The sequence below is a fragment of the Pinus tabuliformis genome, chromosome 3_2, assembly GCF_031772625.1.
Source record: "Pinus tabuliformis cultivar Carrire ecotype Pingquan chromosome 3_2, CPIR1, whole genome shotgun sequence".
Lineage (NCBI taxonomy): Eukaryota > Viridiplantae > Streptophyta > Pinopsida > Pinales > Pinaceae > Pinus > Pinus tabuliformis.
Window position 1 is genome coordinate 43,368,398 of NC_142302.1, and position 72,089 is coordinate 43,440,486.

A 72,089-nucleotide genomic window follows, 5' to 3' on the forward strand; every position below is an offset into this window, starting at 1 on the left:
TCCACTTGATGATTTCAATGTCATGTCTTGTGGTTGTTTTCTATGCAATGTTACAAGGTATCTTACTACAATGACATATTTCTACCTTGGAATTTTTTTCCACAATATACTATAACCATACTTCACCAAGAAGCCCCTCACTCTCTCTTCCTCTTCTCTCATAGAACTCAAATTCAAAATAAAATACCTCTAGATATGAGTTCCTAACCTTAATGTCAAGTTGGGGCATTTGGAAAGGTACCCACATTATTAATAGAGATGCAGTCCATGGGTTTGTATGTGGAGTTGTAGTGATAAAGCCTAAGGGTTTCACCTAATCGATTATTGCCAATGTAGTTGGGCATTTGACTAATTATGTGCCACTAGGTACCTGGTTTGAATTCATTGGATGAGGTACACTAGTTAACATTAATAGATGTTGCTAGGGATGCCATCATCGAATGTGAAGAAGTATTCCTTAGATTTTTCACACACACACACACACACACATATTTAATAAAAAGGTTGGAATCCATCAATAACATAAATAAATTGAACTAAAAAACAACTACATATGAATATGGATGTTTAACCAAAACATTTTTTTTAAACCCATGAGAATTAGTAACTGGGCATAATGATTTAGACTAGGCCTGATACCAAATAGGATGGCCATCACTATAACCCAATAATATATTTGATAGCCCATAAGCTAGATATACTAATAACCCGTGACTCAACAAGTACTGATGTCTCAAGGCACACCTATAGAGACTTATATCCAAGAGAGTGTCTACCCTTCTAACCTTATCACAATTAGCCAATATCTTATTGAAAATTTAAACTCACCTTCTTACCATTCCCCATTCGAACTATAAACACTAACCTTATCACAATTAGTCAATATCTTCTTGAAAAACTAAACTTGCCTCTGGAAAGTGTGAAACTCACCTCCTTACCATTCCCCATTTGAACTATAAACGCTAAGCTTATCACAATTAGCCAATATCTTCTTGAAAATTTAAACTAGCATCCGGAAAGTGTGAAACTCACCTTCTTACCATTCCCCATTCGAACTATAAACACCCAATAACTCACCTCACTAGCCTCCAAAAAGTGTGAAACTCACCTCCTTACCATTCCCCATTCGAATTATAAACACCCAACAACTCACTTCCTTACCATTCCCCATTCGAACTATAAACACCCAACAACTCACCTCCTTACTGTTTGCCATTGGAAATATGAACACCCAACACTCAAACGAGATTTTTTTTTTTTAACCATGATGACACTCAAAACATAACAATTTTCCTTTTTTTGGGGAACCATGGTGAATCAATAACTTTTATTTTGAACCATGGTGAATCGGTAACTCGTTCAAGTAATTTGGAGAGGCCCAAATTAAACCTAAGAGTGAGGTAGCCTACTCACAAGGAGACAAGGAGCCAAAGATATCCCTAGTAAGATTTGAAACCACTTGGAGGGGATAACACCACATTATACCTAATACTCCATTGTCCAATATAGTTTAGAAACAACACACTACACTTTACTAAACATAATCATAAATTGGGTTACGCAAAGGCTCAAGCAACCTCGAGGGAGGACATGTTCCCTTTTAAGTGGGAGGAAAAAATTACCTTCTATATTGTTGCATTGCTAAGATATGTTTTATTGCTATAATACTCTGCCAGCTTGAGAAGCACTCAAGTACTATTGACACTCTCAGAGCACAGCGGGTTTCTTTTGCGAAAAGAAAACTAAAATACAGTAACGACATAAAAGTACTGAGAGACTTATCTCAGATAGACGTGAACAACAACCGTATATTTTACGCTGGTGCAGGATCAGGGGGCCTTGGAAGCAGCGGGAGCTTATATTCACAGAAAGAAAGGACAGTTTGAACAATATTTTATCGAGAGGAAGACAAGAAGATCAAAACGATGGATGATTACATGAGAGAAATGATGGATCTGAAAACCCTGGTGACTCGAACCCTCGAAAAGAAAGGCGTGCTTGCAAGGATCAGAGTAAGGAACCCTCATACTCTTACTCCGCATTTTCTTTCAAATTTATTTCTTCTTTGCGGGACATTGTCTGTAAATTATGAGCTATAGATGTTTTCAATCGGTTTATTTGGATCGGATTTTCGTTTTATTCGCTTGGCAGCTGGCATTATGAACCTAATTACCATTTTAAAAAATTTCTGGGAGCTTTATTGGTTTTAATCGGCCCCATTTTCTTAAACTCAGACTTTTGGCTCTGATACAGTGTGGCATTGCTGTTATCGAAATTTAGGTCTACGTGGAGTGGAGACTTTCGAGATTGGCATGTTTGATTTATACTGCATTTCAAAGTCTCGGATTCTCTCTATTTGTAGCGTTCTTTCTCTAATGGCCATGGCGTAGGGATCTGCTTCGTTATAGTTATCTTGCTGGCGTGCTTCATATATATTTACGAGTTAGGGTTTATGTCTATATTCAGCCACTATGGCCACCAGTTCAGAACCTGTGTTTTTGGTGAAATTCACCGCTAAATGCTGCCAACTATTGTGATCGTCATGCTTTTCCCAAACTTTAAAAAGTTTTATGGTCGTTAACGCTCGAAAAACCTCACCTCGCGCTATATTTACTGGACAGCATTGCTTAACATGTAATTCTGAATCAACTTCAGGGTTCTGCAATTTGATAATATCCGATATCTCTACGTCTCAATGAAATTGGAAGGAATGCTCTACTGCAATTTCAATCACATCACTTTTATTTTTCTGGGTAACTATTTGTCTTCTTTCTCAAGTTGTCCGCTACATTTTACTGAACTGCACTCATATTTGTGGGTTTACAACTGAATTCTTACCAAATTTACCAGACTCAGTATTTGGGCAAAGAGTCAACCTGCAATGACTTGGTGCCATGCAAAGTCAAAAAAATATAGATTTTCAAGAAAAAATATTTTTTGATTATAGTTATACACAAGCAATTGCAATGATTATAATGCAAATACATTGAATGGAGGCAAAAATAACGTATCAAAACATAACCAAGTCTAACTTTGCAGTCTTCAAAAGTACAATGCCAACAAGCATTTATGATAGACTGAAATAAGCGAGTTTCCTTAAAACTGCTGAAGATGACTTAACTGCAAAAATTAACATTATCATTGTGCCCAAAATACCTCAAACCCCTATGATTGAGTGGCCATAAAAATAACTTGGGACATTAGATGACAAAGGTATGACCCACATTTTAGAGTTATATATACGAGTCAGAGGAAATTGTGCAATGCAAATTTGGAAATCAGAGCGATTTTTCAAACACAAAAAAGGATGGGTCAACACTTTGCAAACGCTATCATGCAGCTAGTTACTAAAAAGCTTTTCCAGTCTACCTTGTAATGAGACTTGAATCATAGAAAAATTCCTCTTATAGCAAAAGTTATGATTCTTGGAATCCAAAAACCCTTCACTTTTCTAGTTTGACCAAAAACTCATTCTTCTGAAGATTGAAGTACTTGTTTTTAGGCACCTTACTATTATATGGCCTGGGATGCAAGTCAAAGAATGGATTTTAAAAGTTCCAATGTTAATTTTCCACTGTTCTTGCTGTTACAATCACTTTAGCCCAATTATTTTCTTCAATTCGCAATCAATTTCAATCTTCCATTAACAAATAGCAATTGTAGATAGAACAGTAAATGCAATGTACAACAAAAGACAATCAAGAGCCTAGGAGACTCAAGATTTTGGTCAAAGACCAGGGAAAAACCCCACAAAGGGGAAAACCCTTTCAAATTCTTTTTCTTATTAGATTTTCATAAAATGTTCAGCAGAGAGATTACAATGATCCAATTCACCAACAGTGTTGAAAATGGTAGTGAGAAAGGGTTCCTTGATTTGTGCCTAAATTCAAGATTCAAGGAGCCTCAATGAGTTTCTCCTTAGTAATACTTGAATTATCAATAAATTAGGACGAATTCCTAAAATTTAGGAATCGTTCCTAAAAATTAGGACGAGTTTAAAGCAGTTAACTAATGCGCTCAAGTGGAAGTGCGAGTTACATGAGGAAAAGGATGAGTGATTGTGTCTTAAGTTCTAGAATTAAGACAAGATGAGTTGCATGTGTGTTTTCACTTAGTTAACTCAATCAATCACAAAATAATTCCAGAAATAGACTTGCTAACTTTAGCCTTTCAAAAAGCTTATAAGGAGGACGAAGGCACAAAATTATTCATTGTCTTGTAGCACGAGTTGGTGAGACAAGGCAATAGAGAACACATATATGTGTTTGTGTGTTTGAGATTGTAAGCGGAAGAGTGTGCAAGACAAGCTTGTTCACAGATTGGTAGAGGCTATTTAGGAAGCAGGGATTAGAGTCTTGCAGGTGTTTCAGCTCGATACAAGCCGAGAAAACCAGATTGGTTTCTATTGAAATAAGATTGTTTTGTAAGAGATGTATTGCTCATTCTTCTATTAAAAGAATTCTCAATCAAGCAGAGGGTTTTCCAAGTTGGGTTCCCTAGAAAAGAAATTGTGTATTTATTTTTGTTCCTATTTCGCTGCAAAATAAGTAGAGAAATTTTGTGTCTATATGAAAATAAATTAGTTTCACATTGTTCATATTAGAAGTTGCAGAATTTCGAGGAAATTCTACATGGTATCTGGGCTATAGAACAAAATAAAGACTAGCACATCCAAGGAGCAAAAACATCAAAAGAAGATACCTCTGAGGCAACTGCAGATCAGGAGCCCTAGTGAAGGAGAGATATTGGACTGTTTTGGGTCCAATAATCTTGTGACAACAGGCCGAGTTTGTGGAGTTACAACCAACATAGAGGAGACATCTTCTGAGGCAGTTTTGTGCCAAATTAGAGGGCTAAATCCTCAAGAACAGGTGTCTTTGGGATGACATTTGCATTGCTGTAGGTGTCCTTTTGGGAGGCCGAAAGGCTAGGACAGTGGGCAGAAAAGTGTCCTAAAGGCCAACGAAGAAGAGGAGCTGTAGAGGAAGGGCAGCTGCAGGTTTTGGGTGGAGAGTTTCTCTAGAAACAGGTCTGAATATTTTCTGAGTATGCCCTAGTGCGGCCCAGTCCTATAGGTGGTCTCTTTGAGTACCAAAAGGCCAAACAGTGGACTGTACAAAGGCAAGAAGGACAATGAATAAGGGAGGACTGTTGGGGAAGCTAATCCGCAGTATTTGGAGGCATAGAGGGCTGAGTTTGTGGGGCTGTAACTATAGTTACAGTCAGCCCTAACAAAGGGTTGAGAATTGCAGAGAAGGGCACAAAAGCCGAGGTCAAGAGGAGCAACAGTTGGCTGAGAAAACAAGGTATGTTTTGTCCTCTTGAATTTGATGTTTGCTAGTGGATGAGGTGTCCAGTTTGGACAGTTTTGTTTGGCATCTTAAGGACTGTTAGGAGGGTTGTAGTAGGTGCCAAAAGAGCCCTAAGAACAGTCACTTATAAAGGAATTTGAGGACTGTTAGAAGGGAAAAATCAGAGAAGCCCTAAGGGCTAGTTCTTGAAGGAATAAGGACCAGCCAAGTGGGCTTATGAACAAGCCCTAAGTTGACTGTTGGAGAAGGACTTTTGACAGTGATAGAGGGCAGCCTCCATGCCCTAAGTTTGTCTTCATTGGAGCAGCACAGGAAGGCAGAAGTGGGAAGAGTGTGAAGTCCCAAAGTGTTGTGTTCTTGAAGGACTAAGGAGCAACAAGTGGGCAGTTGATGAAGACCCTATGTGTTGACTCATTGATGGAATACTGATCAGCTAGAGGGCAGACAGTTTGAGTACCCTAACTCCAACAACTAGCCACAGTCTTCTAGATCTGAACCCAAGACAACTCTCGACAACCTTTTCCTTTAGATTTGAGGCTCTTGGCCTCCTTGTCTAGAACTTATGTGGCCCTAACTAGGATTCCCTGAGTCCTTGGTCACCCTTCCGTGCATCTAACAACCTGTTTGAGCTCTCAGCTAGGCCTAACCAAGCCGCAACCTTCTCTCCTCCAATGGGGCTAGGCCTAACCAAGCTGCAACCTTCTCTCCTCCATTGCGGCTAGGCCTATTCCAAACCCTCAATCCCTCAACCAACCTTATGAAGGGCTCGACCACTCTGATCCAACCCTGCCTAGGCCCTAACAACTTTGAATGCTGTAACAAAATGTAGGTTTTGACTTTGGTCAGGCCGTTTTCCTCTTCACTGCCATAGGATATACCCACGGTAGTTCTTTCTAGACCTTCGTTGCCTGTTAGCCCTTAAACTAGGGCTTGACCTATATCTCAGATTGCAGACATCTCACTCAAGAGTTCCCTCCTTGGGCCTGTGATTGTCTTTCTTAGATTTGTGGCCTTCTCTAGCTTAACTTGTCTCCTTCCGGCGATTTTTCTTGGGTAGAACTCAACCTCCTCTAGGGTTGTTCCTCCACACACGAAGTCCCTCTCAATGTGTGTCTAGGCCTCTCCTTTGGCCTCTTATTTATACTTTTGTGTGAGTGACTTGGGGGTTTTCCTTGTCCTTTAAAAAACCTCTATTTCACAACTCAATCACAAATTAGATTAATAAATTACTTTTTTTGGTTTTAAATCCACCACGTTGGGTCCGATGTCTTGTGCACAAGGTCCCTTTTCGTGGGTTTTCTTCTTTCGGAAATACCTTCTGAGCTACCCAAATTTCAACACTCCCTCTTAGTGAGGAAGGTATTTCCATCACACCTTGAAATCTCTAGCTCCATGACTTTCCTTGCATGCCCATGACTGTCCTCGCATGAGTCATGACTTCCTTGCATGGCCATAATTGTCCTCGCATGTGCCATATCTTCTTTTGTACTTGGCAAATATTTATCTTGCATGGTGCATGATTATCCTTGCATGCAACATGACTTTTCCTTGCATGCTCCATAACTGTCCTCGCATGGTTTGCGACTGTCCTTGCATGGGTTGAAAACACTACTCTCTTGCTTGAACTTGAAGGTTTGACTTCCATTGGGCGGTTGGCATTCCTTCGTAGTCTCCCTTTAGAGTTAGATTCCCATGAGCCTACACAACCTCCATTGCTCGCACTACTTTCCTTCTCGGAAAGTGCTGCAACTGAACTTGTGTCCTTTCAAGGTCAATCCGGAGCTCGGTCGAACATTGGGCCTATTCCACCGCAACTCAACTTTTCAAGTGTCCTCATCCCCTTGGGTCAAACATCTCATATGCACATGGCTCCACTGTCGGACGTGCAACTGCACAACCCAATGAAGATACTATCTCATGATCACTCTGCCATCCACACGGAGCTACCTCGTCCATGCCAAAGCACTTCTTGCCAAGGCACTTGAACTGTCTCAACAAACTTTGGCAAGTCATCGAAAGTCCATGATTTGCAACTCGCCAGTCAACATATTGTTGTGCACCGAGTTCTCCACCGATCCACCAAAACTCCCATCCTATTTCATCACCAAACCAGTCATCACCGATCCAGGTTCTCTGCTGAACCTTTTGCTCCATGTCTAGGCAACACTACTACTTTCTGCAACAACTCCCTCTTAAAACTTATCCTTGTGCACACTTTGATCCACCTGCCCTTCAAAGTAGCTCTGATATCATGTCGAAATTCCCTTGCACCCTAGGTTTGGTCTATGACTAGACTAACACATAAACACACTACCCATGCTCAACCAAAAGACAACTTTCCACAGTGATAAATATCAACAAGCAGATCAACAAAGTACGCAAGATTTATTGGTCCAAATCTCATTCCTTATTAGTCCATCAATAAGAAAACACTAGGGATTTTGTACCAAGGATCATGGCCCTTCACAAACCTTGATACAATGCTAGTCTACAATAAAATACAACCAAAGCTTGAGGCCTAATCCTTCAGATCCTCAACTGCCCACAAAACAAAGAAAAATAGCTCAACTTACTTGCTGGTTGACTCTCCTTAGCAATCAACCTTTTTAGTCTTCATCACTGTCCTCTTGCTGTTAGCTTGACGTGGGCTATTCCTTTAGCCCTCTATCACTGTTGTGGCCTCTTTCTCATGCTGTCTGTTCCTTAGACCACTATTCAGCTGTTGTCTAGCCCTCAACTACTTAACAAGCCTTTGTAAAACCCATCTTCTGCCTTCAACGTTCCTTTTCTAGGCTAGGAAAACCTCGGCTAGGTCTGTTCCTAGTTTATCCAAACCACAACTGGCCTCTACCAGCCTCCAAACTTCAGCAACCAACCTCAGTCTTCTAGATCCAACCCTAAGACAACCCTAAGAAAGCCATTGACAACCTTTTCCCTCAGATCTGAGGTTCTCGGCCTCCCTGTCTAGAACTTTTGTGCTTGAAGCAGCTTTCCTTTATCTTTGGTCACCCTTCCGTGCATCTAACAGCCTGTCTGAGCTTTCGGTTATGCCTGACCATGCCTCGACCTTCTCTCCTCCACTACGACTATGCTTGTTACAGACCCTTCGTCCCTTAGCCAGCCTTGTTTGGGCCTTTGACCCTCCTGATCCAGCCTCGACTAGGCCCTAACAACTTTGGCTGCATTAAGATAACATAGGTTTAGACTTCAGTCAAGCTCTTTTCCTCTTCTCTGCCACTTGACAAATCCACGATAGGTCTTTCTATACCTTCGCTGTCTGTCAGCCCTTAAACTAGGGCTTGACCTATGTCTTAGATTGCAAACATCTCGTCCAAGAGTTCCCTCCTCAGGCTTGTTACTGTCTTTCTCATATCTGTGGCCTACTCTAGCTTAACCTGGCTCCTTCCTGCGATTTTCCTTGGGTAGGACTCTGCCTCCTCTAGGGCTGTCTCCCCCACACACGAAATCCTTCTCAATGTGTGTCTAGGCCTCTCATTTGGCCTCTTATTTATACTTATTGTGTGAGTTACTTGGGGGTTTCCCTTGTCCTTTAAGAAACCCTTATTTCACAAGTCAATCACAAATTAGATTAATAAATTACTTTTCTTGGTTCTAAACCAACCACTTTGGGTCAAAAACCCCAACACTTGGGTATCTTGCCCACAAGGTTCTTTTTCGTGGGATTTCTCCTCTCGGAAATACCTTCTGAGCTACCCGAATTTCAACAGAAATTCAATTGCATTGAGAACTGCTATTGAAAGAACATTTACCCTCTTGTTTTTCACTCCAATATTGATCTAGAAGAGTGCATTCGTTTTTGTACTTGCCCTTGGCTCTTCTATGGAGTTATCTGAGACCCGTGGCCTGTGGGCTGCTATAGAATACAAATCCCCTCTTTTCTGCTCTCTCTCTATCCACTCTTAGCTACTTTGCTCTACTGTGGAAGAAAGTGCACTCGAATAGAATGGAACCCCTTTTCCTCCTAGTGGCCCAGTTATAATACAACTTGATAGCCAACTAGGGGTTAAGTGTGACCCCTTTAACTCTCAACTAGAATTACAACTTTTACCCTCCTAGTGTTCTTCATAGTCTCTATATGGCTAGCCCCTTTTCCATGAATAATGGGCATTGACGTTGCATCCTCTCGAATTATGGTGGTCAATCATTGTAGGTCAACTTTGAGGAGGCATAACTTTTGCATCCAACCTCTGTTTCACGTTTTTGTTGCACTGTTGGAAAGGTCTCTGAGTGTAGAATAACATCACAGGGTCTAGTGTCCAAGCGGGAAAAGTCTCTACCAGTGTTGGCTGGTTGCTCTCTCTTCCCAGCAGCAATGTCTCACTAATCTCTTTTTATTCACCGAGTATTTGCCATATATGTTCAAGGCTCAACCTGCTCTGGTGGACTGTTATGAATTTTAAATTGCTGAAGCTATGCCATTAGACAGTTCATAAAAAAAGTCTTAGTGAAAAAGTAGTCATTCTATTGTCACTTGCAGTGTTAGTTCTCAAGTACTCTGATCACTTGTAGCCTAATTAGTTCCCGTGTTAGTTCAGCAATGAACAAATAGTACTCTCGAATTACCCTCGAGAAAATCTTAATTGAGCAAAAACTAAGCAAAAATGCTCAGTTTTATTAGTCATGTAGGAATATTATATATAAGCCAAATTTTTCATCACAAATGTTTCCTTACCGTGCTTTTGTTCTTCCGCCTGGATTGTTGAGCACACAGTGGTGAAGAACTGTTCTCTTACACTGCCTTCCAAAATATGGCTTTAAAAAATCATTTTCTTTCTATTTTGCCTGTCTGTTTTTTTATAGAGCTTTTCAAAGATGTAGTCAGAGATGATCAAATCTATTGACTCATTAAGTTCTTTGGCCATTATTATTTAAGACACACCTAATCAACTTTGAATAAATGAAGCCATTAAGTGCCTTGTTTAGTAAGGCAGTTAAAGACAACACTAGCCTGTTATATAATCACTTGCCACCTTTACATTAAATGTCTTTAGTCAAGTGTTCAAGGCATATCTAATTTGATATTGTACTTTGATCACTCAAGACATCTCACATGGGTATGTTATATGTTACCATTTACATGGATTCTGTGCCTTAGAACCAGCAAAATTAGGTTTTTTTTCCACCCCATCTACAATTAGTCAATTTGTCTTCTTATCCTTGAGGACTAGGATTTTTGATCTGTTTCAGGTCAATTATTGACTGTCAAGCCTTATATTCATTTATTTTGTCTTTAGCTCCTTTTGAGCATGTGATTTATTGGTAAATCTTCATATGCATTGGCGTGATAATTTGTTCTAGTTACTTGACATGGGATTGAATGAGACTTTATCTAAGTGGTGGATGCTATAAAAGTGACCATCTTACTTTATTGGATTCCTTCAGGCAGAGTTGAGAGCAAGTGTTTTTGAGGCAATTGAAGATGAGGATCGGGCTTTGGAAAGTGAAGATGGTGGTTCTCCTGCTTTACTTGGTAGCTGCAATGATCGGGCTAAACAACTTCATGCCTCTCCATCAGGTGAATTTTTACTCATATGCTTTCATATTTAGACCAATGCTATTTAGTTCAACTTTGTTATATTTGGCTATGCCATATGAAATGTTTTGCTATTATTAATTTATTTAGTCCAATAAACCTGCTTGATGGGTTTTGTATTTGTGTTGAACCTACATCACATATTAAGGAATTGGAAGAAGGATTAAACTCTAAAAGTCAACTATCTTCAGCTATTGCATATAGATTGTAGCAAATGGTGTTTATGATTTATTGATTGTGCATGTTTTGTTGTACAAACAAGTTGTGTTTTTGTTGATATGATGTTCTGCCCTTATAGACAGAATATCCTAAGTTTTGTATTGTATTCCATAGTGAATGTTTAGCAGTGGGAGAGCTATCCACATGCCTTGTTTGGACAGTCATTGAGCATATCCTTGTCTAAGGTAAATTGTATGGTGAAATCTTACGTCAACTTTCAAATGTATTTTGCTATCTATGTATATTGTTTTAGGGTTTATTCAACTGTCTCTTGGCATTTTGCCAAGTCACATGAGACCGTGACACAGGACATGTGGATATGAGTATCCAACATGGGATACATCGACCCTTGAAATAGGACAAGGAGGAGTCGTTTCTTATATATATATATATATAATTAAAAACTTTATATACAAAAATGAAATATAGACATAAAGATCCCCTTTTATAGGGTAGAACCATAAACTGTAGATTTTGTGTTGCCATTTGATGTCATCAAAATCAAAATGTATTGGGACTCCTACTGGAAGTAATTAGACTATAAAATTATTCCTAGTTAAAATATGCAATATTTTGTTTTATAGCCTTTCAAGCAGTGCACTTTCTTATCTGTAGAGAAAAAGCAATCCTCTTCAGAGAACATGGTAACAGTTATTAAATACACCAGTCTAAAATTGCTGCCCCACTGCGCCTTGAGTTGATAGGTAGTTATCATGGGACTATGGCACCATCCTTTCAAGCAGTGCACTTTCTTATCTGTAGAGAAAAAACATCCTCTCTCAGGGAACATAGATAACAGTTATTAAATACTAAATGCATACCAATCTGAAGTTGCTGCTCCACTGTGCGTTGAGGTGATAGCCAGTTATCATGGGACTATGGCTAATGTTTCCATGGTGTGGCTTGCTATGATATCAATCAACAACTGAATTCCTCTTCAGTTGGTGTACATTCTTGCTTCAGATTGTAAAATCTAGGCGAGTCTAAGCAAAAAGTGATGCTTGTACTAAAATGAAGAAGATGAATGTTCTGTGATGGACGTAACTAACTTGGACACATTTGGACATTCCTAGGGCATGTGTCAAACACATGTTTGATACATGTCCTGTTCTAGGAGACGTGTCAGGCACATGTCAGATGTGTCGTAACCAGTGTTGCGGGGGAGCGCCCCCCGATCCCGCTCTCAATTCGCGCTCCCGGCGGGAGCGGGTCAGGAGCGCGCTCCCTAATTTTTTTTTGCTCCCTGCCTTTTCGGGAGCGTTTTGCCTTTTTTGCAATTTTTTTTTGTAGTAATGTTCGAAATGCAATTTTTTTTGAAAGAAACAAATAATTTTTGAGTGGGGCAGTTTAATGATCAAGTCTATGGTCCTAGTATTGATATGCTATTCATGGTAATGTAAGTAAAAGTGACATTCTCCTTAATCTTCATTTTCATCCTTTTACTTAAATTTTTAACATTACCATGAAATGACTCAGGATGTTTGAGAGTGGTTCCGGCCTCATTGGATTTTATGTGGAGAAAGTAGAATTTTAGATTTCATTCAAAATCTAGCAGACTTATTAGTTTTTCAGGATTTCAGGATTGGGGGATTGCAATGTTTCCATTGAATTTTGTCATGTATTAAGGTATGGAACTCGTATTTAATCAAGAGCACCAATCCCTCTATGTACGTTGATGTTAGTGACATTGGTTGTGGAACTCCTCTATCATGACCATCCTAAAAATGTACGCATCACTCAAACAAAATCTTGACTTGACATGCTATGCTTTTTCTATCTTATGTTAATGCTTAGAGGGTGATATTAATGACAAAGATCCCTATACAGATACAGAGGTAATGACAAAGATACCTTTGGATATTAATGCTTAGAGGGTGATATTAATGATAAAGATCCTGATTTTCCAACAAGACTAAAAAATTAGACATTTTTCGTGGTGACAAGAGGCCCAAGCATAAGAAATAGATAATAGATTTACCTCTCTTTTATAGTTTCTAGTAGTTTTTATAACTATTGACTCTTTCATATTTATTATGATATTTTTTTAAACAATATATGACAATTTAAGTTTGAAGTTGACAATTATAACTCATTAGTAATGAATTATGAATGTGATGCTTCATGAAAGTTGTTTCATTTCATTTCATTTTATAACATTTCATTTCATGTTAGATATTATTTGTTGTAATGGTTACACTTAGCTTACAAGGACAACTTTGGTGATCAATGATGATAAATGTTATATATTGAATTTTGAAAGCTTGAAACTTTAAGATTGATGAATCATGAGACTCAATATGTTGTATGTTACTATGTTACTAACTTGTGGACGTGGTTGATGAAGATTATAACTTCTAGATGATTGTTTTTTTTTTTACAGAAACGGGTAGTGGATATATTAGAAACTTGGCCTTAATGCCAAAGAGCGGATTACAAAGGGTGAGTCTAAAACGATAAGTGCCGAACAGCCTTGCAAGACCGTGACATTTATGATTAGCTCACATCTTTTCTTAGCTGCAACTATGTGATCAATTTCAGAGATTTTCCCAAGCTTGTGGGTACAAACAAACTGATTTAACAGAAAGCAATAAAACATGACAATGTTCTAAATTAAGGAATTGGTTCCCATATTTCCTGTCCGCCTCTGAGCAGAGCACCAGCCGTAAGAAGGGCTACTTTGTTAGCTTCAGTGTCCGCCTCCTTATTATTGGCTCTCAACACATGATAGAAATTTAAATTCTGGAAAGAGTCACCAAGGTCTGAAATTCTGTGAATCAGCCTTGCTAGCCTTAGGTCCTTTGGTTTAGAACGAGTCACCATAGTGTTGATAATAACCTGAGAATATCCAATAACATTAACCTCCCTGATGTTCAGTACTTTCAACATCTTGAGTCCTTGAAAAAGAGCCAAAGCCTTAGCTTGGATGCTAGAAGCGATGCCCAAGCCCCAGGTGAAACTGTGAATCCTAGAACCAGCTGGGTTCAATATAACTCCTCCAGCACCAGCTCTTCCAGGATTGCCCTTAGCAGCCCCATCAAAAAATAAAGAGTGCCTCTACTGGTTTGCAATCCATCCCTGGAGCTCGTTTGCTGTAGCCCTTATTTGCCAAACTTTTGGAAGGGAGATACTCTTTACCATTTTTTGGAACTGTAGGTCGAGAGAAGAGCCCCAGTTTTTATCTTGCAGGGTGAGATTTAAATCATCTTTGTGGTCTCTCAGGCACTCTTTTAACTGACATTTAATTTTAACTGTCACTAGCTTGACGTCCTGCTTGCAGTTTCTGAAAATCCTTTTGTTTCGCTCAAGCCAGATCTGCCAGCAGGTAATTTTAGGGAGAATAAACCAAGCAACTTTAATAATTTTGTTTTTTGGAGGAGGACCACGGTACCTTTGCATCCATTTGTCAAAAAATCAGCAGTGGAGGAAGGCAACTCGAAGCTGGAACTCAAAGTATTCAGTAGCGCGGACCAGATCTGCAAAGTAAAGGAACAAAATGTGAAACGCTTTCCTGATTTACCTTGCAGAGTCTACACGTTGAAGGGTCGTGGAAGCCACGCTTCTGCAAATTATCGTCAGTCAAGATTTTGGAATGGCATAACAACCAATTGAAAAAATCGATTTTAGGCAGAGAGGGGTGGTACCAAATCCCTTTCCAAGGCTCTGGATTCGTGGCCACATGGGGGTGCTCACACAGCTTGGCATATCCCTGAGCAACGGAATAACCACCAGCCTGCACACCCTAACCTCTTGAATCCCTGCTTCGCATCCGCGTTGGGCCAATCCGTGAAGCTTGGAGAGCAGTTCCTCGCGTTCTATAGCCAGATCTGGGGGCGTTTCAATTTTCCAGCTAGCCCAACGAGATTCCTGCCAGGTTGAGATATACCACAGGGAGTGCAATCCAGCATCGTTCATCCAACTGCGCAACGCTTGGAGAGAGGGACAGTCTCCCGGCGGCTCATTGTTCATAATTCTGTCTGTCCAAAGGTTGATCCTTTTTCCATTGCCAGGGACCTAGAAGGCATGATTATTTATAAGCGAACAGGCTTTTGAACAGAGCTTCTGGAAGGGCGTAATCAGGAGCGGCAGAGGATGGTCTAGACAGCAGGAGCGTTTGCCCTTAAATTTTTTTTTCCAAAGAGCTAGATGTGCCCAGCTAGGGTTAGGAGCAATAATTCTCCAAATGAGCTTAGCTCCCATGGCTATATTTTGATATCCAAGATTTTTGAAATTCAAGCCTCCTTCCAAGAGTGGTTTGGAGATGGAATCCCATTTGAATAATGAAACTTTTTCTCATTTTTCTTGCCCCCCTTCCGAATTTTTTTTTGAATGATCTCCTCCATTTTTTTGAGAATCCTGGAGGGAGCGAGAAGAACAAAAAATTGAAATAAGGGAAGATTGTTAAGGACTGATTTAATGAGGACATAATTACCAGCTATGTTGAGCCAGGGAAAGCCCCAGGCAAGCAACTTGTTCTTGAATTTCTCCAGTTGGGGAAGCCAATCTCTGCTGAAGGCTCTTTTAAGAAAAACAGGAAGGCCCAAATACTTGAAGGAAGACCAGTTTGAGGAGGCTGCGAAACCAAAGGTTCTGGAAATGGAATTGAGCATGCTGGAAGTGGTGTTCCAGCAATAGATATGGCATTTGCCATTGTTTAAACTGCTTCCCGAAATCAAACAAAACTCGTCCAGGACTCCTTTAAATCTGGAGGCTATAAGCACAGAGGCAGCTCCCAATAACAAGGTGTCATCCGCAAAGAGGGCATGATTGATGTTTTTAACACCTCTTGCTATACAGAGCCCAGCAATTTCCTGGTCCATCATTTTTTTGTCTAAATAGAAGCTGAGGACAGAGGCTTGAAGAACAAAAAGAAGGGGTGAGAGAGGGCACCCCTGCCTGAGCCCTCTCGTGGCTTTGAAAAAGTTTGCAGGTCTACCGTTTACCAATGGAGCAATCCAAGGCTCCGAAATGCAGGCCCGAATCCAATTTATAAAATTCTCCCCAAATCCAAATTTGTGTAAGACTTTCAGTAGAAAACTATGCTTGACTCTATCAAAAGCATTTGCTAAATCAAGCTTGACAACCATACCTTTTTCCTTGCGACTCATACTTGAGTGGATTGCCTCTTGAACCAGCATGTAGTTGTCCACTATCTGTCTCCCTTGAATGAACCCTCCTTGGCTTTTTGGAATGATTTTGGGGAGGATGAGCTTAAGTCTGTTAGCAATGACTTTAGTAATCAGTTTGTAACTGATATTACATAGCGATATCGGACGAAACCTGTTGAAAGTGTTGGCTCCTTTCTCTTTGGGGATGAGAGCCAGAAAAGCAGAGTTCGTGCTGCCTCCGATTTTTTGGCAAGCTTGGGACTTAATAACCATTTTGTATAGATCTTTTTCCACAATCTGCCAGCAAGATTGGAGGAATCTGGCTGTAAATCCATCCGGTCCAGGGGCTTTGTCCGGGTCCATGGCGAAGAGGGCATCCTTGACTTCATTCTTAGTGACTTTAGCTTCAAGAAGGTGATTCATTTCAACAATGATCAGGGAGGGAACCACGTCAATCATATCAGAGCTTTGGTCCAAATTTTTATCTTCACTATACAGGCTTTTAAAGTGAAGGGAGGCAACTTTTTTGATGCTTGCATTGTCTTTGTGAGTAATAGTGCCATCTTTGATTTCGGAAATGGCATTGGTACATTTCCTTGCTTGAGCTTGTTTATGGAAGAAGGAAGAGTTCTTGTCCCCTGCTTTAAGCCAAAGACTGCGTGACTTAAGTCTCCAATACTCTTCTTCTGTCAGACAAGCCTTGTGGAAGTTTTGCTGGAGCTAGGCTTCTTTATCTAGAAACTCTTTAGTTATTTTAGCTGTTTTAGCTTGGAGATGGTGATTTTCCAGATTGCGTTGAAGATTTTTTCTTTCATTTGTTGGATTGGGCAGAGTTTTGGCCCGACTTTTTAGAGCCCTTTTCACTCTTCTGAGCTTCTCCTCCCAGACAAAAAAAGGGGAGCCTTTTATCGGCTGCATCCAGATGTCCTTAACTAACTGCATGAAGTCTGATTCATTAGTCCAGAGCGAGCTGAATCTGAAGGGGATTGGACCTAGGTCAAGCTGAAACACCAGTTCTAGCTTAATGGGTTTATGGTCTGAAGTGTTGCATGGGAGAATATGAACTCTAGCCTCTAATCCAAGTAGAAGAAAAGCGCTTTGAATTAAGAATCTATCCAATCTAGCAACAATGTGACCAAGACCAATTCCTTTGTTAGTCCAAGTGTACTTACCAGATATTGTTTGATGTCCAGAAGATCCCAGTCCTGCATAAGGTCCTTTGCCCATTCCCTTGCTGGATCTTGAACAATGCTGCCTCCTCTCTTGTCTGTTGATGAGAGAGTAAGATTGAGATCTCCTGCTATGATGATATTCTCAAGGTTAACTAGATCTGCTTGGGTTCTTATGGAGTCCTAGCAGGTCTTTCTTTCCACAACGTTCACGGGGATGTACACACTGAAGAGGCTGATAATCTCTTTTGAGTCTAAGTGCTGCAATTTTAAGAGAAACCAGTGAGTATTGAGGGTCTCAGAAACGAATGAGAATTTGCTAGTGTTCCAAAGAGTGGCCAGCCCTCCGGAAGCCCCTCGGGCTGAGATAGCTTTCGCCTCACATTTGTTCCAGAGTTTCTTGGTTGCCTGAAGGAAGACAGAGTCTTCCAGTTTGGTCTCCTGGATGAGAAGTATGTCAGGAGTTTCTGTTCTTATTAAGCTTCTGATGGCTTCTTCTTTGATTCTGCTCCCCATACCTCTACAGTTCCAGGAGACTATCTTCATCATTTGTATTTCTGGTTGGCTCCCTTGGAGCCTTGGGGCTGATTTCTTGCCATCTTTGCTTTTGATGCTAGGAGCTTCTCAAGGGTTGGCTGGCTGCCTTGAAGCTTATCCTTGAAAGTTTCCTGCTCTCTTTTTTCCCGATCTGATTTGCGGCCTCTTGTGGATCTCCTTATCGAAGCTTGGGATTCTCCTATTTCCCCTTCTTCCTCTGAGCACTCCGATTCATGCTCCTCTTCCTCTGCTGCGACAGTGTTTCCTTTGGAGCTCTCAGCCATTGCCAAATCTATTGCTGGAACACCACTTTCAGCCATTGCCTCTGTTGCTGGAACACCACTTCCAGCTTGCTCAACTCCATTTCTAGAACCTTTGGGGTTGCCTTTAGAGGGAGGGGTTGATTTTTGATTTTCTGGTTCCTGAGTTTCCTCTATTTGTGAGCTTAGAAGGGCGAATTTGTTTTCATGATCCTTTCTGGGAGGGGGTTGCTGAGGGGGGCCTGAGGACCTCTTCCGTTGGGACCAGCCTGCTTTTGGTTTTTCCTGGTGTGCTTGACCTAATTCCAAACTTCTTCTTTACCCTTTTCTGGTTCCACATTGGTTGGGCATCCTCTGGCGAAGTGGCTGTAGACATGACATTTTCGGCATTTGAAAGGCAGTTGCTCGTAGTCCAGCTTCTGCAAATGGGACCAGTTTCCTACTTTGATTTTGATGGCTTCCGGGAGACCCACCTCTAGGTCTACTTCTACGCAGATACGAGCACAGTCATATTGATCTTTGCTGTTTGCCCTATCTATGAATTTCCCAAGGGCATTTCCGATGTGTTTCAGTGAGTCCCAGTTCCAGCAATGGACTGGGAGATTAGGAAGTCTGACCCATACAGGGACAGCCGAGGGGACATCGACTGCAGGGTCGAAATCTGGCGTCCATCTATTGAGGTACAAACCCTGGGGGCCCATGAAATAGGGGCCATTCTGAAAGATCAGATCCTTGTCCTCCTTTGAGGTGAATTCGAAGAGGAAAAAGCCTCGTCCTAAGAAGTAGGAGGTGACACTGCTCTTGATTAGAGGAGCCCAGTTCCTGTTTACCCAGGACTCAGTGGACTTAGGAGAAGGCCATAGACCGGTGAACTGGCCAACGAGAGCCCGCTCAGCTAAGGAGAGGGCAACTTGAATCGGGGTCTCTGGCAGCAGGGAGATTTCAGGAATGTCTTCCAGCCTCTTGACTCTAGATGATTGTTGTTATATGGTTCGATCTATGTTTTTTTTTTGTTTTAATTTTTTTTTTTTTTTTATATATATATTTCTATTTTCATTATTATTATTATTATTATTTTTTTTTTTTTTTGATTTTATATCTAATTCATTATTCTACATGTTTTTGTTGACATATATGTATCAAAATATAAAAATATAAAAAATATATATATTATATAAAAAACGCTCCGGGATTCGCTCCCAAACCGGGAGCTTCTGAAAATGTCACTCCCGCTCCCGTTTTCGCTCGTGCTCCCCGCTTTCGCTCCCGCGCCCAAGTAACACTGGTCGTAACGTTTCATGTGCCCAACATGTGCAGTGAGGACATGCGGGTGCTGGTGGACATGTCATCTTTCTTATGTATTTTGAGATTTTTTTTGCAATTTTGTGGCAGTAGTGCCAATTCCAATTTCTGGACACTACATGTGCTCTTAGAGCTACAGTGTGAATCCATGATGATGCACAACAATAGCCACAACATCCTAAAGTTTGTAATGTATTCCATCCTAGGTTTTGTAATGTGTTATATGCATAGTCAATGCAGGCAATTAGAGCCCTCACGTGTAAATCTTTGTACAAGGAGGTGAAGAATGAGCCCGTATAAATATCTCCTTAAGGGAGGATAGGGCATGCTTTCTATAACAAATGGTTTGTTGAAATTTGGTACCGGAGGACAGGTGGTTCCCTTAGGCTTTGATCTTTGGCCTAGGGAAAAGTGTCCAAAAGAATTTAATTTTTCTCCTAAAGTGACTTTATAATTTTATAAAGTTAAATCTAATTTAAAAGTGACTTTAAGTGATAAAGTTATTAAGTCTAATTTTAAAGTGACTTTTATAAAGTCAATGAAAAATTAGAAAGGAAAATTGACTTTGAAAATAAATGACTAAGTGGGTCTTTATTAAAGTGGGGTGAATTAAAAAATAGAAAGTGAGATTTAAATGAGCATTTAATCTCAACCATTGATCTAAATCTATTTCAGCCATTGGATTTAGAGATCACCCAAAAGTCACTTGGATCACCCAAAAGTCACTTGGAGTTATATTAAAGGAGGAAAAGGTCATTCATTTCTTTCATGAGCAGATTGGGAGAAGGAGAGCAAGAGAGCAAGAGAGATTTCTGAGCAGGAAGCAGAAGGAGACAGCAGCTTGGCACACATTCCAAGGCAGCAGTTGAGCAGATTTGTACAGCTGATTCAGCACATAGTGAAAGGCAGATTTTTGCACAAAAATCGAGGAGCAGTTTGCTGATTTTTCTGCACACAAAACGGAGGTCGTACAGCATTTATTGCTGTCCTGTTTGCTGTAATTTCCAGATTGCTGTGAGGCACGGGAAAGGAGATAAGTTGTAAATTTGCTTGCTGATTTTTTGCTGAATAATTCTCACTGTAAAAAGACAATTTTCAGAAATAAAGAAGAGCTCTCAAATTGGTTTTCCCCAAGAGTTGTAGGGGGTTTTTCCAGGGTCAAGTTGACCAAAAATATCAGTGTTTTAATGTGTTTTAATGGCTGTTTTTAATTGCTGATTTTTAATTCTGCAATTTCCAGCATTCTGAAAAATTTCCAGAATTTGTGTTTTCAGCAATATTTATTTTTTCCAGTCTGTTAAATGTATGGTTATGGGAATGGGCATTTAACTACATGGGAGAAATAAGGAGAAACTGAAAACCGGGGTGGGAAAACATAAATTTTTACATGGTATCGGAGCTTGAGTGCTGAAGGGCAGTTTGGGACAGCAAAAGGGAAAATTACAGTCGCTGATTTTTCACTCAGAAAATTCCAGCAAGCTGATTTTTTCATAAACAACAGTTTTATCTTTACTACAACAGTGTTATTTTTCAGTTTTAGGACAGCAGGATGTCATTGGGATTGAGGGTGGAGGATAGGATGGATGGGCATATAAATTACAGGGTTTGGAAGGAGAGAATGCAGAGTATCTTTGAGGAGGCAGAAGTCTGGGATATCATGGTGCATACCGCACAGAACCCTGTTGTTGTGCCCACTGATGTTACTCAGTTGGCTGAGTATAAAAAGAAGAACAATAAGGGTAAGAGGCTGATTCTAGACGGAATCAAAGACCATTGCATTCCTCATGTGAGAGGAAAGAGCAATGCCCATGAGATGTGGACAGCATTGTCCAATCTCTACCAGAGTACCAATGAGAACCGGAAGATGGTCCTGAAGGAGAAGCTGAAGAACATAAAGATGGGTAATGATAATGCAGCTGGATATCTCACAAAGATTACCAATGTGAGAGATGAGTTGGCAGCGATTGGAGAGGCCATTCCATCCACTGAGTTGGTGCGTATTGCAGTGAATGGCCTCCCCCGTTCATGGTTGAACTTTGCTGATGGGGTTTGTGCACGTGAGACCCTTCCCACATGGGAGAGGTTTTGGGATGATTGCATTCAGACAGAGATCAGGAAAGGACAACTTGGGGCAGCCAAGCCAGTTGAGCAGGATGAGGATGTAGCACTGGTGGCAGGAGGCAAGAAAGGCAAAGGGAAGAAGCAGGCTTCCACAAGCAGTGGTGGGGGCAAAGGCAAAGGTAAAGGTAAACCGGGGAACACACAGAAGGACTATTCCAAGGTGAAGTGTTGGAATTGTCAAAAGATGGGACACTATGCAGTTGTGTGTCCGGAGAAGAAGAAGAAGAAGGGGAAGAACCAGGACGTGGCAGCTTCAGCTGAGATTGAGGACTTTGCAGGTCGTTTTGACCGGGAGTTTGCGTTCACTATGTGTGAGTCCTCTAGTGCAGGATCACCTGCCACACAGGTTCAGAGGGAGCATGCTTTTCCCTCGATTAGCGGAGCATCTACAGGTATTTGGTATGTGGACAGTGGGGCTTCACGTCACATGACAGGAGTCCATGAGTACTTCTCAGAGCTTTCAGAGAGTGGCACTGATATTGAGGTAGTACTCGGTGATGACAGAGTTGTTAGAGCAGTCGGGGTGGGGACAGTGACATTTCAGAGGGAGTCCAAACCTCCCTTGAAGGTGTCAGAGGTTCTTTATGTGCCAGGGATGAGGAAGAACCTCATATCCGTCTCAGCTTTGGAGGACAGAGGATATGACGTACTGTTCAGGGGAGGACAGGTGTTGATATATCCCAGGAACACTCCAGCTGATTCAGCTAGAGTGATAGGTGTACGCCATGCAAAGGTGTACAAGTTTGCATTTCAGCCCCTTTTGGCATTGAGCAGTAGTACCGACAGCAGAGCTAGCAGTTCTGAGCTGTGTGAGATTTGGCACCGCAGGATGGGACATATGTATCATGGAGCCTTGAGGACATTGCGGGAGATCACTACAGGTGTGCCAGATTTCAGTACTGATCACTTTGATACTTGCAGAGGTTGTGCGATGGGCAAATTTGCCAAATCCCCTTTTCCCAGCAGTGACAGCAGAGCGACGGGGATACTTGATTTGATTCATTCCGATGTGAGCGGTTGGATGTCTCATGTTTCCTTGAGTGGGTATGAGTACTATGTTTTATTCATTGATGATCACTCCAGGAGGACCTGGATTTATTTCTTGAAGACTAAGAGTGAGGTCTTCAAGCGGTTTCAGGAGTTCAGAGCTCTTGTGGAGACACAGACAGGCCGAAAGATCAAGTCCTTGAGGTCGGACAATGGAGGAGAGTACACCCTTGGAGAGTTTGTTGACTATTGTGCGGAGGCAGGCATTAGGAGGGAGTTCACTGTTCCTTACAACCCCCAGCAGAACGGGGTTGCTGAGAGGAAGAACAGATCCATCATAGAGGCTGCCAAAGCCATGATACATGATCAGGGGTTACCATTGTTCTTGTGGGCAGAGGCCTGCAACACAGCTGTTTACTTGCAGAACAGGAGTCCGCATCGTGCTTTGGGGCACATGACTCCGGAGGAGGCTTTCTCTGGGAAGAAGCCTGATATTGGTCATCTTCACATCTTTGGATGCATTACATACTCCTATATACCCAAAGAGAAGAGGACCAAACTAGAGCCCACCGCAGAGAAGGGTATCTTTGTGGGCTACAGTGAGACCTCAAAGGCCTTTCGGATTTACATTCCTGCACAGAGGAGAGTTGTTGTCAGACGGGATGTGAAGTTTGAGGAGGACAGGGCCTTTAGGAGGTCACGGGAGTTAGAGTATCTGGATCAGCCAGACCCTCAGCAGCAGTTGAGTCAGTCGCAAGGATCCAGTGGGCAGGGATCAGGAGGATCCGGAGGTACATCTATGAGGATGTCAGGTCCATCAGTGAGCAGTGGCTCGCCGAGCCAGAGGGGTGGTGCTCCGGGCAGCATGTAGAGCAGTTCACAGAGCAGTTCACTAGGGAGTCCACTGATGGACAGTTCACACGGTACCTCAGCTTCTACAGGTTCAGGTGCAGGCAGGAGGACAGCAGACAGACAGTCAGGAGTTCAGGCTACTGATGATGATGAGGAGGAGGAGTTTCATTCTCCGGTGGAAGAAGTGCGCTCAGGGAAGAGGAAGCCCAAGTGGCTTCAGGACACCTTGAGAGATGCCACATCTGTTGCTGAGCCGAAGAGGCCGGTCAGAGAGAGTAGACCACCTGAGAGGTTTTGTAGTTATATGGCGATGGTTATCAGCATCCTTGACTTTGAGCCTTCTAGCTATGAGGAGGCAGCTAGCCAGCAGGTCTGGAGAGAGGCCATGCAGGAGGAGTATTCTTCTATCATGAAGAATGATGTTTGGGAGGTGGTGCCGAGGCCTGAGGGCAAATCCGTGGTTACTTCCAGATGGCTTTACAAGGTAAAGCATGTTGCAGATGGCAGCATTGAGAAATTCAAAGCGAGGTTTGTGGCTAGAGGGTTCTCCCAGGTAGAGGGAGTTGATTATGAGGAGACCTTCGCTCCCGTGGCTCGATATACTTCGATCCGCTCCATTATATCGATAGCAGCAGAGATGGGTTGGAAGATCCACCAGATGGATGTGAAGACCGCATTTCTCAATGGCTTCATACAGGAGGAGGTGTACATTGAGCAGCCACAGGGCTTTGAGGTGCATGGGAAGGAGTCCCATGTGTGCAGATTGAAGAAGGCCCTTTATGGCCTGAAGCAAGCTCCCAGAGCTTGGTACTCCAGGATAGATGCATACTTGCAGGGGATGGGTTTCACAAAGAGTGAGGCAGATCCGAACCTTTACTTTATTGTGATTGGTGAGGAGCCTCTCATTCTGGTGCTGTATGTGGATGACTTGATCATTACAGGTGCAGAGAGACTCATAGAGCACTGCAAGAGAGATCTTGCGGCGGAGTTTGAGATGAAGGACATCGGCTTGATGCATTACTTTTTGGGTTTGGAGGTGTGGCAGGAGGAGGGGCATTTCTTCCTGGGGCAGGGGAAGTATATTGTGGACATCCTTAGCAGATTCCACATGGAGGATTGTAGACCCATGTCGACACCGATGATCACCAACTGGAAGAAGCTTCATGCTTCGGATTCCGAGTTGGTGGATCCCACATTGTACAGGCAGTTGATTGGTTCCTTGATGTATTTGGTCAACACTAGACCAGATATCTGTTTTGCAGTCAACACGATGAGTCAGTTTATGTGTGAGCCTAGGAAGGTTCACTGGGTGGCTGCAAAACACATTTTGCGGTACTTGCAGGGGACAGTGGATTATGGTCTGGACTACAGGCAGGGAGATGGAGTGAGATTGGCAGGATACACTGATTCTGATTGGGCAGGTTGTGCTTCTGATAGGAAGAGCACTTCAGGGTGTTGTTTTGGGTTGGGTTCAGCAGTAGTGTCATGGTTCAGCCGGAAGCAGCAGTCAGTAGCACTGAGTTCAGCGGAAGCAGAGTATATGGCAGCCAGTCTAGCTAGTTGTGAGGCCATCTGGCTTCGCAAGATGTTGTTTGGCTTATTTGGTCAGCCGTTGAGACCTTCAGTGATTAACTGTGATAATCAGAATTGCATTAAACTCACGGAGAATCCAGTATTTCATGACAGGTCAAAGCATATCGGGATCAGATATCATTTCATCAGAGACTATGTTCAGAAGGGAGCTGTGAAGCTTGAGTATATTTCCACTGATGAGCAGGTTGCAGATATCCTTACCAAAGCCTTACCACGGGGCAAGCATGTCTACTTCAGAGACAAGATGGGTGTGGTGAGGAACACCTTCCTCGGTAAGAGGGAGTGTTGAAATTTGGTATCGGAGGACAGGTGGTTCCCTTAGGTTTTGATCTTTGGCCTAGGGAAAAGTGTCCAAAAGAATTTAATTTTTCTCCTAAAGTGACTTTATAATTTTATAAAGTTAAATCTAATTTAAAAGTGACTTTAAGTGATAAAGTTATTAAGTCTAATTTTAAAGTGACTTTTATAAAGTCAATGAAAAATTAGAAAGGAAAAGTGACTTTGGAAATAAATGACTAAGTGGGTCTTTATTAAAGTGGGGTGAATTAAAAAATAGAAAGTGAGATTTAAATGAGCATTTAATTTCAACCATTGATCTAAATCTATTTCAGCCATTGGATTTAGAGATCACCCAAAAGTCACTTGGATCACCCAAAAGTCACTTGGAGTTATATTAAAGGAGGAAAAGGAGGAAAAGGTCATTCATTTCTTTCATGAGCAGATTGGGAGAAGGAGAGCAAGAGAGCAAGAGAGATTTCTGAGCAGGAAGGAGAAGGAGACAGCAGCTTGGCACACATTCCAAGGCAGCAGTTGAGCAGATTTGTACAGCTGATTCAGCGCATAGTGAAAGACAGATTTTTGCACAAAAATCGAGGAGCAGTTTGCTGATTTTTCTGCACACAAAACGGAGGTCGTACAGCATTTATTGCTGTCCTATTTGCTGTAATTTCCAGATTGCTGTGAGGCACGGGAAAGGAGATAAGTTGTAAATTTGCTTGCTGATTTTTTGCTGAATAATTCTCACTGTAAAAAGACAATTTTCAGAAATAAAGAAGAACTCTCAAACTGGTTTTCCCCAAGAGTTGTAGGGGGTTTTTCCAGGGTCAAGTTGACCAAAAATATCAGTGTTTTAATGTGTTTTAATGGCTGTTTTTAATCGCTGATTTTTAATTCTGCAATTTCCAGCGTTCTGAAAAATTTCCAGAATTTGTGTTTTCAGCAATATTTATTTTTTTCAGTCTGTTAAATGTATGGTTATGGGAATGGACATTTAACTACATGGGAGAAATAAGGAGAAACTGAAAACCGGGGTGGGAAAACAGAAATTTTTACATGGTTCTCCTTATGGTGAAAACCTACTGTTTACTATGAATGCCCATTGTTTAGGGTTTCTGTGACTGTTGCTATTTGGATGGGTTTCACCAGTGTATTGTAGTGATAGCATCTGTTCCAGTTTCTGCCTTTAGGGACATTGCACATGGTACTAGAGCTATGCTACGAAGCCATTGCAATGTACAATTGCATGAATTGTTTATCTGCTCATGCTCTCATGTAAATTTTTCTCTAGTTTCCATTAGAGAATAGTAGTTTTCCATGCCTTGATTTCATTTGGTGAATAATAGAGTTGTGGCCAGTGAAGTTTATATGCATTTTCTGTTTGGACCTGTTTGTGGGCTGAGTATTTCATGCATTTGGCATGAGGGAATTATTTGCTCTTGGTCTTAGATTTTTTCTAATTCTCTGTTACACTTTTGAGGAAAACACTATAGAAGAAAATGTTGGAACTTCTACTTTAAGTGTGTTCAAGCAGACAGATTTCTGTTGATACACCGAGTTCAATTTTTAGGGTCAAGGACTATATTAGGGCAATATGTTGCCATCAACAATAGCAACCTTGAACCAACCTTTGTGGATCAAATCAACATTTTGCTGCTTATCGCACAACTTAATTCTCTAATATGACTGCAATTTTAAACTATACGTTTATGCTTAAACACTTTGTCTTGTATTCTGAGGTGGTATTTAAATTGTGCAATTGGGCCTGCCAAAGTTAGTTGACAGCTCCAACATTGAACAGTCACAATCCCAACAGATTTGTCCTAAGTAGATATATTCCTACATGATTTACTTCAGTGTAAGGTGTTACTTCTACAATCTGAAAAATGGCTATTGATTTAATGACTATATGATGAAACTCATATGAAACTTGCACCGAGCACAAATTTTCAGAAACAGTAAATCTTTATCGACTTCCGAACTACAACTAATACAAAGGTGCATAAGTAGGAAAACTTAATGTTGCATTACGGTTATAGGGTTACAACCAGAGTTGCGGGGGTGCACTCCCCCCCCCCTCCAACCCGCGGACCCGGAGCGCGCTCCCGATAAAAAAATTTGCGCTCCCTGCCTAAATCGGGAGCGATATTGGGAGCGTCGCTCCCAGAGCGAAAATTACAATTCGGGAGCGATCGCTCCCGATCGCTCCTGAGCGTTAAATTTTCGCTCCGGGAGCGATTCGAGTGACGCCGGGAGCGTTCCGTAGGGGAAAAAATCGCGGACGCGAAAAAAATTTAAAAAAAAATTATGTTTTAAAATCATTTGGGGGCAAAAAATTTTTCATTATCACTTGAATGAGTTGAGTAGAAGCTGGAGAGCAAGAGCAAAGGAGCGAGGAGAAGCGAGGAGCAAGGAGCAAGCCTGCAAAGAGGTTAGTAACTTAGTAATTTAGTATTTTAAACCTTAGTTAGGTAGTAATTTAGTTTAGTTTAGTTAGTTTAATTTAGTTTAGTTTAGTTTATTAACTTTATTTAGTAAAAAAATCATGAATCTAAATTAAATTAATTAATCTAAATAAATTAAATTAATTTTCTCATTCATATTCCCATTCCCATTCCCATTAAATTTTGCAGATTCAAAAGCCTACAAATATCAAACATCATGGACCTGGCTATATTTCTTGGCATTTTCCTCTTCTTGGTCCCTTTTATGGTTATTATGGTGTGTTGGAGAGTAGGAAACAGAGGGGCCAAAATGAAGAGGTGGATGAAGAAGCTGGAGAAAGTGGATTTGATGAAAAGCCCGGTGAGGAGGAGCTGGAGGAGGGTGAACATGACTTTCAAAAAACTAAACAAGACCAAACCCCATTGTGGAAATATGTTAACAGGCCTGAAGCAGGGAGAGGGGGTGGAACCACTAAATTTCATTGCCCCATTGCAACAATAATTACACAGGTTCATACACCCGTGCCAGAAAACACCTCTGCAGGAAAAGGCCATGGGATGGAGATAAACAAATAGGAGTCAAAACTTGTCCAACGGTGTCAGTGGCGGATAGAGCCAAATACACAAGGGAAGAGGGGGAAGCCCAATACAAATCTAAAAAATCAAGGGGTTTCTTTGAACCAAGCTCACAATCACAAGCACAAAGAACTCCTTCAGCATCCTCCCAAGGCAGTGGATATGGACGCATAGGGTCATCAACTTTAAGGCGTAGAACCATATTAGATTTCCTTGATGAGGGGTGTAGGAATGATGTGGATTCAAAGGTTTACAGGTTCCTCTATGTGGGATACCATTCAATGTTCTTCGCTCACCTTATTGGCACGAAATGGTTTCTGCCATAAATGATGCCCCTAAAGGATACAAGAGCCTTGGGTATGACAAGGCAAGAACCGTTGGATTTGATCATGAAAAAGCAAAAATATCACATTCTTTGAATAGAATGACAAGTTCTTGGACTGACCATGGGGTGTCCATTGTATTTGATGGATGGACAAATGTAAAAGGCAAGCCATTGATAAGTGTTCTTGCTGTGTCTGTTAGTGGTGCCATCTTTCTAACTGCACATGATTACTCAGACAAGTTCAGGACTTCCATCAACATTGCAAAAGCATTACTTGAAACAATTGAACGTATTGGGCCATACAATGTCATCCAAGTCATCACTGATAATGCTCTTAATTGTAAGGCAGCGGGAGCAGTTATTGAGGATAAATACCCCAACATATTTTGGTCTGGATGTATGGTTCACACATTGAACCTTCTGCTGCATGATGTTGTCAAGAACAAAAATGCACAATACAAATGGATTGGTGATTTATACAAGAAAGGCAAACAAATGATAAAATTTATTACAAATCATAGCAATACCCATAGCCTTTTCCGCAGTCACTCGAGATTGGAGTTGTTGAAGATTGCGAAGACTAGATTTGGTAGCTATTACCTCACCTTCAGGCGCCTTTTGAAGGTAAGAGAGTCATTGGCTAGCATGTTATCAAGTCCATGTTGGCAGGTATTAAAGGAAAGGGCTACAAATGCAGCTGACAGGCGAGGTTTTGAACTGGTGGAGGAGGCCGCTCTTGATGGTCAGTTTTGGACAAGTGTGAGGCAAGTATTGGATTTCACCAAGCCCATTTATCACATGGTTCGGTTTGCAGATACAGATAAACCAATGATTGGCGAGGTGTATGAGCAGATGGATACCATGTTGGGGCAAATAAAAGATATTGTTCATAACAGAGATCCTGACTTGTACAAACTGATTCATGATTATGTGTGTGAACGGTGGAATAGACTTAATCTTCCACTACATTGCTTGGCATATATCCTTACGCCAAAATACTACTCTACATCTTGGTTGGGCCAACTTGCACCAGGGGGTGGGATTAGGACCAAACCCCATTTAGATGCAGAGGTAACTAGTGGATATTTGCAAGCATTAGAATAGTTGATACCTGACAGGGAGGAATGTGCAGCTATGCGCCTTGAAATAGGTAAATACCTCGGTGGCACTGGTTTGTTTGGTAACTTCCATGCAATGGAAGACAGAGACAGATTTGATTCTCTCACATGGTGGGAAACATATGATGGCTAGGGACTTTTGCCAAAATTGGCAAAAAAGGTTCTATCATAGGTTGTAAATACTTCTTTTGCAGAGAGGTGTTGGAGCACCTACAGCTTCATACATAATGTGAAAAGAAACAGACTCAATGAAAACCGAGCAGAAAGCTTGGTTTATGTGCACTACTACTTGAGGTTGTTGAGTCATTATTGTGATCGGGCTTATGAGGATCCCACATATAAAATTTGGGACAATCACCTAGAGGATGACAATTTGGAGGATGGCACTATACATCTTGAAGAACTGGAAGAGGAACTTATAAGGGATGAAGATGAAGCAGCTGCAGCAGCCATGCCACCTCCACCATCTAGTAGCAGTGCTCGAGTTCCGAGTCTTGTTCTTTTGCTGTCGCCACCTCCATCTACACCCTCACGTGGAGGGCATGTGCCTTCTAGTTCTGGTCGTCGGTCTGTGCGGGAGACTCCTAGAAGACCACCACGACCTACTTATACTCCTGGAGACTCTCGTGGCAAGGGCCACATGTAGATTTATAGTTTACTTGTCTTTTCTAGTTTCTATTAGTTTTCATAACTGTTGAGTCTTGAGTCCTTGACTCTTGACTCTTGACTCTTTCATATCATAATGATATTTTTTGTAAACAATATATGACTGTGACAATGAAAATATGAAGTTTGAAGTTGGCAATTATAACTCATTGGTAATGATTGTGAATTATGAATATGATGCTTCGTGAAAGACTAAAGTTGTTTCATTTCATTTCATTATTCATGTTTCATTTTATAACATTTCATTTCATGTTAATAGTTAGAAGTTAGGACTTAGAAATATCTAAGATATTATTTCTTGTAATGGTTAAACTTAGCTTACAAGTACAACTTTGGTGATCAATGATAATAAATGTTATATATTGAATTTTCAATTTTGAAAGCTTGAAGTTGAAACTTTAAGATTGAATTTGATGAATCATGATTCACGAGACTCAATATATTGCAGTTGTAATATGTATTTTACTAACTTGTGGACATGGTTGATGAAGATTATAACTTCTAGAATCTAGATGATTGATGTGATATGGTTCAATGATCAATCTATGTTTTTTTTTTTTTTATGTTTTTAATATCTAATTCATCATTCTACATGTTTTTGTTGACATATATGTATCAAAAATTAAAAAATATAAAAAATACATATATTTTAAAAAATTGCTCGGGGATTTGCTCCAAAACCGGAAGCTTCTGAAAATGCTGCTCCCGCTCCCACTCCCAAGTAACATTGGTTACAACAAATTTTGTTAGTGATGCCACTTAGAGGAGCCAGAGGTGGTGGAGCACATCATTTTTTGATGTCCCATCTAACTTTGGATTCAGGAAGCTCCCTCTCCACCTTTTTCAGCTACCCTGATCAGAGATGCCATGCTCACTTTGTGAGGGAAGTGATTCAAACAAAGATCTCAATCTCTACATGTCCCTTCCCAGATGGATGCCTTCAGGAAGTTCACTTCATAATTTCATACCTGTTGCTTGTCCCATTTGATTTGGGCAACAAGCAGCACAGAGAGATCCATGATACTTCAAATTCCAGATCGATGCTCCCTTGGGTTGCCCCCTTGATGCCCCTTAGAAGTAGACCGACTTCCTGGAGACCCATGAGGAACTGTTGTTTCAGGATACAGGTTGCGCAGCATGACACCAGCAGACAAATCAACTCTAGGTGGCCTCTGAGTTGGGCTACCCCTGTCCGGCACACTACTCAGTTTCATTCTAGCAGCCAGGCTTCCATTCAGAGTTTCTTCTCCACAGCCTTGGATGTTAGGAGAGCTGTGATTCTTCACTCCTGTGCTTCCCCCAAGATCATGCAGCCAAGTCCTTTCACCCCTGCCCACTCCCTGGAGGATGTTATCCACATGTGCATTGGCCCTTTCATAGTTATTGGTGAACCTGACGAGGAGCCTGTTTTTGGCCCCCTCACTTATGCTTGGCAGCTAGTTCTAGCTCTAGGACGCTTTGACATCCTCTTTTCCATTCAGCACCTAAACTCACCTGCTTCTAGCATCTTTCTTGCAGACACATTATTTTATATCTTCTGTTAGTCAGACATTTGCTTTTAGTTAGGCACTTGGTTCTTTATGTTTTCCCTGCTTTCAATATTATTCTAGGAGTTACTTCCACACTCCCATTTTGTACCTACACTCAATGTATTCTTTTAGTGCCATTGACATTTTTTTGTGGTCATTTGGTGGACATCAATGAAATTATCTAATGTTATCTTCTCAAGGGTTTTGACATTTGTAAACACGTCTGCTATCTGATCTGCACTTATTCTTACATAACAGCCACTTAATTTTCTCTTCTTCTTGCAGCTGTCTCAGGTAATGCAAATTAACTTATATATGTTTAGTCCCTAATCAGTTGAATTGTACCCTGATTGTCACGGAACAGAGCTGTTGGAGAATTCTATCTCATCACACCAATGTCTGTTTAAATTCTTTTCAGTCACATTACTTTGCATGTCACAGTCAATGCGCTCATGTATTTTGCTTCAGTGGAAGACAACACAAAAATCTGCTGCTTCTTACTGTGCCAGGAGATCCCTGCGGTTCTTAACTAAAATGTGTAACTAGATGTTGACCTTATATGTTCTGCATACCTAACCCAGTCAGAATAATTTTAGCTCGAAATCCTTACTTTTCAGGTTCATCTAATGACTCTGCATCTGCAATGTATCTCAACACTATTACATTAGGACGAGAGATCGTCAGATATGTGCAAGTATGTAGTTGATATCTTGAGGAGGTTCAGGATGGAGGATTGCAGGCCTGTCTACATTGATGATCACTAGTTTGAAGAAGCTAAGTGCTTTGAAAGGCGAGTTGGTGGATCCCACACTGTACAGGTAGCTGATAGGTTCCTTCATGTATCTAGTCAACACTAGACCAGATATATGTTTTGTTGTGAACACACTCGACCAATTCATGGCGGAGCTGAGACAGGTTCATTGGGTGGCAGCGATAGACTTTGGATTGAGATATGTCAGAGTTGGAGGAGTGGAGTTGCAAGGGTACACATATTCTGATTGGGTAGGGAGTCCTGTGCACAGAAAATCTACGCCTGAATGTTGCTTCAGCTTGGGATTAGCCATGATCGTGTGGTACAGTAGGAAGTAACAGTCAGTGGCACTTAGTTCAGCAGAGGCATAGTACATGGCAACGAGTATGGTGAGCTGTGAGGCAGTGTGGCTTTGCAAGATGCTTGCAGGATTATTTGATCTTGAGATGGGGCCAACGGTGATTCACTTTGATAATCAGAGTTCCATTAAGCTCTCTGAGAATCCCGTGTTTCATAATTTGTCCAAGCACATCAAGATCATATATCATTTCATTAGAGATAGGGTCCAAAGAGATTCTTTGAGATTACAATACATTTCCTTAGAGGAACATGTTGCAGATATTCTCACGAAGCCTCTAGTGAAAAGGAAGTTTGTGAACTACTGAGATAAGCTGGGGGTAATTTATTGCCTCTTTAGGTGCTTGCTTGATGGAGTAAGTGATTTATGTCTTCTTTCCTAATTCTAACATAGGAAAAGTACAATAATTAAAGTCAAATAATTATTGTGGACTATTAAGTCAATTTCTAAGGATAAATAATGAAATTATTTAAGTGACACAGAAATGATCTCAATCGTTGATCTCCTAGATCTTCTAGAAGGGAGATTAGGATTAGGGATTTGGGCTTGATGAAGATTGTAAAATAAGCCTAAGGGAGAGGTGAGTACACACAAGGAGAGAAAATGATTGTTCTTTAGAGCAAGAGGCTTAGCTAGACTGTAGCGTAGAGGAGGAAGAGTGCAGGTTGATTCAAGAGCGTTTTTAGGAGGCTGAATTGCCAGAGATAGGTGTTTATCCGCTGTAATGTGTGATTGATCTCTCTTTGATTTTATTTCTGTTGCATATGTATTTTCTATATGTTAAAATACTAGTGATTTTATTTTCAACAATTCAAAATTTATTTGGTTAACAAAACAAATTATTGGGAATAAATAAATGTTGCGAGAAAATAAATTTGAGTTGGTATTAGAAGATTTAACTTTCAAGAATTCGCTCTTCACATCCATGTGGTGAATGGTCCAACCAAAATGTGTCACGAATGCTAACACAATCATAAAACCAGTCATCTTTACAAGAGGTGCAAAAATCTCTTCATATTCTATGCTGTCCTGTGCATAGCCTTTGCTACAAACCTTATTTTATGCTTATCAATAGCTACATCAAATTTGTGCATAATATTGTACATCCTCAAGACCATTTCCTTTCCTACTTTCCAAAAGTTGTACTGGCTCTAATTGCTGATTCTCCTGATCGGAATTCACTTCATCTCTCATAGCTTGCTGCTACTTAGGTTCATCTGCTGCTTTGTCATAGGTTCTTCCTAGCTAAGACAGTTTTTGTTTGACAACAGGTTGCTTGAGGTTTGATGCCACTGGCTCACTTCCATGTGCTGTTGCGAGTTCTAACCAGAGTTTTATAATATCCTTTGTTGCAATCCTAAAGCAATTCCAATCGGAATTCAATGGTTGATCTCTGCACATCCTCTCCATACCGCCAACTGGACCAATTCTAACCCTCAGGCCTCATCTTTGCTCTGTGGCACTAATATTTGCTGCACTAGGGGACTAGTGATTCCATACCTGTGAGTTCAATGTCTCCAGAGTTACCTTTATTTAAACTTTTTTATATTGTCTATATATTATTTTGTATACTTTATATTACATATTAAAAGTTAATTGTAGAGAATATCAGTTATAAGTTATATAGTTCAGTGAAACAACACTGCGATCACACGCGATTAATCGTGAGTCCAACTCGAATTGGCCTGCAAACAAGCAGAGTAAAATTTGGGCGAGTCAAACTCGCGTTGACTGAGTTTGACTTGTGGTCAAAGCGAGTTTGATTTGCGACTTGGAGATTAAATACAGTTCCTGCGATTTTTATACTTGGATTGATGGGCAATCATATTTGGATTTTTAGGTTAAAAGTTCGCGTGTGTTTTTGTTTGTGGTTTCACTTGTTCTTGTCGCCTATTGTGCTTGGAGTCTGCACACTTGTATCCAATGCCGGATGATTTGGAACCCAGGGAAGTCTTGCACAGTAGAATAGACCCCAAGAAGGATACACGCTATACGGGGCAAGATTGAGCCGCTCTATACCTCTATAGGGAATAGGATCACCAGGTAGGATGATGACTTTATGATTGTCGCTATCGATCTTACTCCCGCCACACACACTATTACTCCCATAGCAGTGGTGCTAACTCTTGCCGAGGTCGCTCTCTTTCATACTACCATAGTACTTCTTATTATAGCTGCTAATGCTTTTACTTGGGCTGATGGCTTTCGGATTATGGAGGATGTTGGGCAAATTCTTGCTTATGGGATTTGGATTATTGACACTTATGTATGGATTATGCCTGCTGCCGCTCCTATTCTAATAATTGGTGCTTTTGATGCAATCGAATAATTATAGGTAATTCACTTTGATGAGCTGTAGTGGTCTCATCTCAGAGTTGCAGGTTTGAATCCGACTTGCTCCAACCTTGTGGCACTAAAAGCTGTGAGATGCATCATAATATAGAGGATAACCCCATAGCTTAGAGATGCATTATACGTATTCCCTTTCAAGATTTAGTTGATTGGGCCAAGAATCGATAGATAATTGAATGGCTAATTGATGACTGAATGCTTGTGTAAGCTCTTGGTGTGAAGATGATACCAAGCGCTTGGAACTGGTGACCACTCTTTAGGAAAGATCCAGATGCATTGGGAAACTATTCAGGACTCAGTACTTTGGATCATGTTTGGATTCATAACTTATATGAGATACTTATTCATTCATGATATTTTGGACATCTATTGATATTATGCATTGTTTGGACATGGCTTTATTGAATATCAATGATTTTGTTTTTGTTTTTTGTTTTTTAATTCAATACATGCCTATATAGTATATCATTTATTGAATTCACCATTTTTTTCCAATTGTTTTCCGTTCTGATTAAAACTCTTTGCTCTTTATTGCCGTTCCGAGTCTGGTAACATTGATATAGTTAATAATAGATATGAATAATATGTATTTCTAATATCTATATAGTTAATAATCGATATTTATAATATATATTTCTATATAGTTATAAATTAATCCCTGAGATCATGGCAAAGCTAGACACCAAATTGGTGTATGAAGGTGTACATACTGTTGCTCTCAGGCACTAGAGCAGGGAAGGCACATACTGTCTTCTATCCATCAGTGTCTTCAGGTTCATATATCCCAGAATCTTCAGGAATTTCTGGTACAGTTTAGGTTTATTTTCAACTTACCTTGATGTTTGTCTTCATCTTCTAGTGCTTCTTCTTCTGAAAAGTGTTCACTTTCATAATCTTCCATTTCCAATTAAATTTGCCTCTTCTCTGTCTTTGAGGTCTGTTTAGGTTTTGTTGTGAACTTATTATCGAACTTCACATTTCTTATTATCTCTAGCTTGCACTCTTCTATGTCTCAAAGTCTAAATGCTTGTTTACGCTTTATACCCCACATCATATCCAAGTAAAAATACACGTGTGACCTCTCATATAGCTTTTGTCATCTCTGCTATGGAACATGAGCAAAGTTTGTGTTTCCAAACATGCACAGATGCTTCACTGTAGGTTTTGTGCCATTCCACTCATTTTCAGTAGTTTTGTTCTGAACTCATTTGGTTGGTATCTTGTTGATCAGGTGAACATGATTTGCTACTACTGCCCAAAATTCATCAGAAATCCTCTTGTGCTTCAACCTACTGTGGGCGTGTCCTGTCTAACCCAGTTCTTGCTACCTTCAACACCATGCTTTCAGTAGTTTTCAGATGCTAAGGATTTATACCCTCCTTGCAGTCGAACCTTAATGTATTCAGCTTTTTCTTAGATTTTTGCTTCTGCTTTGAACCCCAAGGAATAAATAAAAGCATTGGATTTTTTTAACGAGCATAGATATACGTCTAAGTTGTGATAGTGTCACAATGCTTAGATGGGAGTTCCTTTTTTTTCCTTTTTTAGCATAACCATAAATAGTTATTAATGGATGCTCACAGTAATAGTTTTTTTTTTCCCTTCTGTGTGGTTTATGGACCCCGGAGATTGGTAGCTGCTACGTCCACAGAATTTTTGTACCAGGCAGATCGACCCCAAGGGCTCAACCACGGAGCCCGACCTCTCAATAGCAAAGGTCCTTTAACGATGGGGACTCAACCAATTGAGCTAACCCTTGGGGCTATGCTCACATTAATAGCTAGTGTTATGCATGCTCACAATGATGGTTGTTGTTATGCATGCTTATATTAATCTCCATCACCCTTCTGAGATCCTTGTAAGTTCAGTATTTAGTGTTTAGTAACTCCAAGTCATAAATGTCATATATTGAGGATTGCAACTCCTTTTCTTCAATACCTATAGTATGTAAATTGGCTATAAAAAAGGTTCTCAGGCACTAGAGCAGGGCCTTCCATAAAATGTGCTATTGCAGGCAGGCTGGAAGAAGACTATTTGAGCCAAGAGTGGTGTGCATATGACATTGGATTTGTTTGAGTTGGTGTCCATACCTTCTCAGGAGTTTCTGTTTTTATTTTTTATGGCCATAACTGGTAGATTTTATATTCAGTAAAAGCTGCAGCTAAGATTGTAGCAAGGTTACATCATAATTTCTTAAAAAAACAAATTCCACAAACCAGTATATAGTTATACAACATAAACAACTTCAGATACAACATTTTCCAAAAATATACCTAATAGTGTAGCTTATGTTTAAAGGCCTAAAATTGGACTACTTTATCAAACATATATACTTAATAGAAGGCATGTTGGCTGGTGCTTTCATCCATTGCTTCCCTGGCTGAATTGAACATCTATTTGATTGATTCCACATTCTTCGGGAGCTGGTGAACTGTGTTATCTTCTATAAGTTTTCCACAGTTTGAATGAACATATTGCACTTGGTTGGAATTTTCAGGCTGCTCACCTTTTGACAGGTTGACTACCATGTTTGAAAGCATGCTATGATCTGCCTCCAATGTATTGAGTTGACGCTTCTGTTGCAGAAGGGTTCCCATAATAACTTCAATCTGGGAAGTTATATTGTTGTCCTGTTTCTGAATTTTATCTTTGACCATGTGAATCAAATTGTGGTTTCCTTCTTTTGCATCGTCATGTCTCAAAGTGTGCTTGATCTCCTGAAGTTTCCTATAATCCACCTGAAAAGAGCAAGAGTCCCAAGTTGCAAAGCAGGGTATGCCAAGCAGAGTATATTGAACTGCTAGGCTTGAATAGAGAAGGCAGATTGCTCAGAAGCGAAGGTAAAAGGAGAAATTGAAAACACAGGAAACAGAGCTGAAATCAAAATTAGATGGAGTAGTTGAAATCAGTGTTGAAAATATTGGTATTTGTAAAATATCGGCGAGGGTCCAGAAAACATCTTATCGGCGAAAATATTGGCAAAATATCGGCAAGCATATAAAATGCATAATATATTCATTTTTTAGATTTTTAAACATATAAAGCAATAACAACATGAAATAAACACATTGGCACATAAACATGAAGAAAGCACTGATATATATGATGTAAAATAAAAATGATACATCAGATGTGATACCAAATCCTGTTGATCTCTGATAATTGTCCAATCTGGGGTTGTTTGTGATATTAGCTTGCTTGGAGATTGAGGCTTGTAACATGTGCAAATGCATTGGGTGAAATGGCCGCACCATCCCCCCTCTTAAATGCTCATTGCAGAGTGGCAGTGGGATGGCAGGCCTTCCCCTCCCCCCTCTGCTGGCTCATTTTCACACTCCCCTGTCGGGGTAATTTTAGTTTAAACTTTAATTTATACATAAAATTTTATATATTTATCTGTCTAAAGTTTAAACTATAAGTTAACATTTATCTGTCTAAACTATAGTTAAGTTAAAACTTAACATATATAAAAAAAATTGAAACTGAAATGAATATCATAAAGTTTAAACTAAAGTAAATATATAATTTTTCTTAACCATTTTTCAAATTCCCATTCGATTCCTAACAGCAATTGTTCCCCATTCATGTCATCAATTCATGCCATCTGTGATCTCTCCCCCATTCGAGCTGCCTGCAATCTCTCCTGCTTTGTGTCGTCTCCAATTGATCCCCACAACAATCCAATGTCGACTTTAAGCAGTGGGTGAATGTTAGGGTTGAGTGAATTTATTGCTACAGAGTGGCTCAGCGGATGATTGACAGGGTCAAGTTGTATTGCTGCACAAGATCCTCAGTGGGAGAATGGTCGTGCAGGAAATTCCTATGTTTTTTTTCGATCAACAATCTTGATATGTTTCATGGATCTGTTTTTGGAGCAGATGTTAGATGGATCTAGGGGTATCTGGATCCAATTCAGGGATCCGCAGATCCATTTCCATAGGCTGATGGATCTGGTAATGTAGATATTGCCTTAAGGTTGGTAGTTTCTGGCTGTTAAAAAGATGTGTTAGATTTGTGTGGAAGCCAGCAAGTATACTTTTCCGTTTTGACCAATTCATGGCTACATTTAAATTCTTTTCAGAGAAAGAGTCTATAAATGTTTTGCGTTCTTTAGGATACAAGTACGTGCTTATCAAATGCTTGTTTTTCATTCCTTAAATAACTCTCTGAAATGTAGTGAAAGATGGCCATCTTTGAAGAATACGTTTTGCACTGCAAATTGTTTAATCTGATTGTTTTGTGTTTGTTTACAGGCAAACTTTTGACTGCACTGATCTGTGAATACTTGGAATGGGCACAATTGGGACATACTTTGAAAGTGTATTTACCAGAGTGTAATTTGGTAATTAAGATATAAACATAAATCAAGTCTTGTTTGTACTTGTTTTTATACTAGTGGGATCACTTATGTGCCTGGTTTAGCATGCAAATTATCATTCGCCATTTCGATAATATAAATTTCTTGTGTTTTGCAGCCTAGGGGCTTTTGGAAATCTGAGTTAAAGGAAAAATTTGGACTAAAGTTTGAGGCTGATTCTAACAAGGATGCACAAAATGGTCCCTTGCTGATGGAAATTCTGGAAACCTATTTGAAGTTGGAGGTATTTTGTGTGAATAGCTTTCTAACATACCGTTTTCTGGAAACCTATTCATGCTTTTAATTACAGCAAAAATTGTATCCATGAATATACTAGAGTTGTAGTAAGTGCACTTAATTGTTGTTATTTTAGGGTTTATTTCTGTGCTACTATGTATTCTGCATTATTGAGCCTTAAGAACTGTTTAGAGATGAAGTAAAACTTTTGAAAATATTTTACTTCCAAATTTTATGAATATAACTTAGTGGATATCTTCATAGTTGTTTGCAACATGCTTCCACTAAAATCTAATTGGTAATCTCATTCTAGACTTTATTTTTTTCCATGTAATTCATTTCCCGGGGAAACCCAGTGAGCTTTCCCTTGTTCAGAGGATGCCACCTAGGGTAAATTGGATTCTTGGGGTTTAAGGCCAGGTTAACATACCAACAACAATTGGCTCACGAAGAGAACATGTCACATCGTGGGTTTTGAAACCAAACGGGGGAGGAAATACCCTTTCATCTCAATCACTTGTGACTTAAGCTACAATCGACATAATACTGAGTTATACTTTAAGTCTATTTTGCTCTTTATTGACTTATGTGTGTGATTGTCAAATTGTTTACTATGCCACAATGATGTAATTTACCTTATGACTTCACTGAGTTAAGTGACTTGGACATGATTTTAAAGATATTATTAGGAAGTTGATGTCTAAAAGTCCTAATTAGTCGGATGAATGCTTGTGTGCCCATATGTCATGTATGTGGGCCAGTGTAGCATGACTCTTATAAGACTTGCAAGTACCCGCAGGTCTTGATGGGTTTTATAGTGAGATGGGTCACTTACATAGAACCTGTGGTTTCTACCTATATCTTCCAAAACCCGCATAAAACTGGGCTATCCGCATTGAACCCATGAAGAACCGTATATGACCCGCATATTACTTGCATAAGCCCCATGGAGACCCTCAAAATGCGTTTTTTTTTTGGAGATTGTGTGGAGGGAAAGGGAAATTGGAGGGAAAATTTTGCCGAGTCTTATACAAGTCATTCTTGAATCTTATACGGGTCGCTGAGTCAATAGCCAAACAAGTCTTATACGAGTACGAGTCATGCAACATTGATGTGGGCCTAAGAGGATAAAGAGGCTCCTCATTTTGAATTAAATTATCGTCAAAGTTTGGTGGTAATGTCGTTGGATACAACACGTCACACCTACATTGCTGTTGAATTTATTAAATTTTGTTTACACATTCTTTGTTTCTTTGGTTTTGTTATTACTCGAAATTTGCAATTTCTACATTCTAGCACCTTGGTCAGGTTTGAAGTTTGACTAGGGAGGATCTTAATCTATTTGGTTACAATAGCTAAACCAAGACAAAGCATGTGAAGATGTGTGATTATTCAACTGATTGACTCTTGGATATTACAATTTATAATAGCCAATATTTTGTGCACATCACTTTGAGGATATGCGTTTAATCGATTGGTGACTCTTGGATATTACAATCACTCAATTGCAATAGCCAAGATCGTATGCATTTCACTTTGAGCTGGTTAGGAAACATTGGAGGTGGTTGTAGAACAAATGTTAAGTGCACATGATGCACACATACAATATGCAAATGCTAAGGTTTTTGAGGATGCAAATGTGGAAGTAACCAAGCGTGAATTTGTTACTTAGTTAATTGAGTGCCATAACATAACAATGTTGGACATGCAAACATAATAAAACAATAAAGGAAAACAATCATCCAATTACAAACATTGTAGCTTGGAAACACCTTGGTAATTGATTAGCAAGGATAAATTGCATAGTCTAGCAGTCAACTCTCACCCAATTTTCTTGTAACAAGGATTATTTGTTTAGAGATGTAGATTTTGGTGCCTTTGAGCATAAAACAATGCACTAAATATTAAGTATAATTAATGCTCGCTAATGGAGCACTTAAAAGTCATCTTAGATGTGGTTGCATAAAGTCATAGTGGTAGGTGTGTGTTAGAATTTGCATCCATGTTGGCCAAGAAATTCATTTCACATGCATTTTAGATTTGGGGTGGAGCTAACATCAATGTGGTTATGCTTTTGTGAGATGGCATAATTTCAAGGTGATGATATGCTAGATGATTCAAACTCTTTTATTAGTAATTAGCATTTACTTTTTTATTCCAGGTATCATATGCTAGGGGGAACCTCTTTGGCACTTCACTTTATTCCAATGATGCTACTGAGGATACATAGTATGTTGTTTAGGGTACAAGGCTACGTCAACTCATGAATCATCTATAGCTCATCGACACCATGGGTGATATTGTAGGTTGATTCTTGAAGTAATGGTGCACAGTAACTTCTTGTTAGTGTAATATAAAAAATGGTCATTTATTAGTAATTAACATTGTTTTTTTTAGGTAATATATCTTGGGGGAAACCTCTAGGGCACTTCTCTTCATTCAGAGTATGATACCCAAGGTAAACCCTATATTGTTTAGGGCAAAAAGACATGTCAACAACTCATGAATAGATGATATATAGCTCATCAACTCTTGACTAACTAAGAGCAAACAAGTCAGTAAGTGGAATATGGTACTAAGTGGGGAGAACAACAACTTATTCCTCACAACTAGTCGAGCTACACCCAATTGACAATTAGTATTCACTTTACGTAAATACATAGAACATTAAGTGCTTTAGAGATAAGGATGAATAAATAGGAAGAGGTTATGTATCATCTTTCTCATCTTTATTTGTTTATATGTAAGAAGACATCGTATGATATAATGAATGATTGCTCTTTGGTTCCATTCTCAAGAGGTTGGTGTATTGGTTGTTCAACTTATGTATAATTCAATGTGGTATCAAAGTCATGCAAACAACATTGATGGTATATCTACTTGATGTGCTAATTGCACTCAATCGTATTCAAGAATCTTTGCTTATCACTATTTGGTGCTTTTGAGGTGGAGTAGACTAGAGAAAAACCAATGTTGGGTAGCTAGTTTGTTTGGAATTTCTTTAATTTCTAGAAGCTAGAATCAAAGACCATGAGTTGTGTAGGATGAAGTTGATGGCTAAATTGTTGTTGACTTAAACCATGAATCCAAAATTGAAGATTGGAATTGATGTTGCGGAGTATTAGCTTTGCAACCAAAATTTTTGAGCTCACTCTAGCTAGGGAAAGATGAGAGGTGGCAGAGTTGGAGATGGAGAAATGGGTGGGGTATGAGGCGTGGTGTTGAATTGTGATAAACATTTGAGTAGCTTTGCACTCTTGTAGTAATTGATAATTTACCAATTGTTTAAAGCCTTGAACTTCTTCTTGAAGTTGATAACAAATCGTGGAGCGCTTGGAGAGCAACTTGATGATTTCCATGGGGTTGTTTCTGGGCAAAATAGTTGTAGCAATCCCCAAGACAATTTTGTTTGATCATGTTAAAGCTTTTTTGTTCATGTAGTTTTATTAAGATAAAGATAAAGATAACTTTATTAATGGCCCACAAATGAACACAAAAGTAGGTCAATGTGACTGAAGAAGAGTACAATCAATATGAGTCCAATGTGAGAGTGCAAGTGTACGTCCTAGAAAATGCAGAAAATAACATAAATAAAGAAATAAACAAGTTGCAACATTGCCATTACACACATATAGAAGACTGTGGTGTGATACAAAATAATCAATAACCCGCCAAGAAAGAATTGAGTGAGAGAGGAAGATTCGGCGATGGAGCTAGAGATGTCAAGGGCTCCCGTGTTTGATGGAAGATGGCGAGGGAGGAAAATTGGGCGCTGGATCATTGTCAAAGTCTCCTAGAACAAGCAGTGGATTTGACCATATGATTCCAGGGGAGATGTTGGGGCAAGGGATACTCCTAGCATCTGAGGTCAAAAGGAAAAAAACTTTGAATAGATCTCTGGTTGCTCCAATGGAATTAGGAGGTAATTGAACGAGCTAAGGGCGCCTTGCTCTGGAACTGTTTATAGCTGGTCTCTTTGGTGCTCTGAGGACATGTGAATTGATGTATGGTTCAAAACTTCAACATCATTGAATTGGTCTAGATGGTATCCATCGATATCCCCGATGGGAAGAAGAGTACAATCAATATGAGTCCAATGTGGGAGTGTAAGTGTACGTCCTAGAAAATGCAAAAAATAATATAAATAAAGAAATAAACAAGTTGCAATGTTGCCATTACACACATATAGAAGACTGTGGTGTGATACAAAATAATCAATAACCCGCCAAGAAAGAATTGAGTGAGAGAGGAAGATCCGGCGATGGAGCTAGAGATGTCAAGGGCTCTCGTGTCTGATGGAAGATGGCGAGGGAGGAAAATTGGGCGCTGGCTCATTGTCAAAGTCTCCTAGAACAAGCAGTGGGTTTGACCATATGATTCCAGGGGAGATGTTGGGGCGAGGGATACTCCTAGCATCTGAGGTCAAAAGGAAAAAAACTTTGAATAGATCTCTGGTTGCTCCTATGGAATTAGGAGGTAATCGAACGAGCTAAGGGCGCCTTGCTCTGGAATTGTTTATAGCTGGTCCCTTTGGTGCTCTGAGGACATGTGAATTGATGTATGGTTCAACATCATTGAATTGGTCTAGATGGTATCCATCGATATCCCCGATGGGAAGGTTGAGAAGGGACGTGATTTCTTGCCCGCGTATTGTTTGGTGCACCTTGAAATTCTTCATGTTGCTTATGGTTTTGATCTGACAGATACACATGCAAGTATGAGGTGATCGTCCTAGTCATCCCAAGGAGGGGGATGGTCTGTAAAACCAAGATCTGTGGTTGAAAAATTCCCTGAAGAAAAAGACCAAGCATTGTTGGTATTGGTACTTGAAGATGGTAAAGAGGGAGCCTTTCAAATCTTGATATAGGCAGTGATAACATCGTTTGATCACATAGTATGGGGGACCTAAAAATGAGGTGCATCTCTATCTCTGGCTCCTGTAGGTGGCACATTTGGCAAATCCTATTCGACAATGGTATATGGTGGTTTGTCTTATTTCAAAAGATTCATTAAGAAGTTTATCAAAATTAGTGATCAAAGCTAGCTACAAAATTACCAACCTTGGTGTAGTTGACAAAATATTAATAGAAATGACGGTTTTGCACCACTAAATGTCAAGCTCTAAGATGAGGACTTAGTGTAGACACATGTGAGAATGCTATAAAGCATCAAAGATTTGGTGCTAATCATTGTTATCAGTTTAGGTTGGAATCTAGACCTTGAACCTTTGCCAATCCACCCCAAAGCCACCAAACCTTTATTGAAAGAAGATAATAAAAATCTAAAAAAGGAGACTTAAAAGTGAGAATACCTATTCTAGGGCCCTATAGATCCTACATGTTATATTCCTTCCGTGCATATACAAAAATCTGTGTTTTGAATTATCTATGCATGTTAATATATCATTTTGTGATTATTTGAATTTTTGATTAATATGCGTTATCTTAATATTAATTCTATATGTTCCACATTCTTGAACCTTTTGAATTGTCTCACCTTCAAACGTACAAAAAACCTTGATCTTGTTAATTATGATGCGAACAAGCTCATGCATAATTGTCAATTCTTGGCAGTGTCTTGTAACTGGTTCCTTTTGACGTATGTGTTAATAGAGCTAAAATATTCATTGTCTATTCTCTATTCTCTATTGTCATTCTAAGACTTCAAACTCAACTTATACAAGACTTTGTATGCTTTGAAAACTAATTGCCTAAGTTTTCTCTTAGTCTCTAATATGAACAAAAGTTCATTATCACACAAAATATATTCAAAATATCTAGAATATGGGAATATCCCTCATAGGATAAATGATATTTATATATAATATTTTTGAGTACAAAGTGATATGGTAATACAATGATGGGTCCCATATAAATATTAGGCGGGAGTTCCCTTTCATAAGGAGTCATCTAGTACAAAGTGATATGGTAATACAATGACAGAGCCCATATAAATATTAGGTGGGAGTGCCTTTTTGTAAGGAGTCATGTCTTTTGAGACATGCCCTTTCATAATTATTAATTGTTATTATTTATTATTTGTATTATTCCATATTCATATTTATAACATTACCTTCCCCTTTATAAATGTTTTGTCTTCAAAGAATATGGATGGAAGGCTTGATATTTTTTTCTTTGTCTTGTCATGTCTTCACACATTTCCCAATTCTTGGAGATGTCATCTTTGATGGGACAAGATGACATGATCTTTTGAGTGATGAACAAAAATGTCTAGCGGAAAAATGATCCAACCATCCTTGTTCAGTCTTCCGTGGAACATTACACTTATAGGCTTCCCACGATGAGTTGTTATCATGAGGCTTAATAATATTGATATCAATATTCTTTAGAATATATGTTCCTTCTTATTGATGTTAATAACTCGACTCATTAATGCACTTGCTCTTGTGATTAGGATATTGATAAGGAGTCTTAATAATATTTTGTTGCTTTGCTTATGGAGTTTCATTTTCTATATGCATTGATGTTGCATCATCAATTTTTGAGCATTTATTGGTAAGTACACTTGGAATTTCTATTGTTTTTACAACATTTGAGTATGTTGTAAGGTTCATGAGGAGGAGGATCTATAGGATCCATAGGTTCATCAACATCAGGAATCGTTTCATCCTCTTTTTCACCCTGATCTCCAGTGTCAACTTATTTGTCTTTCCTTAGGATATGAAGGTTGTTGATCTTCCCGGGGGCCATATCTTTGTCAAATATGACATCATGACTTATCTCAACTTCCTTTTGACAAGCCACATAAATTCTATATCCTTGGGAATTTTCACTATAGCCCACAAAGATTCCTTTCTTCCCATATGCACCCAATTTGCTTCTTTTCTCTTTCGACACATGAAAATATACGAGACTTCCAAAAATTCTAAAATGAGAGGCATCAGGTTCTTACCATTGAACATTTCTTCGGGAGTCTTGGAGTCCAATGCTTGATGAGGGCATCGGTTTTGAACATACACGACAATATTTGCAGCTTCAACCCATAAAAACTTTGGAAGGGCTTGATCATGAAGCATGGCACAAACAAATTCTACAATAGAGCGATTCTTCTTTTCAACCACACTATTCTGCTTGGGGGTGTATGGTGTTGTAGTCTCCCTCTTAATGCCACCTTCTCTGCAATAATCTTGAAATTCATTGGATTCGTACTCTGTCCCATTATCAGTCCTCAATATCTTGATTTTCTTCTCGTTTTCGATCAAGGCTTTGAAATGTCGGAACCAGGTGAACACTTCATCTTTCTTCTTCAAGAAGTAGATCCAGGTCTTGCGAGAATAATCACCCGTAAAGGTGAGATAATATAAGTATCCTCCCAAAGAGTTTACGGGCATCATACAATATATGTCGGAGTGGATCAATTGCAATATATATGTGGTCTTGCTATTACTTGAGGGGAATGGTCCCCTTGTAAGTTTTCCTTTGGCACATCCCGGACATACACCTTCATGTTCTACTTTGAACTTGGGCATGCCTGTCACCATCTGTCTCACATCGGGTAGGGCAGGGCCTTTTAATGAAGATGGGCAAACCTCCGGTGCCATAGTTCAGATTGTAGAGATGTGTCGCAAGACATGGCTCTCAATGGACTTCCTCCAACTTGATACAAGTGTCAACCCTGAACCCAAGAGTAAAAGCATCTTTAAAATTTCTTTTCCAAACACGTACCTTTCCATCAATGAATGCCACCTTGAATCCTTTGTCATCCATCGCTGAAATATACACTAGGTTCTTCTTGAGATCAGGTACATATAGTACTTCTTGCAAATGAATAGTGTTACCTTGATTCAATTGAAGGGTAACATTCCCTACTCCCTTCACGGGATAGGTGGCATCATCTCCAAGGATGATCTCCAAGTTTGTATCCTTTTCTATCAGATTAGAGAGGGCTTTCTTGTATCCGGTGAAGTGCCTTGAGGCATCACTATCAATCAACTAATTTCCCAAAGTGTACGGAGGAGAGGCGGTGGAGAGGGCTAATATAAGATATTACTCTTTTTGCTTATTGTTAACAACATTGGATTCTTCATACCTGGAGTTCCTGTATTTCTTGGAGGGTCGGCCATTTCCTTGATGTCCCGCATTCCTTTTTCCTTTGCCATTTGACCTGCCATTCCTTTGATCGTTGTCGTTGAAGTTGCCCCTAGAATGATTGTGATCATCATCATGCGATGTGTCCCTTCTATTTGGACACTCCCTTGCATAGTGGCCAAACTTATTACAAACAAAGCATCTTCCCTTCCTTCCATTTTTGAATCTCAGTCCTTGACTTTGCTTCTTTGAACTTGCATTGTTCTTCCTCTTGGCATGAGTAGAGAATGTAGTGGGGTTGCTTCTATTAGAAGGCATTTCTTGCTCCATCATTTTTGTTTCTTCTTGAATGCATCTCGACATCAATTCTTCAAACCTTGGAATTCGATCATTATTGAGTATAGTGGTTCTAAATACATACCACTGAGGGTGGGAGTCCTCCAAGGGTGGTGAGAGTAAGTTCCTTGTCAAGAACGACTTCTCCAATCGAGAGTAGATCATTCTTGATCTCATTTATCCTCAAGAAATAGGATTGAATGTCCTCGTCCTTGCCCTTCTTAATGTCCTTCAACTTATTCTTGAGAAATAGAATTTGATTAGCATTACTAACCTTGAACATGTCGACCAACCTGTTGTAGATCTCCTTGGAGGTCTTCAATTTAGAGATATAGGCCACCAGATGCTTGTCAATGGAATCCCTGATAATCTTTTTCGTTTTGACTTCAACCTTGTTGTACTTGGTCTTCACAGTAGCCGGTGTGTTTGAAGGAGGCTCAAGGATTTTACCTTGCACATAATCCATCACTTCTTTTTCTTCCAAGGTCAAATCAAGAGACATCTTCCATCCATGATAGTCAGATTTATCATGGAGCTTGTCTTCAACCAGGAAGTAGGATGGGGAACCCATTGAGCCTTTTGTCCTTGTCCAATTGTCTTTGGTGATTTCTCCTTCACTCTTGCATCATACAATATATGTCAGAGTGGATCAATTGCAATATATCTGTGGTCTTTCTATTACTTGATGGGAATGGTCCCCTTGTAAGTTTTCCTTTGGCACATCCCGGACATACACCTTCATGCTCTACTTTGAACTCGGGCATACCTGTCACCATCTGTCTCACATTGGGTAGGGCCTTGTAATGAAGATGGGCAAACCTCCGGTGCCATAGTTTAGATTGTAGAGATGTGTTGCAAGACATGGCTCTCAATGGACTTCCTCCAACTTGATACAAAGTGTCAACCCTGAACCCAAGAGTAAAAGCATCTTTAAAATTTCTTTTCCAAACACATACCTTTCCATCGATGAATGCCACCTTGAATCCTTTGTCCTCCATCGCTGAAATGTACACCAAGTTCTTCTTGAGATCAGGTACATATAGTACTTCTTGCAAATGAATAGTGTTACCTTGATTCAATTGAAGGGTAACATTCCCTACTCCCTTCACGGGATAGGTGGCATCATCTCCAAGGATGATCTCCAAGTTTGTATCCTTTTCTATCAGATTAGAGAGGGCTTCCTTGTATCCGGTGAAGTGCCTTGAGGCACCACTATCAATCAACCAATTTCCAAAAGTGTATGGAGGAGAGGCAGTGGAGAGGGCTGATATAAGATATTACTCTTTTTGCTTATTGTTAACAACATTGGATTCTTCATACCTGGAGTTCCTGTATTTCTTGGAGGGTCGGCCATTTCCTTGATGTCCCGCATTCCTTTTTCCTTTGCCATTTGACCTGCCATTCCTTTGATTGTTGTCGTTGAATTTGCCCCTAGAATGATTGTGATCATCATCATGCGATGTGTCCCTTCTATTTGGACACTCCCTTGCATAGTGGCCAAACTTATTGCAAACAAAGCATCTTCCCTTCCATTTTTGAATCCCGGTCCTTGAATTTGCTTCTTTGAACTTGCATTGTTCTTCCTCTTGGCATGAGTAGAGAATGTAGTGGGGTTGCTTCTATTAGAAGGCATTTCTTGCTCCATCATTTTTGTTTCTTCTTGAATGCATCTCGACATCAATTCTTCAAACCCTGGAATTCGATCATTATTGAGTATAGTGGTTCTAAATACATACCACTGAGGGTGGGAGTCCTCCGAGGGTGGTGAGAGCAAGTTCCCTGTCAGGAATGACTTCTCCAATTGAGAGTAGATCATTCTTGATCTCAGTTATCCTCAAGAAATAGGATTGAATGTCCTCGTCCTTGCCCTTCTTAATACCCTTCAATTGATTCTTGAGAAATAGAATTTGATTAGCATTACTAACCTTGAACATGCCGACCAATCTGTTGTAGATCTCCTTGGAGGTCTTCAATTCAGAGATATAGGCCACCAGATGCTTGTCAATGGAATCCTTGATAATCTTTTTTGTTTTGACTTCAGCCCTGTTGTACTTGGTCTTCGTAGTAGCCAATGCATTTGAAGGAGGCTCAAGGATTTTACCTTGCACATAATCCATCACTTCTTTTTCTTCCAAGGTCAAATCAAGAGACATCTTCCATCCATGATAGTCAGATTTATCATGGAGCTTGTCTTCAACCATGAAGTAGGATGGGGAACCCATTGAGCCTTTTGTCCTTGTCCAACTGTCTTTGGTGATTGCTCCTTCACTCTTGCCTGGGCTTTGTCTTCACCTCAGCTCCGATACCATGTTAATTTGAAGCAACAATGGTATGTTCTATGCTTTAGAGCAATTTTACTTCAATTTCTTAATTAGCCCAATATTAATAGCGATCACATCAACATGATAGTAAAATGAATATAGAACATAAACAATAGAAGATAAGCCAAGACAAAAGGACACAAGATGTGGCACCAGCCAGGGACAAACCCCAATGTGGGGAAATCCTTGATCAATTCTTCTTATAGTCTTCAATAGTTCAGCAGAGAGAAATAGTACAATTTAAAAATCTGATAATTTATGACAGTGGCAAAAGAGCCCTAGCCAAAAAAGTCAACGCTGGTCAACAGTCAACGCTTAGCCTCGATTTCTGTGCCCAAAATGTGGCTTGCCCAAACAGAGATAGCCCTCACAAAAACGCAGTCAAAGGAGGTCAATGCAGGCTGGTCAATGCTTTGTCAAATTGTTCAGAAATTTGGTCTCTTGAAATTTCGGCCTCCTGAAATTTTGCTCTCTTGAAATTTCGGACGTGTGGAGAGAGAGAGGCCCAGAAACCCGTAACCAATCAATGAGGAGAGAGAGAGAGAAGTCTGAAGATGAGTGTGTCCAAATGAAGCTAAGTCAACTTCTATTTATATGCAACTTTGAGGATGAATAGACGTGACTGTTGGGCTTCTGAGCCTACATAAGTTTGCTGGCCGACCTTGACAATTTGACCATAATCAAAATAAATTCATAACTTCATTTGTACATGTCATAATCGGATGATCTTTAGATCAATCCTACACCTCTCAGAGAGAGGAATCCAATAAAAATATCAGCTGTCATAAATAAGATGATTCATGTGGAGTTTGACCTTAGTTGCCAATTTTAACAAGTTAGTTAGGAACTGAACATACTATGGTACAAGCTTCATTCATGACTTTTAACATGAAAATCCATCATTTTCTTATCTTCAATTACCTTGAATGGGGATTTTTTTTGGACATTATAATGTTTGTCTTGGATGGGCACAATTCATTGAGGATTCCCTTTGCTGGTCTCTTTAGAGAGTCTTCTACTTCTCGAGCTACATGAAATTATTGTGAGGTTGGAGCTCTGGCCCTATGACCCCATCCACCAACCTGGATTGGTGGACCGATTAATACTGGTTTTGTACCAACCAGTACGAACCGGTTTGAACCAATGGGTATCGTCCTGAACTAGTCCACCATGAAAACCTAACTCCTAAACCCTAAGTAACAACCCTAACTCCTAAACCCTAGCAATGCTAGCAATCAATGGTAATGTTAAATTCTTGAAGAAAAAGAAAATATAAAGGAAATGTCAACTTTTTTCTTTACCTTTCCTTTTTATCCTTTTACTTAAAGTTTTAACATTACCATTAATTGTTTCAGGATGTTTAAGAGTGGTTCCAACCTTGTCCCACTAGATGGTATAATCTCATATCTCACTCAAAATTCAGCTGACTTACTGCTTTTCAGGATTTTAGGATTGGTAGGATAGCAACATTTTCATTGAATTCTATTGTGTATGAGGGTATGGGATTGGCATTTAATCCATAGCACAAAGCACTTTATGTATCTTAATGTTGGTGGTATTGATTGTTGAACTCTGATGTTGGTGCTATTTATTGTTGATTTCCTCTGCCATGGCCTTAACAAAAATGTTCCTTTTACTCAAACCAAAATCATTGGTTAGGCATGTAAGCTTTTTCTACCATATTACAGGGTTGAGGAGATAAACCCTTCACTCAAACGAAAATCATTTGTTAGGCATGTTATAGTTTTTTCTACCATATTATAAGGTTGAGGAACCCAGGGAGTCTGGAGACTCTGAGTGAGATGATGTTTATGCAGCTCTTGCTGATGACCCCATTTCTAATAGTGGTGATGATTTTGATGAGTAATCATGTTGATCAGAGATTTGTAATAGATATACCAGTGGCCCAGTGGATTGTAGCATGGTTTTTTGACTCTAGGCCATTCAGAGGCTTGATGATTATGTATTTTGTTGCTGATATGTATTGCACTCAGTGCCATTTTGATATATTCACTGTTTACATGGTTTTTAGATGAGCAAAGTAACTTTGCATATTTTGTCTCTAATGGTTTGGAATCCTAGAAATAAATGTTTTCATTAAAATAAATCATTATACACACACACACAAACCAGTTCATTCAATCCGGTTTGATCTGTTTCAATCTTATTCCAGTTTCAAACTTGGTTTGCTAGGTGGCTGGAAACTGGTTCGAAGACCAGTTTCAGTTTTTAAAAATTGGTTCACATGGTTATTACCCAAGCATGTGCCAAAATATAATTGATACCGAAACAGGGGTGTACCCAAAAGGATTGTTTAAATGCTGACCACCTTTCCATGAAAGCTACATTTTAGAAAAGAAAGAAATGTCTTCCACAAATGTTAAGCTTGGCTGGTTTACTAAAAGTTATTGTTATGTCTGGCACCTGGTGTCTGTAAAATTCAAAAACAGAGCATCCTTGTATTGCATGCAAAATCATAAGATGGGATGGGGCTTCGAATAACACTGACAGTGCCTATTCTCTAATGCACGGCCATTCATTGCACTATATTTTGTCAACATGAACATTTTCTACCATTAAACAATTATCTGAAAATACCTTGGAATTTAAATACGAGATCTTTGTCTAATATGGCATGATTCTGTCAGTGCGCAGCACTGGCCTTGTTAAGTAAGCCTTACAGCCAGACAGTATTTTTCACGTGTGTTATTTGAGAAGTGAAAATATGAATATAATTTCTTAGGATATTGTTCCCTAAATTTTGTTGTTTTGATCCAAATATGTCTCCCAATCAGAACACGTCTGGGAACTTGTCTAAGGGCAATGCAAGGAGATCTGCTGCAGAAGGTGCATCCACATCGGGTCCAGATGATTCTTTCACTAATGTTGAAAGACATTTGCGTAGGCCACAAACTTCACTTGCTGGAGGTCTACCTCCACTTGGAAGGTAAGAAGGGTGATCTGATATGTTATGGAAGTTACTGATTGTCCTTTTGGACATGTTCTTGATTTATGGGAGTCTGAATGCAGCTGTCCTTTTTAGCAGGCTTGCTCCAATCAGCCAATCTTCTACTGGTTCACTACGTAACTCTGGAGTTGGAAGTGCATCAGATCGCATGAATGATGGAAATTCATCTGGTATGTTTCTTTCTTATTGTTTAGAAAGGCCTCGGAAGGCTCATTTATTTTGTGTTTTATTTGCTTATACATTTGTTGCTCAAGCATTGTGAAACTGTGGTCAATGCAGATTTATTTGATCTAGGGGGTAACCGTAAAGGCAGTTCAACCATTCCTTTTGCTGGAACGTCAAGAGAGAATGGATCTTTTCCAGCCATGAGAAAAGAAGATCATGGTTGGAGATACAGCGATGATGAACATTCTGAGGATGTGATAAGAGCTTCAAATGCCTTGGAAAACATCCAATTAGATAGAAAAGCTCGCAGCCTAACTAATTCATGGAGGTGAGGGTTGTTAATTTTGAGAAGTGTTATTGATTGTTGTCTATTGCGTTATCTTCTTCATAATCTTGTGTTATTCATGTAAACTGATGCGTACATATTGGGTCATACTTTTTTGGTTTTGCTCTTTTGTTTTTGTTGACGTACTCAATTCTGTGTTTGTGCTTTACTATAGTAATTATTTAAGTTCCTGCAGTCTGTACTCTATTTTTTGCAGAATGTCAACTTTGTTCCTGTAGTTTTATCTTTTCACATTATTTGCAGAAGCGGTTGAGTATATATCAATAGAGATACCTACGTGGTTATAGTGAAAAGTCTTCCTTTTTTCTATACTGGTTATGTTTTTGGGTCACACAGGTTATGAGGCCTGAGTCAATGTGATGTAAAGTTAGTGGCAATTTACTCATTAAGTTGAAGTGGTTGTTAGCTTAAGTATTTGCTTTTTTCTGTTGATCAGAGGATGTCAAATGTATATTTATAGCAATCATTGCAAATGTAGGGAGAGTTTTACGGATGGTTTACTGCCAATTGTCAGGAGGAATTTTCTTCTCCGTGGATTCTTTTTCCTTCTAAAAATATTTCTTTGTTGCAGGAACATTGAAGATGGTGTTATAGAGGAAGATTCTCATTCAGAGAGGGACAACTTTTAGCATAGGTTAGCTTAACGTAGATTTCTCTTTGAGATGATTAATTCTCATTGGCACTGCAGATGAGCTTTGTTTTTTCAATTTAACTGGACAGTCTTTTGTCATCTTTTCTTAATTCTTGATATTATGCTCATCTTAGCTCACTTTGCTTTCCTGCTTTCTGGTCTGTTTGTTTTTTGTTTTGATTTTCATTTGGCCACTTCAAGGATTCTTATGTAGTGCTTTACATCTATATATATGCACGCATGGAATTCAAATGTATTTGGTTTCTGAGGTAATTTAAAATGTTTGTGCAGAATGATTGCTATATAAACACTCATGGAATCCAGTGATTTTGGTTTCTGAGGTAATTTGAGATGTTTGTGCAGAATTATTCCTAAAAGCTTTTGAGGGTTTGGAGATGATAAACTGTCATGAGAGACATGTGAATGATAAACTGAATTATAAGATAACATGTATGCCGACTAAAATTGACAGCGAACTCCTTCACAAGCTCCATTTACGAGTTATACCCTCTTCAGTTCTTTGTTGATTTGTTTTTGCAATTTCAATAAATATCCTCGTTCAATTAAAAAAATCAGATGAGATTTTGTGCCCATTTTCTGGAAATTTTTTCATACTGCCAAAATAAAGGGTGTAGTTAAGAGGTCAGTCTATGGTATAATAATTTAATTTAAATATTTAAATTCCATTGGTGGTCAGAAATGGCCAATTTGACGATATCAATGAATAAGCAATGGGAGTGCAAAGGCCTCTTTGTAAGAACTAAAAAGAGAATAATGAATGCTTATTTACGCATTAAATTTGCATAAGAGCAATTATTGTTTTGTACGGAGAATATAATGTATTTTCAAGTTTAGCTCACCCATTACGCTATTTCAGATAAAATCAAGCTATTGAATATTACAAGCGAACTATAGACAAACTATGCCTTGTAAATGCTTGGATACCAATGCTGACGGGAAAGTATTATATCGATTTAAAGTAACAAGAAAACCCAATTGTGTGCACTTCATTTGGATGTTGATCATATTGTCTAAGATGATGACAATGTTAAGAGTCGCCAACACTAAAACCAAGAAAATATAACAGATGCAATTTGTTATGCTCACAAATATTCCTTTGATGTCATAGGCAAGCTTAAACTTATTGTTCAAGTAGTGCACACAATGTTAAACTTCTTGTTCAAGTAGTGCGCAATATCAGGAAAGCTTCATAGAAACACTATATTATCTTTTAGCTTCTGTGAGAATTACATAATATAAGTCTGTTTGTGAAAATAACTGTATTTTTGCAAATTATGATGCATTGCGTGTTTTCAAGGATTTCATTTACAATATAACATATGCATGGATGCCAAATCTAAAGGGAAAGTATGTTCCCAATTCAAAGTTACGAGAAAATCAATTGTATGCAGTGTTATTCTCGTAGATTCTGTAGATAATCAGACTCAAAAAGCCAATAAAATACAAGGGAGAAGCTGTGGTTTATGCTAACAAATTATTATAGTAGATTATAGGAAGGACACAAGAAACTCATATATTTTTGCAAATAACAATGCATTTTGAGTTTTCAAGGTTTTATTTTCAATATAACCTATTTGTGATGTCAATGCTGAAGGGAAAGTATGTTTCCAATTCAAAGTTGCAAGAAAAGCCAATTTTAGGCATGTCATTTGGATGCATACCGATCGTTATGCTCATAAATATTATTATAATGTATTATAGGCAGCGGACAATATTAAACTTGTTACTTTAAGAAATGCACAGTATCAGGAAAATAGTTCATTTTAAGTTTTGCGTAAAATTTCATGTTACAAATAAAATTCATATGCAGTATTGTGCAGTACGTACTAGTACAATTCAGTCAGTGAATCTATTGCTTGTAAGTTGCTGTTGTGCTTAAGCAAGCATATGAGCATGGTATCACTAGCTGCCAAAGGAAATACATTCTATGCCCCAACCTTGGGAACTCTTACATGCTTTACATTTTCGAAATAGTAAGGATTGACATATCTATATTACTACACCAAATAAATGCACCTTGCAAATCACTATTATTTTAATACAGGGACATGCTTCCAATTGATGGAATCAGGGAATGACAAACACTTTTCTAGAAGCGGTTTGGTGAAAGTAGAGTGTGGTTGGTTATATCCCATGGTACGATGCAACTCTTTCTAGTGACATACGTTTGTACGTGTGATTATGTTTGCTCCATCACTTACAATTGCAATGCAGACCAATAGATTATATATATCTTACTTGTGCAGCTTTACAAAAGGTTGACTTCATAGCTTTGTGAGATGTGTTTGCTTCATTGAATATCTTAAGTTGGATGCTGTTGCTTGCTGGTGTTTGGTGAGATGTGTTTGCTTCATTGAATATCTAAGTTGGATGATGTTGGATGATGTTGCTTGTTAGTGTTGATGAAAGTGTCTAGCCAAATTTATAATTGCATCTAGTCCAACATTAAAAAAATAATAGCATATTTTATCTGAAGTTCGTTCTTTCCTCGATGTATTAAATCCAACAATAAAATTTATAAAAATAATTTATTAATTGCATCTAGTTAAGCAATCAAAAAATTAATAACAAATATTTTGTCTAGAGTAAGTTCTTTTTTCTATTTATCAAATCTAATAGTAAAATTATAAAATTAAGAGCCAGTAACTTGAATTTCAATATATATAAGAAAAGGTTTTTCATCACTAAATAAAAAATTGAATCGGAGCTTGAACGTTCACATTCATAATACATAAATAAGTAAACTATCATAACTAAAATTGAATTGGAGTTTGAATGTTCACATTCATAATGCATAAATAAGTAAACTATCATAAGTGTCATGCAACCCTATTGGAAACACAATGGAGAGTCATTGATTACATGGTTGTGCGAAAGTTATGTATCAGATGTCACACTATTATGATAGGGGGGTATTGATGTTCTGATACTTTGAAGAATGGTGTTCATTCTCATGAACTATTAGACCTCACAAATAACTTGCATTATGTTCGAATAGTTGTAGGCTTTTATTCATGGAAAAGTTGTGATTATCCACAAATACTTTCCCATGAAATATTACACCTTGCAAATAAGTTATCATTACATTAGTTGCATGTTTCTCTGTGTAAACCAAATTTTCTTCCCTCTTTTTGGTGTACCTATTTTTTGTAACGCATTAAATAAAGAAACAAGTGTTGGAAACTTAGGATATTCATTGATTAGCTAAATAAATCAGTGTGGTTTGATGCCCAATGCATCATCCCTTGATTGGGTCATTGTTGTTCAATCAAATTTGACCTGAATTCTTTACTAAATAAATAAAGGTTAAGAAACTATCTAATGGGAATCTTCTCTTTCAGGGAATATTTTTGTTGACAATTGTTCATGAATCATTCACCTACCTCTACATCACTAGGATTGTCATCACTATTGTTGCCATATGCAAAGGAGAGTTTGGATAATATATTTCGTGAAGAATAATAGAAATCTTGCAATAAAGCTTTGCCTTGAAATTGTTTTTCTAGTGTTATCTATCATGTTGTAGAATGATTCATGTAACTATTTTTGAAGTAGTAAAATCAATGTGCAAATATCTAATGACTATCACTACATGTTGCATGAAGTGCATCCTATGTTTTTAGGTCCTCTTGCCATTTTTTTATTATGTTTGTAGATTTTTTTTTCCCTCATGTTTTAGATCCACTCTTGCTATTCTATTCTATGCAAATAACTATGGTGTTTTTTACTTCAATAAAATATAAAGTGAAATATAACTTGTACTTATTGGGTTTGACAGTTCGATTGTGCGTATGCATAGGGGAAAAATATATGGTGACTGCAAATAAAGATTTCCATTTATGATTAATCTAGATACATTGATTAAAAAATTAGTCATTTTAGTTTATACTCCAGGTTTTCCATGTTTATACAATGTTTTTTGTCATGCAAACTCTGTGGTTTCTGCAATTATCGTTAAAACTCATTCCTTGATCTCACTGCCTCCTCTTCTCATCCCTTGGTTTTGGTGGAACACAATTTTGCATGTATTCTGTTGACATAATTCATTTGAAATATCTTTTAATGTTTGTTCATCTTTTTGTTGAATTATCAAATGCATGCATGGTGAATAAGACTAAAAATGTCCAAATGGTTCTTTACCATCAATGAGAAACATTGGTCGAGTTTGTAATCACTAAAAATACATTTGAGGCCTCAATCTTCTAATGTCTCGTATTGATAAGGTATGTTTTAATACATTTGAAAGCAATCTATTTTTGTAGGAAGTAAGAACATTGAAGATAGCTCATAGTTGTGTTCAACAATGGATTGTAGTTCATATTTGTCTAGCAACCCATTATGATTAAAGGCAATAAATTGCTTTAGATGATCATGTTTACTAATGGACTGTAACACTTATATGTTTGGTAATTATATTCATAGGTATTTTCCCCATGCACTATTATTTAGGAATCAATGATGCTATGTGTATTTGTCACATAATGGTGTTTCCTGAACTTATATTCTCATCAATGCTTGTTGGTCCAACTATTTCATTTGGTTCAATTTCCTAATCGTCATTTGAATCAAATTTTGCTTTTTGTTGTTGTATTAGATTTTGTGGTGCAAACTTAAAATGTTCCAGGTCTTGTCAATGACATTTTCCCAAAGAAATTGAAGCTTAATATTTTTGGTAATGAATCAACTTTTACTCTTGTATTGCTGAATCAATATCATGTAAAATGACATGCCTTTTATTCTTGGCTCTTGTCCTAACATCATGAATGCTGTGCTTGGGTTCACATATTTTCCCTTTTAAGATGGAGTTGATGTTTGTGTACTTTATCCTCTTACTAGATGATTTTTCCATTTTCCCACCTTATTATGTGAAAATTGTGCACTTTATTGACAAGAAAAAAACATTTGTGGAAGGGGTTTTCAACAAAAAAATAAATTGAAAATTAAAGTTGGAGTTAGAGTTGAAGTTGAAGTTGAATATGATGAAGTTGATCCTTTGTAGTTTTATATGATGGTGCCATATTTTCCACCTTCCATTGTGAAAGCACTACCATTGGTTATGAGGGAGAAACCCATTCAAGTATCTTTTAAATACTTACTTTTCCAATTTGTGCTAGAAATGCAAAATTGTATATTTTTGTATATTTGCTATTTCAAAGAAAATTCAAAATAAGTATCAAATTAATTAATTTTCAAAGTTTTTTATTGTCAGATTAATTTTCCAACACAATCATGTCATCGTTAAGACTAATACAATCGTATCTTGTTCCATCAAACTTACATCAAATAACCATGCAAAAACCTTCATATTGAAACACACACAAAAGATAGACATACCTCAAAATTTTGAACCCACAAAGCTCGCCCCCAAATAATGATTTTTGAACTTCTATAAGAGTTGTCTCTCCTTGAATTCCCTTATAGATTAGAAAACCTTCTTCGAAGGTAATAACTTCCTTTGAGAGTGTATATGCCTATTGGTTAAACATCCTCTAAATGTGATCCACAAATAACATGTCATGGGACTCTGGTTTTGGATCTTGTAGTACCAAGGGGCCAACATGGAATTTCCAAAATCTCTTTCTCTTGAAACTAGTCCACAACAACCATTGAGTTCCCTGCCACTTAGAGTTTCCTAATTCCTTTTTCATTAAGAAATGAAAGTAGTTCCTAGAGTGCCATTGACCAACTTGAGCGTTTGTTCCAGTTTGGGCTACCATCTTTAAATAATATAAGTGCTCAAAAGAGAGATATAAAATCATGCTTGCACCACACTACATTACATCATTGATGCTACCAAAAAATCTTTAGACCATAGATAAATTGAACATTGGAGCTCTCCCATGCTTTTCTTGTTTAGACACTCGCTTTTCTCAATTCCTTAAAAACAACTTGGAATCTATGAGCCATTATCCTTGGTATTCCAATTTTATTTTTAAGTAGAGTTTGATTTCTTTGGAGCCATATTCCCCACAACGCATAGCTAATAAGGTCTTTGAATGAAGTTAACAATACATCTATCATCCAGTGTATCATATAGAGCTCTAAAGAATATGAACGCCATGTAATAAGACAATTTAACCACTAAACTACTTCACTCCAAACTTGCTTGGTAAAAGAACAAGTTGGAAATAATGATCCATTGACAAATCAATATTAAAGAGAACAAGGTTGATTTAATATTGAGTTGTCAATCGATTCTCATATATATAGATATATTTTTGTTTTTGATACTTTAAAAATGTTGACTTTTTTTTTTTCAATTATTTATTAAGTTTTAAATGTTTTTGTTTTTTGTTTTGTTTTGTTTTCCCTCTTATGGGTTTTTACTCTCATTTTATTATATATATATATATATATATATATATATATATATATGTATGTATTTTTTTTTTTAATTTTATCTAATGATTTTGTTCATAATAGTGCCGAACTTTTGAGTTAGGGTTTTCAAAATGTTACTATTTTAAGCCCAAAAAAGATGACACCATTGATAGCACCTCTTTTCAATTTTGCGGTTGGTATTTAGATTTTGGTACCAAAGATACCAAGTGCATGGTCACAATTTCAAAAAGCTTGCAATTTTATTCTGAAGAAAAAATTGAACCCACTAATCCATAGCAATTACGTATGGACTATTATAAATGATATGTTGTGGTAGAATTATATTCACGTACTACCATTCACATGCATTCACTCACTCAACCTCCTTCACATGCCCACCTTTATATCCCCTCCTTCCCAACTTTGTTTCCACTATTTGATCACATCAAATCAAAATTTAACTTAGTAATAGGAACATTTACCTAGCTATGCTTTACATATTACCATAAAATAAGTTTTACTAGTCATATGTTTAATTAATTTACTTACATGAGTGAACGAACCATATGCATACGATATGAATATCACTTTGACATGCCCATATAAGTTTGAGTTACATATCACTGAATGGTATGGCCATTTATTTTGAATTACTTCATATGACCCCACAAAAGTAATTATCCCCACACAAGTGATCTGAATTTCTATTCTTCAAGTCTCTAGGGTTTATGTCAAGTTCATAAAGTGTTATTTAATTAAAAAGTATTGAAAGAAGAGTTCAAAAATGTAATCCTCTAGTCTAACTATTATTATCTTCCTTATAATTAAAAATTATTGAAACAAGTTCAAAAATGTAATCCTCTAGTCTAATTAGTATTATCTTCCATATGCCTTTTGTGTAATATGACCATTTCTATTAAGGAAAGTTCTAATGCAATCCTTTAGTTAACTATTATTATTTTTCCTCCATCTATATTGTATTTATTTTTAGATTTTTGCAACTAAAAATAATGAAAAGTTGGTCAAAGAAATGACTTTATAATCATATTACTTCTCGATAAGATCACCTTTTCTCCTAGCACATGATTTATATGTTGTTTAATAGTGCAAATGTTATTTGGTTTGATGTACATAGGTGGGAATAGCTGAGCAAATGTACAATGTCAAGAGCACTGGAATCGTTTATTTGAAAGATGATTATAAATATATTCTTCTTTTTATTTCTTTCTTGAAATTTAGATATATTTTGGTGATAGGGGTATCTTAGAACATATTGTCTAGTACAAAAAAATTCAACACTATTTTATTATACTTGTTTGATTACTTCATGACTTTGTTCATAAATGTGATATTTAGTTCATAATCTATAGGATTTGTTACAAAAATTGACACATGTGAAAGGGTTATATAATTTATGAGTAAATATACTAAAAACCTAGGATTTTGGTGTTGTAACTGCATATATGAGATTTGCAACAAATGATATATGACAATGCACACATTATACCAAATGTTGAAGGGATGTAATTGAAATTGAGGAGAGATATGTTTGAGGATGTAAATGCAGAATTTCAATGACATGTATGATGGTGCAAGCCAAGAATAACAAAACAATGACACAACATTCCTCTAACACACACTTCATCCAATGCAACGTTACTTTATGCACCTTTTAGACACACTGTCAATGACAAAGTTCAAAAGATATGTGGAGTTTTCATGCAAAAGTTTTTGTACCATATAATGTAAAAATCTACATTGACAAAGTTTCAACAGTTTATCTCAAATGAGCATATGGGATTCATGCATCTTGCAAGTCAATGTTAGTTTTTAGTAAGCCAACTTTACATTTTAATTATTATTATTATTAATGCATAAGATCAAGTCACATATAATTTTTTTAATAAATGACATCATACAAACATTCAATTTTTTTTTGAAGAAGTTATCTCAAAATTGCATTTAAAGCATGTATTTCCAAACACATTAAATTGCATTGTATTGAAATTAATGTTATTTTTAAAACCTCCAAATGATTTCCCATATTAAAAATCAAATCTTTTTGTTAGGATGTAATATTTATTAGGAAATAGTTATAATGTGTGCTGTTTTTTTATAGATAACAATCCAGAATGGTCTACAATATTTTAGCTTGTACGTGCTTGTCAAAAAAATGTGAAGGCTTGGACCTTTGCATATACTATACTACAAATACAAATCAATAGAATACCCTTGGGTGCATCTTCAAGGTTTCAATTTATTTGTATATTTGGCCTTTCTCCCTTCTTTCTCATGGTACTAAAACGAGTTTGATACTAGGTTGTGTTAATTGTGTAGTGACTTTGCTAAAAGTGTGTTGCAAATTTGAAGTTGTGGAGAAAAAATGATGTGAAACTTGTTTGTGCAAGCCTCAAGCTAAGAGCGAGTAACTTGAATTTCAATATATATAAGATAAGGCTTTTCATCACTAAATAAAAAATTGAATTGGAGCTTGAATGTTGACATTCATAATACATAAATAAGGAAACTATCATAACTGTCATACAACCCTATCAACAACACAATGGAGGAGTCATTGATTACATGGTTGTGCCAAAGTTATGCATCCAATGTCACACTATTATTATAGGGGGGCAATGGTGTTCCTCTACTTTGAACAATGATGTTCATTCTCATGAACTATTATACCTCACAAATAAGTTGCATTTTGTTCGAATAGTTGTAGCTTTTTATTTATGTAAAGTTGTGATTATCCACAAATACATACCCATGAAATATTACACTTTGCAAATAAGTTTTCATTACATTAGTTGCATGTTTGTATGTGTAAACCAAATTTTCTTCCCTCTTTTTGGTGTACCTATTTTTTGTGACATGGTAAATAAAGAAACGTGTGTTGGAAACTTAGGATATTTGTTGATTCACTAAATAAATCTTTGAGGTTTGATGCCCAATGCATCATCCCTTGATTGGGTCATTGTTGTTCAATCAAATTTGACATGAATTAATTATTAAATAAATAAAGGTTAAGAACTGTCTAATGTGAGTATCTTTCAGGGCATATTTTTGTTGACAATTGTTCATGAATCATTCGTTTACCTCTACATCACTAAGATTGTCATCACTATTGTTTCCATATGCAAAGGAGAGTTTGGATTATACATTTTGTGAAGAATACTATTAATCTTGCCATAAATATTCCCATCCATGTATGAAAGCCCCTAAATTTGTTTTTCTAGTGTTCTTTATCATGTTGTAGAACGGTTCATATCACTATTTTTGAAGTAGTAAAATCAATTTGCAAATATCTAATGGCTATCACTACATGTTGCATGAAGGGCATCCTATGTTTTTAGGTCCTCTTGCCATTTTTTATTATGTTTGTAGATTTTTTTGCCCTCACGGTTTAGATCTACTTAAGCTATTCTATACTACACAAATAATTATGTTGTTATTTACTTTAATAAAATAGAAAATGAATTATAACTTGTACTTATTGGGTTTGACAATTCCATTATGGGTATGCATAGGGAAAAAATATGTGGTGACTGCAAATAAAGATTTCCATTTATGATTAATCTAGATACATTGATTACAAAATTAGTCATTTTAGTTTATACTCTTGGTTTTCCATGTTTACACAATGCTTTTTGTCATGTAAACTTTGCAGTTTTTGCAATTATAGTTGAAACTCATTCCTTAATCTCAATTCCCCCTCTTCTCTCCCCTTGGTCTTGGTGGAACAAAATTTTGCATGTAAATTGTTGACATAATTCATTTGAAATATCTTTTAATGTTTGTTCATCTTTTTGGTGAATTATCAAATGCATGCATTGTGAATAAGACTCTAAAAATGTCCAAATGGTTCTTTACCATCAACGAGAAACATTGATTGAATTTGTAATCACTAGAATTATATTTGAGGCCTCAACCTTCTAATGTCTCATATTGATAAGCCAGGTCTTCATATATTTGAAAGCAATCTATTCTTGTAGGAAGTAAGGACATTGAAGATATGTTAATTTTAGGTATGTTCTATGCTAGAGCAATTTATTTCAATTTATTTTCCACATTAGCAATCACATCAGCATAAAGTAAACTGCAGATAGAACATAAATATAAATCGTAGAAGACAAGCCAAGACAAGAGGACACAAGATGTGGCACTAGCCAGGGACAAACCACAATGTGGGGAAACCCTTGATCAATTCTTCTTTTATGTTCTTCAAAGTTCAGCAGAGAAAGTGAGAGAGATAGTACATTTACAATAGAAGTCAATCACTTTGACTTTTGATATCGGTATGAGATCAGTTGAAGACATATTGCTTCAACTGATTCTCTAAGGTGACTTGTTCACCTATCATAGTGCTGCATCTCGTCTATTTACTGCACATTACTATGTGACACCTTGCTGTACTGTCACATGTGTTGAACCTTGATGACTGAGCTGATCTCATCTTCATGCTACATCTTCCATGGTCTTATTCATCATCAAGCTGCCCATGCTCATGATCTCATTCATCATTATTCTGCCCATGCTCATATCATCATGCATCATTATGTTTCCCATGCTCATATCATCATGCTGCTTATTATGCTACCCATGCTCTCATACATCATGCTCCCTTCCTCCAGAGACAGATGCTCCGGCTGTTTCGGCATTTCTTGGTAGTTCCGGCTTTTCCGACAGTTTCAGCATTTCCGGCTTTTCCGGTTTCCGGTATTTTCGGCTTTTTCAGCAGTTCCGGCAGTGTCGGCTTTTCCGGATTTTCTGGCTTTTCTGGTATTTCCGGCTTTTTCGGTAGTTCTAGCTTTTCCGGCTATTCCGGCTATTTCGGCTTTTCTGGCTTTTCCGGCTTTTCTGGAGGATCTCTCCTCCTACTAAAACCCAAAGACAAGTAGAGAGAGGAAGAGATCCAAGTGTGTGTAGAAATGACTTGAAGTCCTCTTCTATTTATACTAAAACGTAGAGGTTGAATAGACATCACTGTTGGGCTTCTGAGCCTACATAATTTGCTGGCCGACTTAACAATTTGTCCATAACATAAATAAATTCATAACTTCATAAATACTTATCGGAATCGGATGATCTTTAGATCAATCCTACACCTCTCAATGAGAGGGATCCAATAAAAATATCAACTGCCATAAATAATATGACCCACATGGATTTTGGCCCTAGTTTCCAATTTTAACACTCCCTCTCAACTAGGGAGAACTCCATCTGCTGATCCATATGTCCAACTGTACCATCTCTACTATCAATGCCCTGCACTGCTTTTCACAGCTCTGCTGGCTCTACTAAGCTCTGCTCTGCTGGCTTTGTTGGCTCTGTTGGCTCTGCTCAGCTCTGCTATGCTCTGCTGGCTCTGCTCTGCTCTGCTCAGCTCTTCTAAGCTCTACTGGCTCTGCTCTGCTGACTCTGTTCTGCTATGCTCATCTCTGCTGGCTCTGCTCTCCTTAACTTAGCTCTGTTGAACCATGAAGAAGAAGAATTGATCGAGAATGTGTCATACCATTCTCCACTGACCCCAAGTCAGTCTCAGAGTGTGTACCACTGGTCCCAGACCAGTCCTTAACCGACCTAAAGTCAGTGTCATAGTAGGTACAACTCCTACCACTGGTCCCAGACTAGTACTCTACTGACACGAAGTCAATCTCAGAGTATGTACTACTGGTCCCAGACCAGTCCTCAACCGACCCGAAGTCAGTGTCATAGTAGGTACAACTCCTACCACTGATCCCAGACCAGTACTCTACTGACTAGAAGTCAGTCTCAGAGTATGTACCACTGGTCCTAGACCAGTCCTCAACTAATCCGAAGTCAGTGTCATAGTGGGTACAACTCCTACCATTGGTCCCAGACTAGTATCATTGATCCCAGATCAATGAAGGTCATCCTAGCATAGGGAGTACGGTAGATACAGTGATGCGTCCATCGGTACTACTATGGTCCCTATCCTCATTTCCCTGCTCATTGATCAGATGAGAGGTACTTCCCATGAGTCCCAGACTGCATGGGTAGGATGCCTCGACAGGAGAACTTAATCAATCCTGTCCTCATAGGAGAACTAATCATCCTGCTACACAATCGCCATGGAGAACACATCATCCAGGCCTCACAGGAGAACTAATCATCCTGCTACACAATCGTCATGGAGAACACATCATCCAGACCTCATAGGAGAACTAATCATCCTGCTACACAATCGTCATGGAGAACACATCATCCAAACCTCACAGGAGAATTAATCATCCTGCTACACAATCTTCATGGAGAACACATCATCCAGACCTCACAGGAGAACTAATCATCCTACTACACAATCGTCATGGAGAACACATCATCCAGACCTCACATGAGAATTAATCATCCTGCTACACAATCGTCATGGAGAACACATCATCCAAACCTCACAGGAGAATTAATCATCCTGCTACACAGGAGAGTGAATCATCCTGTCCCACAAGAGAGCGAATCATCTTGTCCCACAAGAGAGTGAATCATCTTGTTCACAGGAGAGCGAATCATCTTGTCCACAGGAGAGCGAATCATCCTATCCACAGGAGAGCAAATCATCCTGTCCCACAAGAGAGTGAATCATCTTGTCCCACAAGAGAGCGAATCATCTTGTCCACAGGAGAGCGAATCATCCTGTCCACAGGAGAGCGAATCATCCTGTCCCAGTGTGCACCACCAGGGGAGGGTGAGTCACCCTGTGGTCATATGTTGCTCCAGTAAGAACCACAAGCCCCCAGAGCTCCCAGAGCTCAATGTATACAACATGCAAGACCCTTGTACAAGGGTCTCTTGACGACTCCAAGTCGTTCGGGAAAATCACAGATTTGATCTTTCCCCCGGGGCTTAGACAAAGTGTAGCGACCTGTACATCATCTCATACCAATGGAGCTTCCTTGCTCATAAACTTACCATATCCCAGATAAGGTAGTATCTGATGTCTATTTGCTGGAGAAATCGTCGAATACGAGATTCCTTAATAATTGAATCCCACCTCTGGTTGTCACAGAGAATCACAGTTGTACAAACACCTCACTTGAAGAGCTTCCCCAACCAGGTAGCTTCATATGAGATCATACTCGTAGATATGTATCCAGTCTCAGCGGTGATTATAACAACCGACTTCTGCTTCCTGCTCATCCATGATATCAAAGCAAAATCCAAAGAGAAACAACACTAAGAAGTTCTCTAGTGATCCTCCACACTGCCTGCCCAATCAACATTCGAATAATCATGCAGTTTCATATTTCCGGCAGTGTATCTCAATCCATGAGAGATTGTGCCCCGAAGACATCTTAGAAGATTCTTGTCACCAATCCAGTGAGGTTCAACCAAATATGAGCTCACCATGCTAACTGCAAAACATATGTCCAGACGGAAGTTCACCAAGAACATCAACGCGAATGAGTTTATGAGATTCAGAGGCATTTCCCAAATCTGGTCCGACATCACTACCATATAACTTCTGAAAGTTAAGATCCTTGAGGTAGTCACAGGTTTGCAGTTCACCATTCCACATATGGAATCCAAGTCCCTCTTACTTCTGCAAATGAGAGGGTCTGCACCTGTTAGAAGTAGGTCGTCGTCATAAGGTGCTGGTATGAGAGGTTTATCATCCACAACCTTCGGATGGTTTGGATTCGTTTCACTCCTAGTGAATCTAAACTTTATCAGATAGATATCGATCCTCTCATACTATGCCCGGGGTGTTTTGCTTCAAGCCATAGAGGGCTTTCTTCCACCCGCATATGCGAGATTCCTGATTATCAATCTCAGACCCCTTGGGTTGTTCTAGACCTGTGGACCTGCTACATGAGGGGAATGGTCCCCTTGTAAGATTTTCCTTCGGTACATCTCAGACATGTACTTTCATGCTCCTTTTGAATTCAGGCATCCTTGTCACCATCTAACTCACAGACCTTTGGTGCTACGTGAAAATGGACATGGTCCCCATTGGACTTCCTGCAATTTGATACAACCATGAACTCAAAAACATCCTTGAAAATTCTATTTCCAAACACGTACCTTTCCATCGATGAGTGCCACCCTGAAACCTTTGACTTCCATTTTCGAGATGGACACCAGGTTCTTCTTGCGATCAGGTACATAAAAGTGATTCAGGGTTCCTTGCTTTCTTTGAAGAGTCGACCATTTCCTTGATGACCTGCATTACCTTCGGACACTCCTTCACATAATGGCCGAACTTATTGCAACCAAGGCATCCGCATTTCCTTCCACCCTTAGATCCGAAATTCCTAATGAATTGATCTTTAGATGGGCCATCAGAAACTTCCGCTACGCCATTCTGATAATATGTTCTGCTTCGACTTCACCCTTTGTGAACTTAGAAGAGAGATGTGGAACCCACTGATCCTTTTGTCTTGTCCCTATTGTCTTTGGTGATTGCTCTTTCACTCTTGCTTGGGCATTGTCTTCACCATAGCTCTGAAACCATGTTAATTTTAGGTATGTTCTATGCTAGAGCAATTTATTTCAATTTCTTTTCCACATTAGCAATCACATCAGCATAAAGTAAACTGCAGATAAAACATAAATATAAATCGCAAAAGACAAGCCAAGACAAGAGGACACAAGATGTGGCACTAGCCAGGGACAAACCCCAATGTGGGGAAATCCTTGATCATTCTTCTTTTATGTTCTACAAAGTTTAGCAGAGAAAGTGAGAGAGATAGTACATTTACAATAGAAGTCAATCACTTTGACTTTTGATATCGGTATGAGATCAGTTGAAGACATATTGCTTCAACTGGTTCTCTAAGGTGATTTGTTCACCTATCATAGTGCTGCATCTCGTCTATTTGCTACACATTACCATGTGACACCTTGCTGTACTGTCACATGTGTTGAACCTTGATGACTGAGCTACTCTCATCTTCATGCTGCATCTTCCATGGTCTTATTCATCATCAAGCTGCCCATGCTCATGATCTCATTCATCATTATGTTGCCCATGCTCATATCATCATGCATCATTATGCTACCTATGCTCATATCATCATGCTGCTTATTATGTTGCCCATGATCTCATACATCATGCTGCCTTCCTTCGGAGACAGATGCTCTGGCTGTTTCGGCAGTTCCCGGTAGTTTCGGATTTTTCGGCAGTTCCAGCATTTCCGGCTTTTCCGGTTTCCAGTATTTCCGAATTTTTCAGCGTTTTTGGCTTTTCCGGCAATTCCAGCTTTTCTGGCAGTTCCGGCTTTTCCGGAAGTTCCGGCTTTTCCATCTTTTCTGGTAGTTCCGGCTTTTCTCGCTTTTTCGGCAATTCCAGCGTTTCCGGCAGTTCCGGCTTTTTCGACTTTTTCGGATTTTCCGGCAGTTCCGGCTTTTCCAGATTTTCCTTAGGATCTCTCCTCCTACTAAAACCCAAAGACAAGTAGAGAGAGGAAGAGATCCAAGTGTGTGTAGAAATGACTTGAAGTCCTCTTCTCTTTGTACTAAAACTTAGAGGTTGAATAAACATGACTATTGGGCTTCTGAGCCTACATAAGTTGCTGGCCGACTTAACAATATAACATAAGTAAATTCATAACTTCATAAATACTTATCAGAATCGGATGATCTTTAGATCAATCCTACACCTCTCAATGAGAGGGATCCAATAAAAATATCAGCTGCCATAAATAATATGACCCACATGGAGTTTGGCCCTAGTTGCCAATTTTAACAAGATAGCTTGTAGTTGTGTTCAACAATGGATTGTAGTTCATATTTGTCTAGCAATCAATTATGATTAAAGGCAACAAATTGCTTTAGATGATCATCTTTACTAATGGTCTATAACACTTATACGTCTAACATTGTATTATGGTTAAATAATTGTATTAACATGTATTTTTCCCTCCCACTATTATTTAGGAATCAAGGATGCTATGTGTATTTGTCACATAATGGTGTTGCCTGAACTTATATTCTCATCAATTCTTGTTGGCGCAACTCTTTCATTTGGTTCAATTTCCTAATCTCCATTTGAATCAAATTTTGCTTTTTGTTGTTGTATTAGATTTTGTGGAGAAACTTAAAATGTCCTAGGTCTTATCCATGGGAATTTTCCAAAGAAATTGAAGCTTAATATTTTTGGTAATGAATCAACTTTTACTCTTGTATTGATGAGTCAACACCATGCAAAATGACATGCCTTTTATTCTTGGCTTTTGTGTTAACATCATGAATGGTGTGCTTGGGTACACACATTTTCCCTTTTAAGATGGAGTTGATGTTTGTGTATTTTATCCTCTTACTAGATGATTGTGCCATATTTCCCACCTTATTATGTGAAACTGTGCACTTTATTGAGAAGAAAAAACATACGTGAAAGGGGTTTTCAACAAAAAATTGAAAATTAAAGTTGGAGTTGAATTTGATGCATTTGATCCCTGTGTAGTTTTATATGATGGTGCCATATTTTCCACCTTCCATTGTGAAAGCACTACCATTTGTTATGAGGAAGAAACCCATTCAAGTATTTTTTAAATACTTACTTTTCCAATTGTGTGCTAGAAATGCAAAATTGTATATTTTTATATATTTACTATTTCAAAGAAAATTCAAAATAAACATAAAAATAATTAATTTTCCTAGTCTTTTATTTTCATATTAACTTTCCAACACAATCATGCCTCCATTAAGATTAATACAATCTTATCTTGCTCCCTCAAACTTACATCAAATAACCATGCAAAAACCTTCATACTAAAACCCACACAATAGATAGACATATCTCAAAATTTGGAGCCCACAAAGCTTGCCCCCAAATAATAATTTTTGAACTTCTAGAAGAACCATCCCTGCGTGAACTCCTTTATAGATTAGAAAGCCTTATTCCAAGGCAATAGATTTCTTTGAGAGTGTATATGTGTCAATTTTAGATATGTTCTATGCTTAGAGAAATTT

At 38.6% G+C, this 72,089-nt stretch overlaps 1 protein-coding gene across 3 annotated transcripts; it reads left to right on the top strand.

Annotated features, from left to right (window-relative positions):
• Positions 1-1,628: 1,628 nt before the first annotated feature.
• Positions 1,629-55,308, top strand: LOC149179727 (protein TONNEAU 1a-like). Of its 3 annotated transcripts, XM_089415774.1 has the most exons (9): positions 1,629-2,012; positions 10,716-10,848; positions 39,660-39,748; positions 39,882-40,007; positions 53,501-53,652; positions 53,749-53,843; positions 53,953-54,166; positions 54,756-54,818; positions 55,107-55,308. In XM_089415774.1, the coding sequence occupies exons 1-8, from the start codon at positions 1,926-1,928 to the stop codon at positions 54,811-54,813; spliced, it is 954 nt and encodes a 317-aa protein (XP_089271900.1). In that variant the 5' UTR covers positions 1,629-1,925; the 3' UTR covers positions 54,814-54,818; positions 55,107-55,308. The 3 variants fall into 3 exon arrangements, with proteins under 3 accessions (XP_089271900.1, XP_089271898.1, XP_089271901.1); XM_089415772.1 differs by lacking the exon at positions 55,107-55,308 and having other exon boundaries at positions 1,630-2,012; positions 54,756-55,071; XM_089415775.1 differs by lacking the exon at positions 55,107-55,308 and having other exon boundaries at positions 1,633-2,012; positions 53,752-53,843; positions 54,756-55,071.
• The last annotated feature ends 16,781 nt before the right edge of the window (positions 55,309-72,089 follow it).

Excerpts from the sequence above, each read along its gene's own strand:
- LOC149179727 (XM_089415774.1), top strand. The coding sequence starts at position 1,926 with ATGGATGATTACATGAGAGAAATGATGGATCTGAAAACCCTGGTGACT. Across the intron at positions 39,749-39,881 it reads ATTTACCAGAGTGTAATTTG|CCTAGGGGCTTTTGGAAATC; the intron begins GTAATTAAGATA and ends TGTGTTTTGCAG. Across the intron at positions 54,167-54,755 it reads AGCCTAACTAATTCATGGAG|GAACATTGAAGATGGTGTTA; the intron begins GTGAGGGTTGTT and ends TCTTTGTTGCAG.